The sequence below is a fragment of the Capricornis sumatraensis genome, chromosome 4 (assembly GCF_032405125.1).
Source record: "Capricornis sumatraensis isolate serow.1 chromosome 4, serow.2, whole genome shotgun sequence".
NCBI lineage: Eukaryota > Metazoa > Chordata > Mammalia > Artiodactyla > Bovidae > Capricornis > Capricornis sumatraensis.
In genome coordinates, this window is record NC_091072.1 from 104137930 (window position 1) to 104208840 (window position 70911).

Consider the following 70911-nt stretch of genomic DNA (forward strand, 5'->3'; position numbering starts at 1 on the left):
ATCTGTAGAAGAAATTTCCAATATGGTCCTATTTAAATGCTTTTTAAAGTTTGATAGTGGAGCAGAGGCTGCTAATGGTTCTCTGATACCCATTCTCCATTATTCTAAGAAAGAGAGCCTTGAACTTGGCACACAGGCACCCAGAGTTAAGACTACATGTCTCAACCTCCCGTGGAGCTAGACATAGCCATGTAAGTTCTGGCCAAGGGGATGTCAGGGGAAGTGGTGAGTGCAGCTTCTAGGAAGTGTCCTAAAAAGGAGTGTGCACCTCCCTTCCTTATTCTCCCCCTTGCTGGGAGGAATGTATGTGTTATCGCGGGTGCGGAAGTAGCCATCTTGGATAAAGAATACAGACCAGCAACAAGCTGAAAGAAGCCTGGACCCCTGATGTGAGCTCTCATAGGAGCCGTGGAAAGCTTCTATCCAGAGGTTGTTACTTAAGAGAGAAATAAACTTCTGTCATGTTTAAGTCACTGTTGTTTTATATTTTCTGTCAAGTGCAGCTAAACCTTTTAATTCATAGGGCTACATTTTTTTTCAAAGGGAATGCCTCTAGAGCACCTGTTATCCACAATACATTCTTGGTGTTGTCCAATTTTTAAATCTTTGTCAAATTTATAAGTGATAAAAGGTTATTTTTGTGTATGGACCAATACAAATTCCTTGTCCATTTGTAAAGAAGTGGAAAAATGAAGAGATAAAGGATGATAAAGGAGAAGACAGATTTTGTTAAAGGGTAGTTTTTATGTTCTTTATTATGATGAATAATTGAGCTAATTATTTTATATCATGAAGGACTCTAAGAATGTAGCTGTGACAATTTAATGCCCCTCTGATTTGAAGATTTTTCTTTTCAGTATTAAAAAATAGAAGGGAACTTTCTCAGCAGGCAGTTCATAAACTCTTTACATAGAGAGACTTAAGTCTGATCTTATCACGCAGTCATGCTGTGTTCTCCTTGTCTTATTGCCCAGTCCACCACGGAGACTAACCGTACCTAGCTACAAAGCAAGAACCTAGTAATTGATTTCTTCTTTACCTGCAGGAGTCACTGGTGATAGTGACAAAAACTGGGATGACATTTTGTGTCTTGGCCCTGTCCAAAGAAGAGGAAATACATTTTAAAAACTCTATAAACATTACATTATACATAGCACATGTAAAGGGGATCAGTAGTCTCTAGAAGTTATTCTGCCTCTGTATTTTCGTATGTATTAATCCCTCTGTTGATCAATGAAGGGCTGGTGATGAACATAAGGGAGAAGAAGAGACACAGCTATTCTTAGAAAGAGATTATAAAGTTCCCAAACTAAACCAATATGATACACCAACCAGGGAAAATAAGTCAAAGTCAGTGAATATTTTTGTTGTACAAAATAGAAATAGCAGGATGACTAAGGGGCTTCCCTGGTAGCTTAGATGGTAAAGAATCTGCCTGCAGTGTGGGAGACCTGGGTTCAATCCCTGGGTCAGGAAGATCCCCTGGAGGAGGGCATGGCAACCCACTCCAGTATTCTTGCCTGGAGAATCCCATGGACAGAAGAGCCTGGCAGGCTATAGTCCATGGGGTTGCAAAGAGTCAGACATGACTGAGCAACTAAGTACAGCACTCCCAAATGAGAGGGAAAATGTTGTCAGATTGCATAGCAGATGCCTGCAAATTCACATCTAAAATACATGTACAAACCCATCTTCCAATGGAAGAAAAAGTTGGAAAACCGGGGACTGAAAATGGTGGTGTTTGATTGCAAGCCATCAGTTTTAGAGGAAACACAGGCTTGTGATTAAGAGCCTGGACTCTCACTGTGCTTCTTCATCCTTACCCCTCAATTTCCCCATCTTTCAAAAGGGATGGTAAGAATAGCACCTACATCCTGAAGTTGTTACAGGAGTTAGCATATGTCTTGCCCTTTGGACAGCATCAGAACCATAGTAAGTGTCATATAAGTGTAAACTCATGGAGAAAATACTCTAAGAATGGAAGATACTTGGTGTGTTTGAGAACAGCAAGAGACTAGTGGAGCTTAACCAGTGAATAAAGGGGAGAGTGACAGCCAAGGTCAAAGAGACAAGACCCTATAGGTCATTTGCTAATTGGAATAAAGATCATTAAATGAATCACTCTGAGTGCTGAGCTGAGAATAGACTACAGAAGAGGCTGAGGGTCAGGTAGGGAGATCTGTGGGATGCTACAGCTATTGAGAGGCAAGAGCTTACGGGGCCTCTTGGGATAGTAGTGGAAGTGGTGATATATTTGGAAAGTAGAGACTGGGACTGGGTGATGGTTTGAATATGGGGTATGAGATGAAGAGCCCAGGAAATAAAGGATGAAATTGCCATCAACGGAAACAGAGAAGACTGTGGGGAAAGGGGAGGTTGGGAAGAACAAAGGTTCACTTTGGAATATGATAAATTTGAGATATCTGTTAGACCTCTAAGGGGACTAATATAAATATATACTATTCCAAGTGAACACCATGCTGTTGGGTTTAATTAATTCTTGCATTCTTCTAACATTATGCAATCACATGTGGTCACTGCATTATATAAAAGACAGGTCCTTTGATGTGTGTCGTCATAGAGTAGCATGAATGCCACATGGAAACACCCTAGCCTTTGGGGACAGGCATGTTTGAATTTTGTTTCTGACTCTTCTTGGCTCTCTCTCTTAGGCCTACCTGATTAAATTCAGCCCATCTAAACTGCTTCTTCCAAGTATGGATACTACTTTTCTTTCAGCCTTTCTTACAGCCTTGTTATAATTTCCAAACACAGATAATGTATGCAAAGTGCTTACTCGTGATAGACAGATAGGGAAATAATTGCTTATACTTTCTTCAAAATAGATATCCAGATCTGTCTTCTTTCTAGTCCACTCTGTCTTATGAACAACCACAGTACTTGGAAAGGAGGGGTAACTTGACAATCACTTTCATAAGAAACCCTGAATTAACATTCTTGAAACCAGGTTGTTTGAGAGGAGTAGACCACAAATATTGATACAAATTTGGGGACCCTGACCTACCTTATTGGGTTTCCCAAGTGGCACTACTGGTAAAGAACCCACCTGCCAGTGCAGGAGACATAAGAGATACAGGTTTGATCCCTGGGTTGGGAAGATCCCCTGAAGGAGAGCATGGCAATCTACTCCAGTATTCTTGCCTAGAGGAACACGTGGACAGAGAAGCCTAGTGGGCTATAGTCCACAAAGTCACAGAGAGACTCACCTTAGCACAGATTCTTAATATTCCAAGCTTTGTGGAAGCGGAAGAAAGAGGCAGGGTTTTATATAACCTACAGTCCTAGAGCAACTTTAAATGAATTCCCAATAACAGTATCTAACAGATGTTATTTGAAGCAGTTTATTTGGTTTTCTCAACAATTCTCTCTATAATTCAGTGGAAGTGGATTTGCAGATTCTTTCATCGGGAGATAGAAAGCTTTGTCTCTGAAATGCAAACGAAGATTTATACAGGTTCTCTCAGACTTGATACCTTCCAACTTTTTCCCATGTCCTTCCCTCCCACTTGGACAAATACTCGGAGAGGAGGCTATGAACTGTGTCCTTGGATGTTGTAGAGAGACCAGTGCAAGCAATCTTTTTATTTACCAGAAAGCTGGGAGCCACTAGGTCCTTGGCCTGCTCCGTGACCTGCCTCTCTCAATTAGGTCAGAAGCAGAGCATGGTGATGAGGAAATTACCTTCAGCTTGACCTTAGAGTCCCCACTGGCGTCAAGCTAGCTCTTTTGTACGGACTTTTCTGTTGACATTTCTGACAGTACCTTTTGCAAACTGAAAAAATAACTGCAGGTCCAGAAGAAGGAAGAGTAGGGGAAAGAAACCAGCCAATGTGAGTCCCATGATGTGAAAAGCACTTTGTAAACTAAGGAGCTGCAGAGATGCTGTTTCTGAGGCTAAATGTGTTATCTTCACCCCTCTATAATTATTTAACAATGACTGGAGGAAAGAAGTCTGCTCTTAACCTTCTTACTTCTGCAAACTTGTTTGCAGGGGCTTTTTGTCTGTGTGGACTGTAATCAAATACACTCAGTTCACCCACATATAAATCCTCATGAAGAAAAAGGACAACTTCTTTTAGACTTACAAAGAACTTGTAAGCTTTAAATACATGGTATATGCTTTGAAGGACTATCAGTTGAAATCAAATCTTTAACTTAATTGACCAGCAAGACAAATAACAGGATTAAAATAAACTAACAGTAATAATCATTAATAATAGTATTACTTCTTTAGAGCTAAGCACTGGGCTAAGTAATTAACACACCATCTTATTTAAAGCTCAGGTAAGTCCATAAAGTAGAAAGAATCATCCCCATGATATAGACGAGAAAATGGAGGCTTAGGGAAATTAAGCAAACTCCCAAGGTCAAACAGTTCATAAGTAACAGAACTGGGATTAAGACAAGTTTATCAAACCCCAAAGTCTTCTATATTCCTATAATTTCAACCCATCCTTTATACCTACAATTGCATATATCTGCAAATATGCCTATAAATGCAAAATGTAACTGATTTAGCAGAAATTTTATAAACAAAATGTTAACATTTCTCTATAAATTAATGACTTTATGTGTCTCTATTTTCCACTGTTTCTACTTCTGTTATTTCTCTGCTTATATTTTCTTTTTAAAACTGTGAAAGACACTTCTGTTTGTGATTGTGTGTCTGAGCTGTGGGTAATCTATAAATTTTTTTTTCTCCTTCAGTGTCTCTTATTTACATTATCTACTTAATTCCCATTTTCCCCTTCTCTTTCTTACCTTTTTTTTATGGTCATAATATGAAGCTTAAGTATATTCTTGTTTATTGTGTTCATTTAAAGGAGTTCTTGCTTTCTATTCTTTGTTATAAATGGTCTATAATGACACAAAATTGACTTTTAGATTTTTGTGGTTTTGCCAGCCTCAGCTTTGTTTGATCATATGTTATTTGCATCCATTAAGTGTCTTCCTTTTGACTGTAAAGTCTTTGCTGGGTAGAAAAAGGGCCTTCCTATGTTTGAATGTCCTTCAAGGCCTAACAGAGAGCTTCTAGTAAGTGTATAAACAAAACGAAATATTTAGAAAGCTCAAAATCCTGTGCCTGCCAGTGTATTCACAGCAACTGACAGGCAGGAAGAGATGTGGCTAAGAATTACAGACCATCTTCCTTATACTTGAAAGTGGAAGAAAATGAAGTCGCTCATTCGTGTCCGACTCTTTGCGACCCCATGGACTACAGCCTAACACGCTCCTCTGTCCATGGGTTTTCCAGGCAAGAATATTGGAGTGGGTTGCCATTTCCTTCTCCAGGAGATCTTCCTCCCAGGGATTGAACCCGGGTCTCCTGCATTGTAGGCAGACGCTTTATTCTCTGAGCCACCAGGGAAGTCTCCTCATACTTGAGGTGGCCTCCAATCTTGGTGGCGAATTGAGGGCAGGCCCCGCTGTATACAGTTGGGATGGGGGACATCAAGCTGAAACAAGTTTTACCTCAACAAGTTGGGATCCAGGAGCGTTTCCAACCTATCCTTCAGGAAGGGGTTAGGGGAAGCTGGGTGAAGGCGCCAATTCTGCAGTCTCGGCTCTATTCTGGAGTCTCCGACTCCGGTAGTAGGGGATCCGGGAGTGCAGCTGGCCAACCGAAAAGTGTGAGGCACCCGCCACCGTGCTTGCGGCCGCGCGGACCCTGGAGCGACTCCACCCGCAACGCCCCACCACCGACGCCTCCCACCCCCACCCATCCCCAGGTTCCCTCTGTGAGTGGCCCCTGCGTCCCAGGCTGCCACTCCAGCCCCACTGGGCAGAGGTTTCTCCAAACTCTGACCCCTCCCAGGTTCTTCCCCCCACCTCCCCATTTTAACTCCTCTGGGGTACCCTAGTCCTCGGCGACACCCTTCCGCCAGGTCACGTGATCTTCGTAGCCCACCTTTCTCTCCCTTCCCACCGCTGAGCTGCAGTTTTCTCATCTGTGAAGTAGGGACAGTAAGTCCTATCGCATTTACCCAAAACATGACAAAGTGACCAGGAAAGAGGAGAGTCCATTATAACATTTATTACTAGTCAGCGTTCTTGTCGTACTCTCACTGCCCTCGCGATGGTGGAGGGGAGGCCCGCATACCTGTCAGTCAGGAAACTCCAAGGCTAGGAGCCCACGCCCCGCCCCGCCCCGCCCCCCGGGCTGGTGGCTGCACCTCTGCCGACCTCCCCCCTCCTCTGCCGGCCGAGCTCAGCGCAAGCCCAGCAGCCTCCCCTAGACCCGGGTTGCATGGCGACATGGCCGGCGGCCACCACCTCTTACTGGAGAATGCGCGGCAAGTGGTGCTGGTGTGCACCCGCGGCGAGCGCTTCCTGGCCGGGGACGCGCTGCGCAGCCTGGAGGTGCTGGAGGGCGCCAGCCTGGTGGTGGGCACGTAAGTGGCCGCGCCTACTGGGCTGCGGGCGCCGCGGGTCGCTTGCTGGGGGGACCAGTCTGCCAAGTACTCTTTCTGTAACTTGTGCACTGTGGAGGGAAAGGCGGTAACAGCCTTCCCGCACCCAAGGAGATGGTTACACGCCTGCCTTTCAGGCGCCTATTGCTAACGTGTTTGGCCGCTTGGTTTGTCATTCACTTGGAAAAGCAAAGCACTCTCAAGCTGCGCAACCCACTGAGCCGCATGAGGCTAGCGCCTCTGCTGATAAAATGTGATTGCAGCAATCAGAAGGGGTAGGGGTTCTCGCCAATGCTTCCTGAAGTGTGGACAGGGGCCACCTGCCTCAGATGGTCTGAGTTTGTTTTTTTTAAAGACAGATTTCTGATCCCTCCCCACCCCCTTATCCCCAGATCTGCCCTCCCACCAAGTTTTATTGAGATATAATTGGCATACACCATTGTATAGATTTAAGGTGAACAGCACAATGAATTGACTTACATACATCATGAAATTATTACCAGTAAGTATAGTGAGCATCCATACTTTCATACAAAGTCAAAGAAATAGAAAAAAAAAATGTTTTTCTTTGTGACCAGGACTCTTAAGACTTACTCTCTTAACAACTTTAATGTATAACATGTAGCAGTGTTCATTATATTTATCGTGCTGTACATTACATCCCTAGTACTTATGTATCTTATAACTGGAAGTGTGTACATTTTGATTACTTTCATCCAGTCCCCGCCACCTGCTCCACACCTATCCTCAGGTCTTTTGAATCAGGATCTCTATGGGTGGAGTTCTGAGATCTGAATGTTTACAAACTGTATCTCCCACCTGCTTCTACTGTACCCCAAAACTTGAAACCCACAGAAGCCCTTTATGTGGTGATGGTTTGGGGTGATAGAAAATTTAAATTCAGCCACCAGAAAGAGAGGACATTTTCCAGTTATTTTCATTTAACCTTCTGAGAGTAAAAGAACAGCCGAAGCTTGGGAGGCAGACTTGGAGTGGGCCTAGGGGTTGGATTCCCATCTGAATCGAAGAGCCAGTGACACTGAAATTACACGTTTCATCCCTTATCTGAGGCTGCTTAGGGCTGTGTAAGAGCCCAGTGTTTAGGGACTCTATGTGTGTTTAATTAACAAAGGAATAAAAATATTCCCAATGTTATGGTCAAAAATTTGTTAAAATCAGTTAACAAGAATTGCATGGATGTAGGAACTTAGGATCAGTTGATAGCCATACTCCATGGAGTTCCAAGGATCTAGACCCCTACCTTCTTGCTCAGCAGAGCACCCCACTCTTCCTCACAGTCACTCCATCATCCAAGATGGTTGTGCCTTCTCTCATTATGGTGTCTACATTCCAGCTGGTAGGAAGTAGGAAGCGAAGAGACCCTATTGGCTAGAATTTAGTCACATGGCCTCACCTGGCTGATGGGAGACTTAGAAATGAAGTCTTTATTCTGGGTGGTCAAGACTTCAGCTAAAATTTAGGAATCTAGCACTGTGGGAAAAGGAAACATTGATCTTGGGGAACAACTAGCAATCTCTGCTACACATGACTTTTTGCCTTGCATGTGCCTAGAATCAATTTCCAAAGACAAAAGCTCAAGAAGGAAATACAGTAAATATTGGCTGACTGAAAGTAAGTTCATTATACTTACTGGTAATCATTTCATAGTTTAAATCATTGGTCAAATTTTTCACAATACTTCTTCCAAATTTAGTGATAATTTCTTGATTTTTCTTCAGAGATGGGTTTATAAAAGCCATCGGTCCTGCTGATGCTATCCAAAAACAGTTTTCAGGAGAAACATTTGAAGAAAGAATTGACTGTTCTGGGAAATGCATCTTGCCAGGTATTAACCTCTTTTGCAATAAAGGCCTGAAAGCAGTGTTAATAAAGAGGAATAGTAGTACCTTGTTTTAAATAAGTTCTCACAATATATGAAAATATAATATCTGCCATTTATTGAATTTCTACTAGTAAATGTCTAGCTGCTTTACAGACACATTTTCTTGTTGAATGACACTGAACTGCCTTGTAAGTATCATTGTCTACACATCATAGATTAGAACACTGATGTTTACATGTGAAATATCTTTCCCAAGATCTCTAAACAGGTAAAGGACCAACTGGAATCAAATGCATTCGTTCACTCCACTTCTTTCCACTCACATGATGAAAAGAAACCAGCTGTGTTGGGTTTGGGTTTGGGTTCAAAAACTGTCCAAAGAACTTTATTAATTCTAATTAATAATTAATAATTCTAATTAATCCTAATTAATAGGGAAGCTGCCCTCTCTAATTCTAGAATAGACTCTAAATTTGTATAGAGTATGAAACAAAGGACCCATCTCCAGGCAGAAGAAACATAAGCCAAAGAACCCCAGATGTTTCACCAGATTTCATTTTTATCTTTAGTGATTGACAACAGAATCAGTTTATTCACCACCATATCCTAAATTGTCCATGTTTTATGGCTTCCCTGGTGGCTCAGATGGTAAAGAATCTGCCTCCAATGCAGGAAACCTGGGTTGGGAAGGTCCCCTGGAAAAGAAAATGACAACCCACTCCAGTATTCTTGCCTGGAAAATCCCACTGACAGAGGAGCCTGGTGGGCTACAGTCCATAGGGTCGCAAAGAGTCAGACACGACTGAGCACTAACACTTCACTCCATTATGGCTTTTATGTAATCATCAGAAACAAAGTTCACACAAATATTGCATTTTGTGCAGACATAGAGGCTAGGGTTTATACCTTAAAAATGTGTACTCTGTATATATGACAGAACTTCTACTATCTGGCTCTTGGGGGTCAGGAGAGAAACTCAGGGTGAAATCTCAGGAGAAAAAGCAGAATGTGGTAGAGAAAGCAATCCAAATAGGGACTTTTGGTTTTACTCTAATCAAAGCCACTAATGAACCATTTAATCCATAAAGTACTTTAAATGCTCTGGAAAGACATAGTTTACTGAATTGTACCTGCATAAACAAAAGTTCCAAGTGGTTGCTTTATAGTTTCTCTTTAATTAGAACATATTTCTTTCTTGAAGAAAGATTCATCTTTATGATTTCATATTTTGCCTTCTCAAAGTGGAGGGTAGGGATGGTATTATTCTTTTTCACACCTAGATTATTCTTTGGTGATAGAGTCCTTGGTTTTGCTCAACTAGTAGGTTTGACATTCTGTTCTAAAATCTTGTTTGGAGAGCATGGATTTATTGGGCAAAAGGAGCTGTGTTTCTCTAGAGGATGTTTTCATCATGTTGAGTCAGTCTTCCATTAGAGCCTTCTAGACCAACCATGGAGTCTTCTTGGAACCATACAAACACATTCTTTCTCCTCCACCCTCCAAGATGGCTATTACCATCATGCTTTCCCAAGAACCATGTTAGAGTCTGCCTACTGTCTAAGTGCTTTTGATTTCATAACTTTAAACATGATATGATTTATTGATTACAGGTTTAGTGGATGCACACACACATCCAGTATGGGCTGGTGAAAGAGTTCACGAGTTTGCAATGAAGGTAACTATAGTAAACAATGGCAAATCAAAATAAAGCACAAATATACACAAAACTTTTTCTAGAGTTTGTAGGCTGTTAGACTTTACAACAAATGTCTATGTGTCTATTTAATGGATTTTTTTTACTAGCTTTGACTATGGAGATAAGTTACTACAGAGTTAATTAATTTATGACTTGGTGCCAAATCCTTATGTTATGCACAGGGCTGTCAATAGTTTGAAGTATAATAGTTTTCAAGATATTTTAGCTGCCAAATGCTCCTTTTAAAATAGAGCTTTACCTGGTTTCCTCACTAATTTCCCCTCTTTTTACCCCATTCCATTCCCTGGTAGCCTTTGAAGGGACTCCAGGAAGCAGTTTGAAAATCGCCACTCATTAGGGTCAAAGTTGGAAAAATGTATTATTAATCACAAAATAAAATAAGCTTTATATTGTTCCTACAGAAAAATGAGACATTAAGAAACATAAATTATAGTCTTTTATCAGTCATTAATTAGCCACAGTTAACCCTCACCTCTCTGGTTTGAGCCATGTTCACACTGTTTATTTGCTTGTTTTTAATAGACTTTTTTAGAGCAGTTTTAGGTTCACAGCACAATTGTGGTTCACAGCACAGTTGAGATTCCCCATATACCACTGGCCCCCAACTTCTGTCCAAAGCACAGCTTTTTCCACTTCAACATCTCTGACCAGAGATGTACATTTGGCAGCATGATGAACCTACATTGGCACATTATTATCACCCGAAGTCCGTAGTTCTTGTTACTGTTGACTCTTGCTGTTGTGCATTCTCTGGGTTTGAGGAAATGTCTACTGACATGCATCCACTATTGTAATATCATACAGGGTAATCTTACTGCCCCCCCGAAATCCTCTGTGCTCAGCCTGTTCTCTCCTAAAAACTGGCAACTGTGGATCTTTTTACTGTTGCCATAGTTTTGCTTTTTCCAGAATGTCATATGGTTGGAATCCTACAGTATGTAGCCTTTTCAGATTGAGTTTCCTTCATATTTTTTCTTCACACTGTTTTTTAAAAAACTGTACATCCTAACAGCCAAATTGGATGATTTTAGAAAAAAAAATTTTTTATTCAAATATTGTCTACTTTTCTCAACAATCTACAACTGTTTTTTAAGACTTTATTAAGCCACTGAATTTCAGAGCCAAAAATTTAGAGGTTTGCAGTCCAATTCTCTAATTATCTGATGCAGAAAGGGCCGAGCCCACCAGGTTTTTGTGAACATGAAATCCTTGAAGATGATTTATTATAAAACCATTGAAACTTCCCTTAAAAGCTCTAGTTTGCAATAACTTGAATGTGACAGAATTAAGAACAAAGGAAAGGATGTAGCAGGGAGCCCCCCAGGATGGCGCATTTTGTCTGCACCACCCTCCTTGCAGCTCAGAATAACAGGAGCTCAGCAGGATCTCAGAAAGAGCCTTTTCATTTTCTTGAGTGACAGAGGTCAGGCCTGAAACTCTAGGTGGTCCAGTACTGAGGGGTGGAAATGCTCTGGGCCTCTTGGTGGAGACTCAGATAATGACAGTGGGATGCCCTAATCGCCTAAACTTCACTTTCTCATAGATGCAGAGAAGTAGACTGAGATTAGCTGGTATGCACTGGGACTAACCGGATTGTTAAAATACTTTTGTACCTGTTGGTAACCTGTCACTACCCTGAGACCCCAGGTCCCTACCACGTCTCCCATCTGTGCTACCCTGGTCCCTTCCTGGCACACCTCTGACCCCCACAACTCTCCACCACCCTAGCAGAGTAGGGACTTCTAGAATTGTGTGTCCCAGCATCCTTTCTGATTGGCTATGGTGCCTATGCCATATCAGTTGTCAGTCATGTTGAATATTGTCCCTGGACATAGGTTCTGCAGACCTGCCTACAGCCTCCCTTTATTTTCCAGACCTAAGGGCGAGCCTGTGTGTTCAGTTGGCAGGAGCCACATACATGGACATCCATCAGGCTGGAGGAGGGATCAACTTCACGGTGGAGCGCACCCGCCAGGCCTCTGAGGAGGAGCTGTATAGCTCCTTCCAGCAGCGGCTTGGGTGCATGATGCGGGCGGGGACCACGCTGGTGGAGTGCAAGAGTGGATACGGCCTCAGCCTGGAGACGGAGCTCAAGATGCTGCGGGTGATTGAGCGCGCCCGGCGGGAGCTGGACATCAGCATCTCGGCCACCTACTGCGGAGCCCACTCCGTGCCAAAGTAACCTCAACAGAAGGGACCAGGGTTTAACTTGGGCAGTTGAAAACCAGAAGGGGCCATGTGGGGACACCTCAATGCGGGCTGTGTTCTCCAAGGGGCGAAGGTGCACCAGCACCTGAACTCCTTCAGAGGAACCAGTAGAGCCTTTGGAAAGGTGTTCTGATTCTCAAGGTCAGTCATCTCACACATACGGTTTTAGGAAGGTGGTCTCCATCAGACCAACCCATTTGCAAGTCTCTTTATGGTGAAGGAAAAAGAGATGTTCACAACTTTTTTTTTTTGGTCAACAAAAAGAAATTGCCCTGATAGGTCCTTTAAAATGACAGATACTCATTTAAGTAGTTACCCATGACAGTGATCACAAAGGCACCTTAGAAATTAACACCCTGTAGAGGTATCTGACGTCAAGATAAGTCACGCTGGTTTTTGTTTTTGTTCATCTGTTTGTTTAGCAGCAAGCATTTTTGTTTTATTGTTGTAAATGTGTTTTTCAGCTTTTCTCTTTATCTAAAAAGTTTCTCCCATGTGGGATTTGCCATAGAGAATTCTCTCCCCTTCTGTTCCTGCATCTTGTCTGTCCTGGAATTACTACATCAGAAGGCCCAAATTTCCAGAACCAAAAGATCCAAAAGAAATCCAGGACTACAGAATTCACAGGGTATTCCCTGTGAAGTTTTAAGTTGTGGTAACTTAGATAATAAATGCTGCAGGCTTACCAAAATGTTTAGTTATTTAAATATCCCATTTAATTAAATAATATTTCAAATTAATAAATCATTTCAGGTTTAATAAAATTTTTTATACTTATTTAGTTTTGTGAACTTTGAAAAATAGAAATTTTAATGTTAATATTTGTTTACCATCCTCAATCAGAGGAACCAAAAAAATTAACATTGAAAATTATTGTGAACAATTTACAAAATGAATTAAGTAGAAAGAAACATAAATATTGAATATTTACAATGATGTTTGTTCTATGTATTTACCATTTATACTTCTGAAATTATTAAGACTTGAAACTGCACTAAAACTTCTGGGATATCCTGTCTATGACAGTCTGTTTTTTGTTATTTTTTTCAGTTGAAAAGGCAATGTGACTTGGTAGAAAAGTCTCAGACTTTGGAGAGACCTCAGACCTGGGTTTGAATCCAGCTTACCTCTGTCCAACTGGTTGATTTTAAGTTTTGATCATTAATTTTTCTGAACATGAATTGTTCATCTGTAAATCAGCAAAATAGCACTGTTCCTATATGGTTGTCTCAAAAATAGAAACAACATATATAAGTACCTATCTCCTCATAGTCCACATCTGTCTACCCACCCAGGTGGTTTTTGCTGAGGGAGAGTTTTTTGTGTGCCAAATATAAGGCTGATGTTTTACAGAAAAATTCTCCCATCTGCCAGTGAGCCTTTGAGATCTCCTCTTCATCCTCAAAGATAAAGGCCCAGAGGATGCCACATGACGTCTGCATCATGTGTCCAAAGTTATACAGCCAGCAAGTGGTGGAGCTCTGGGGCTCTCTGCCTCCAAAAGCCCAGCCCATTCTCAGATATAAGTACCCAGGAATTTTAGAATTTCAGGGTCGTCGTCTTGCCCTATGTCTGATGAGACAGAACTCCTTAGGCAGATGCCTCTAGAAACTGTGGAGGAAGAAAAAGTCAGGATGATGGCTGGACCCAGGTAAGGGGCCCACAGTTGGGTGTCAGGGAAGCATCCAGGATGTCCTCTAAGTGTCCTTGACAAGAAGATTCAGGTTTTCAGCCAGGTGGCCTTGCTGACTTTCCCAAAGGCAACCCCAGTGTGCCAGAATGGGTGACCCTATGTCTGCCTCTAGGGCCAGTGTATCCAGAAGTCTTGTCAATGCCTCTGTTAGGCAGGCTTGTCCCAACTGTTAAGAGTCCTGAGTTATAGCTTTGATTCTTTCTTTACCGTTTTGAGGCTCAGGGTCACATATCTGTAGCTTCTCAGGTTCTCCAAGTACCAAAGACTCCTTTCTCCAACAAATTATTATTTTTATTTTCTTAAGCTTGCCTGTGGTGATCTCCTTTTCTTCTCTCAGAGGAAAAACTGCTTCTGAGGCCGCTGATGACATCATCAAAAACCATCTCCCAAGGCTGAAGGAACTTGGCAGAAATGGGGAAATACACGTTGACAATATAGATGTGTTCTGTGAAAAGGGTGTCTTTGATCTTGATTCCACCAGAAGAATTCTTCAAAGTGGGAAGGATATAGGGTTACAGATTAACTTCCATGGGGATGAACTCCACCCCATGAGGGCTGCTGAGGTATGGCTGTTCTTTTGCTCTTCTTTTGTCAGCACTCATGCTATGGAAAACTCAACGAGCTTCTTCAAAGGAAGAAATGACCTCCTGAAAAGATAGAGATGGGGAAATTTGTTACAAATATGTGCAGTTTGGTCTGTTGAGCTTTGGAATCCTTTTTTGCTGATCATTTACTTTTATTATCTCCTCCTGGTGATACTAGTAGGGAAAAAAAAAAAAAAAACTTTGTGGTCTCATTTACTAAATTCACAACCTGTTTTGATTGCCACTCAAAATCACCCTAGCACAGTCTCTCAATTTCACATGAAGCTTCTAGTTTTTCTGTGGCAGCATTCAGACAAATTTTAGTGGAGCATGCCTTAATAGTGACAGGATGATTTTTAATTGTTAAGTCTTTCCCAGATTCATTTATTCATACTTGAAAGAGATTCACAATTCTCTCCAGGTTTCATCTGAGTGACTACCTCTCTGGGATCCTTCCCAAACCTCTTGAAGAGTGGGTTATAGCCCCTCCCTGTCCTTGTTCCACTGTTTAAAATCTTCTCTGTGATCCCTACTGGACATGAACACATTGAGGACCACACCCATGTCTTCTTGTGTGTGTGTGTCTATGTGTGTGCACATGCTTAGTCGCTCAGTCATGCCTGACCTTACCCAGCCTTATTTCCTGGAGGTTAACACAGTGCCTAGAGTGCAAATGGTCTTTAGAAAGTAAATATTTCTTAAATGAATGAGAACTGGGTGGTCAACAAGATACTTTGAGCTATAAAGAGTGACTGTGAATTAAATCAATAGAAGTTGATAATTCCCTGGATGAGCAAATCAGGTTTGGAAAAGTTGAGGATGATTCTAAGATCAAAAGGGAACCTGCCTTGGGGAGCATCGTCTGTGCTATCCACAAGCCCCCAGAGCCCCGATCCCAGTGCTCGTCTACCTGAGCCAGATGCTGATGGGGGGCTCTTCTTCCCTGCCCAGGTGTGGGTATCGCAGCCTCCCTGGCTTACAGTGGAATGCTAGAAGCTATCAGTCTTGTTTCCTTGGGATGCTCATCATGTCACCTTTCAGCCTGGGGTACTTTGCACATGTGCACATGTCAAAATTTGTCAAGTTGAGAAATAATCCACTTTAATACATTCTTATCTGAGCATTAGCTCTTCTTGGTTGTCTTCTAACAACCTAGCATAAACTTTTCATCTGGAGGAAAGCCAAATTCAAGAAGATAATCTAGGGACTTCCCTGGTGGTCCAGTGGTTAAGTCTCTACGCGTCCACTGCCAGGGGCCCAAGTTAGGCCCAGGAATTAAGACCCCAAAAGCTGTGAGGTGTGGCAAAAAAAAAAGAAGATATGTTCAAATTATACAAATGATTCCATACTCCTAAAGTCTGTTTTCTCACCTGATCTGTTTTCTCTGAGTGCAATGGCATTCCAGGTACCTTTCTTGTATTTTTATGATGTATAACAATCAGATTTTACTACCAGGATTAGTCAATGTTTTATTTTGATTCATAAGATTCATGAAATTTTCTCTTTTAGCAAATGTTTGAAGATCTTGGTAAGCATTTGTGTGTAAGAATAGTTTTTGAAGTAGCATGCTAGCTAAATTTTCAAATGAATGTGCACCATAAACCCTTTACCCACTTGGAGGCTTGTGCTCACAAGAGGTAGTTGGCAATAATATTGTTTATTTTTGTAGGAAAAACCATATACTGGCACTTTATTGATTTGTTGTTGCTGTGCATGAAACCCCTCTTTCTCTGTCCATTCTGCTTAGCTTGGGGCGGAACTGGGAGCCCAGGCCATCAGTCACCTGGAAGAAGTGAGTGATGAAGGCATCGCTGCCATGGCAACAGCCAGGTGCTGTGCTGTCCTCCTGCCCACCACGGCCTACATGCTGAGGTGAGGGTGTTTTCCACCTCCACGCAGGAGCTTCAAGCACAAGCTGTAAAAGCACAGACTTCCCAGATGCCCAAATATTACTTAAAGCATCACCCTTACAAATCCCCTTTAAAATGCAGATCAGGAAAACTTAGCTCATGGAAGATGCCAATTGTATGGTGTGATGTATGATGTGATGTTCATAATGAATGACCCCAAGGAAGGAGCTTAGACTCAAATTTCATTGAGTAATGGGATTACTGGGGAGCATGGAGCTTTATTTTACTTTCTTCCTCATTTCTGGAATTTTCCAATTAAAAAATCAATATACATTACTTTTATAATTAGAAAAGAGGCTTTATACTTTAAAAAACACATATAAGATGTTAGAAATATTCTGAATCTGAATGAGTTGCTTTCTAAGATGATGTAAATGGGGACAGTTATCCTCATAAATCCTACAAGTAAGAGGAAAGAAGAGATTAAGTATAGTTTGTGGCATCTCCCCAGGGCTTTGGCTGTGTGCCTTCCATGGATTGAGTATTTCTCTAGTTGTAAGCAGGGACTACTTCGCTGCAGTGCACAGGCTTCTCATTGCAGTGAGAGGCCTCTTCTTGCAGAGCCCAGGCTCTAGTGCACGGGCTTCAGTATTTGGAGCGCATGGGCTCAGCAATTGTGGTTTGAGGGCTCTAGAGCATGGGCTCAGAAGCTGCGGCGCACAGGCTTTGTTGCCCTGCAGCGTGTGAAATCTTACCAGACCAGGGCTTGGACTGGTGTCCCCTGCATTGGCAGGTAGGCTCCCATCCACTGAGCCACCAGAGAAGTCCTCATTCATCCTTTTAAAAAACATCCAGTTACCCTGCACAAAACAAAGTTCAGTTCACACTGGACTCTTCTCTTTTGCAATAGTTATTACTGAATTAAATCTGTCCTCACCATATTAACTACTGTCCAGCTTTGTTTATCTTTGATATAACTTTTGAGCCATGTCCTAAAGACTAAATTGTATTTGGTCAAGGAGATCAGGGAAAAACCCAGTCCAGGAATAAGCACAAACATCGTACATCTTAGATTCTTGGACCTTCAGATGAATTTTGAAGAACCTACAAAAATGTTTGAGACCCCACCTTCCAAAAAGGAGAGGGAGAGATATGAATTTTAAAATTGCAAAATGAAAGTTGACTTTAAAAGCATTATTTAAACCTTGTTGTTTATATTTGGGAATTCCAAAAAATGTATTATGTTTGAAACAATTTTCAGTTATTTTTCTTCCTTCACAAGAATCTCTCAGTGTAGTGATTGTCATGATAATCCCCAATTAAAGAAGTTAGTCATACCCAAGTGATTTCAAAAGCAGGATGATAAAAATCAGGAGTCCTGGGGTTATGCTAGATCCCACCACTGGTCACTTAATCTTGAATTTCTGTTTCTTCTTCCAGAACACGGAGGAGTTGGATATCTTATTGTTGTTATTCAATTGCTAAGTAGTGTCCGACTCTTTGCGACCCCATGAACCACAGCACGCCAGGATATCATAAATCTGCTGCAATTCTGAACACCTGTTCTTCAAAATTTCCACTTCTCGAGACTGATATCTTTCTTCCCCCTTCTCTTTAGACTGAAGCAACCTCGAGCCAGGAAAATGTTAGATGAAGGAGTAATAGTCGCCCTGGGCAGCGATTTTAACCCTAATGCGTATTGTTTTTCAATGGTAATTATTTTTAACATGCCTTTCTGAGCAGAATGAAACTTCTCCCAAGCATATAAATAATTTAAAACTATTTCACTAACTGGTAAAATGTATCAAAGATCTAAAAATGTCTTCCAGTGAAACAGGAAAAAGAATGTGTAGACAGCAGTATAATTGCGTATTTCTGTGCCTCTTGAATGCCTCCAGGTTTAGGGAGAGGAGAGAAGGGTCTATTATGCTTTGATGCAGCCTTGGGCATTGTGGTTTTACAATAACCTATTCTCCCCCTCAGAATTGAATAATCTCAAAGAAGTTTTAGTAAGTAAATATGGAGGTGAGCTTCCTATGACGATAAGTGACCTTGAAAAGTAGTGTTCGTGCTCGCGTTCAACTCTTTCTGTGACCCCATGGACTGTAGCCCACCAGCCTCCTCTGTCCATGAAATTTTCCAGGCAAGAATACTGGAGTGCATTGCCATTTCCTTCTCCAGGGCGTCTTCCTGACCCAGGGATCAAACCCACATCTCCTGCTTTGGCAGGCGGATTCTTTACCACTGAGCCATCAGGGAAGACCCTTGAAAAGTAAAAAATAAATATTAAATACATATGGGGTGGGTGATAAGTAATCTCTGTAATAAAGAAATCTTTCCCAAAGCATAAGAATCTTTTAAAAATTTTTCTCATGTTAATTCAGCCTGCTCCACTTGGGCATTTATCTGTCATTATTTGTTGTGCTTTGTTGAGAAATGTTCTAGGTGGCAGTTGTCTAGTTGCTTCTCTCCAATGCTTTTCTCTTCCCATCTTAGCCAATGGTTATGCATCTGGCGTGTGTGAACATGAGAATGTCCATGCCCGAGGCCTTGGCCGCTGCCACCATCAATGCCGCTTATGCCCTGGGAAAATCCCACATACAGGGATCTTTGGAAGTTGGCAAGCAGGGAGATCTCATTATCATCAGTTCACCCAGGTGAGTGTTCTCCCAAGTAAGCTATTTTATTGTATGAAAATAAAAGTGTTAGTAGCTTAGTCGTGTCCAACTCTTTGAGACCCCATGGACTGTAGCCCACCAGACTCCTCTGTCCATGGGATTCTCCAGGCAAGAATACTGGCGTGAGTCACCATTCCCTTCTCCAGGGGATCTTCCTGATCAGGGATTGAACCCAGGTCTCCTGCAATGCAGGCAGATTCTTTACTGTCTGAGCCACTGGGGAAGCCCCATTTTACTGTATGCCCACAGTCATATGAAGACTTGGTTAAAACCCTTTTCCACTGATGATTCATATCAGGCTCTGTGTAAGCTCAGAGAAGCTACCAAGTCTTGTCACACTTTTCTAAGCAAAAAGTCTCCCTCCAGGTCCTAAACTGCAGGATAGACCAACTTTTCTGGTCTCCTCACCTGTCTTGCATCTCTCATAGATCTCTGGGTTTCTGCTCTGTTTACCTGGACCTTGGACTTGTGCTGCTCTTTGACATGTGTCTTTGTTTTTCTTCTTGTGTTCTGACCTTTTCTGCTTGTGCTGAGCCATGCAGGTCACAACTCTAGCTTGTCACCCTGGTTCTAATTCCTTACCTCTCTGACTTCTCATTCCTACTGCATCCCAAAAGCTTTGCTTCCGTTATTCTGCCTCTGGTTTTGTACTATTCACCCACAGTCTGCTGCCTCGTGGACCTCCAGTGTAACAATTTGAGTCTTGTTGTTATAAATCTTAAACTTGTGAATTCTATGGTGTCTGGACACCAGCAAGTCTCTCCCAGCTCTTGGACTTCATGTTCAACCAAAGCGGGTGGCTCCATAATTCTACTCTTGAGGATCATAAGCCATTGTCTCATGGAAAGTAATGCTAATGTTACCATTTATGCATCATTTAACTGAATCAAATATTTTAAGATCAGATATTTAATATCATTAAACAATATTTGATTTATCATAGACTGATTATCATGGTACTCTATCATTTTTTTTAAAGCCCAAATATTAACTACTAAGTATACATAAATTTTTAGAGAATGTATTTTGAAATTAGCGTTTATTGACAAAATAATCATTTTGACTTGTATGCATTAATGTTTCATTTCTTTCTAGATGGGAGCATTTGATTTACCAGTTTGGAGGCCATCATGAATTAATTGATTATGTTATAGCTAAAGGAAAAGTCATCTATAAAAAATGATAGATCTATAACAAAAGAGGAGACTCTTTGACTGCAGAAGTCAATACAGTTAGATTAATAAGAGTTAAAATACCTTAGTGGTTTAGCAGAATGATGTCACTTAAATATATTTCAATATTTTGTTAATCCAGTTGAAAAACCAAAGGGATTCACTTATTTTTACAGGTGCACATAGACATATAATCAGGTAAACAATTTGTGATGATAGTCTCAAACATTAACTTCACAAAGGTTTGTTATTAACATTCTGCAGATTAATTCGTTAGTGTCCTCTGAGGGGAGGGTATTCTTCTGTTTCTGATTTCTTCTCCACCCTTACAATAGAGCTTCGTGGAAGAGTTCAAGACTTGTCATTTTACACACAAGAACAGGGACCTTCTTTTAATGGATGCATTTTGATCAAATCCAATAATACAATTTTTTTAAATTGTTTTTAAGCTTTTGATTCTTCACATTAATTGCAAATGTCTGAAAAATTTTATAGCTATTAATAAATATTTGCTGTCCCTATTGTTGTTGTTTTTTATAGCAACATGAGAATCCAGTCAGTGGTGTTGTCTATTAGAGCTTTTAAGGAAGTGAACAGATTACAGAAGAAAGTGGATTACATACAGAAAAAGTGGATGATTACATAAATGGGTGTCTCTAAAGCCTTATGGGTTTACTTCAAATCTTTTAAAACGCTTTCATCATCTTAATAATCACAGTTTCATGATCAAACTATGTTCTGTTTAGGAAGAGATGATTAGACAACTAAGTTCAGTCAGTTTAGTTGCTCAGTCATGTCTGACTCTTTGTGACCCCATGAACTGCAGCATGCCAGGCCTCCCTGTCCATCACCAACTCCGGGAGTCCACCCAAACCCATGTCCATTGAGTCGGTGATGCCATCCAACCATCTCATCATCTGTTGTCCCCTTCTCCTCCTGCCCTCAATCTTTCCCAGTATCAGAGTCTTTTCCAACGAGTTAGCTCTTCACATCAGGTAGACAAAGTATTGGAGTTTTAGCTTCAACATCAGTCCTTCCAATGAACACCCAGGACTGATCTCCTTTAGGATGGACTGGTTGGATCTCCTTGCAGTCCAAGGGACTCTCAAGAGTCTTCTCCAACACCACAGTTCAAAAGCATCAACTCTTCTGTGCTCAGCTTTCTTTATAGTTCAACTCTCATATCCATACATGACCACTGGAAAAACCATAGCCTTGACTAGACAGACCTTTGTTGGCAAAGTAATGTCTCTGCTTTTTAATATGCTGTCTAGGTTGGTCATAACTTTCCTTCCAAGGAATAAGCGTCTTTTAATTTCATGGCTGTATTCACCATCTGAGGTGATTTTGGAGCCCAGAAAAACAAAGTCTGACACTTTCCACTGTTTCCCCATCGATTTCCCATGAAGTGATGGGACCAGATGCCATGATCTTTGTTTTCTGAATGTTGAGCTTTAAGCCAACTTTTTCAGTCTTCTCTTTCACTTTCATCAAGAAAGTTCTTCTTCACTTTCTACCATAAGGGTGATGTCATCTGCATATCTGAGGTTATTGATATTTCTCCCAGCAATCTTGATTCCAGCTTGTGCTTCCTCCAGCCCAGTGTTTCTCATAATGTACTCTACATAGAAGTTAAATAAGCAGGGTGACAATATACAGCCTTGACATATTCCTTTTCCTATTCGGAACCAGTCTGTTGTTCCATGTCCAGTTCTAACTGTTCCTTCCTGACCTCCATATAGATTTCTCAGGAGGCAGGTCACGTGGTCTGGTATTCCCATCTCTTGAAGAATTTTCCACAGTTTATTGTGATCCACACAGTCAAAGGCTTTGACATAGTCAATAAAACAGAAATAGATGTCTTTCTGGAACTCTCTTGCTTTTTCGATGATCCAGCAGATGTTGGCAATTTGATTTCTGGTTCCTCTGCCTTTTCTAAAACCAACTTGAACATCTGGAAGTTCACGGTTCACGTATTGCTGAAGGATGTTATCACCCATTTCAAGTGGATGGAGCCTGAAGCAATGAGTCTTTACTGTATTCAGTATAGATCAAATCAAGAGATCCCTTATCAGAAGGTTAAAGGTAACAGTACATGTCGCTGACACTGGCTATTAGTGCAGAGTCTCTGGAGCTTGGCTCCTCATATGCTTGGTGAAGAAGCTGAAAGGGGCTGTGGGAAGCACATGGTTGCTGTGGGTGATACCTCCCCTGTGACTGGTCTCCTAGTTAACAGTGGGAGTCTGGGGTGCAGGAGATAGCTAGAAAGGCCAAAACTAAAGATTAGGTCTGTCCTAGAATCCAAGCCATGCAGAAGTATATCCTTACACTTAAGGAATAAGCAAGTGAAGCACTTCTTATTTTCCTTCTGTGTGTCCTTAGTTGCTCAGTCATGTCCAACTCTTTGTGACCCCATAGACTGCAGCCCGCCAGACTCCTCTGTCCATGGGGATTCTCCAGGCAAGAATACTGGAGTGGGTTGCCATGCCCTTCTCCAGGGGATCTTCCCAACCCAGGGATCAAGCCCAGGTCTCCCAATTGCAGGCGGATTCTTACCATCTGAGCCACTAGGGAAGCCCATTTTCCTTCTAGGAAACATTAACTCTAAATAAGTAGCATTCTTGTCTTTTTTTGAAAGAAACCAGAGGAAGATGCCCACCTGAAACTGCCTTATTCCTCCCAGACCAGTGTCCTACAGGCCCCTTGCCACTCACGGAAACTGGCTAGGGATGCAGAACCTCAGCCCCACTCCACATCTACTCAATCCGAATCTGGTCTTAACAAACCCACAGGTGATTTGTCTGCTCCCTTGAGTCTGAGAAGGGCTGCGGTGTAGACCCTAGCCACACATGGTGCCTCAAAACCTCCATTTGCTTTTGCTGCTCAGACCTTGCAGCACCCTTTCCTGTGCCTAGAGTGCTTTCCCTCTCTTCTTAATGTGGGAAATTGGAGCTAGTCCCGCCCCATCCCCACTGCGCTCCCATTTGTCTGTGAGTGCCTCTAGAGCATTGCAGCCTAACTATCCTTCTCTTTAGACTGTGTGTTAGGAGAGGAAAGGGCCTGGTCATGTCCCCAGGATCGAGTATAGTGACTGGTTCATAGGAGGTGATCAATGAATGAAGTAATGAATGGTGCACAAGTGAAAAGTACTTATTAAAATACACTCAGCAGGCCAACCCAGGAATGAAGTGTTAAAGAAAGTACTTGTTCCACATATTGGAAAGAGCATATGAATCCCTTAATGTAATGTCATTCTGTAATGTAATGTCATCACTGCGGATGGTCATTACAGCCATGAAATTAAACGACATTTGCTCCTTGGAAGGAAAGTTATGACCAACCTAGACAGCATATTAAAAAGCAGAGACATTACTTTGCCAACAAATGTCCGTCTAGTCAAGGCTATGGTTTTCCCAGTAGTCATGTATGGATGTAAGAGTTGGACTATAAAGAAAGCTGAGCACAGAAGAGTTGATGCTTTTGAACTGTGGTGTTGGAGAAGACTCTTGAGAGTCCCTTGGACTGCAAGGAGATCCAACCAGTCCATCCTAAAGGAGATCAGTCCTGGGTGTTCATTGGAAGGAATGATGCTAAAGCTGAAACTCCAATACTTTGGCCACCTCATGCGAAGAGTTGACTCATTGGAAAAGACTCTGATGCTAGGAGGAATTGGGGGCAGGAGGAGAAGGGGACGACAGAGGATGTGATGGTTGGATGGCATCACCGACTCAATAGACATGGGTTTGGGTGGACTCCAGGAGTTGATGATGGACAGGGAGGCCTGGCGTGCTGTGGTTCATGGGGTCACAAAGAGTCAGACACGACTGAGCAACTGAACTGACTGAATGTAATGTCAAAAGATGATGCTTATGGGGAAGTAAAGGTAAAACCTAAACAAGAAACAGTGTCATGACTGGGTGGAAAGGGGTATTGCCATCCTCAACTTGGGAGCTTGGAAGGATTTTGATGTGAAGGAAAGGCTCCAAGGTGGGGGATCATGAGGGTGTTCAGGAGGCAGTCAGGTCTGAGTCCTCCTAGAGTGGGGGTACTGGGACTATAACGTTGACTCAGGTTTCACGAGACTTGGAATGTCAGGCTCACTAGTTGGAACTTCATTCTTAAAGTCATCGGAGGCCACTGCAAGTTTTTGAACAGGTTAGGACCAGGTCAAGTGTTTGGTGTAGAAAGAAGAATCTGGTTTTAGTCAACACAGTTAGCACTCAGATATGTGCTGTGTGAGTGGACTCTGGAAAGACACCTTAACCAAGTCCTTTGGTGGAGAGAGGAGGAGGTATCAGGTGCTAGAAGTCTGGATGAAAGCTCTCCAAATGGCACAGTGAAATATGAACACCCCTACCTGACCATGGCTTGAAAAACAAGGAAGCTTATTAGCTCCTCCTTGGAAGTTCACAAGAAGGACAGGCTTCAGGACTGGTTTATCCAGTAGTTCAGGACCCCTGAAGACCCAGAGTCCTTCCCCCGCTCCTGCTGTGTCCTGCAGTGTTGGGGACACCCCAAGGCTAGGTACTCCCCCCGCCACCCCGTGGCAGTCTAGCAACAGTCAGAGGGGCTGTGCCTCCTCATTCAGGTCAAGCAGGACAGGGAGAAAGCCTGCTCTCGGGAGAGAAAGAGTTTTCTAGAAGCCTCTGTTACTGACCAGGGTTCTTGGCCTCCTTAGCCAATGGAAATTGATCAGAGGCCAGACAAGAAATTCAGGCAAGGTTTTACTCGGGCTCCTGTTGCAGCAGGGGTTGCGGGGAGGGTGAGAACAATCAGCAGGTTCCCTTGTTGCTGGCTCCCTGAGGGGTGGGGGAAATTTGTTCCTTATATGGAGTGAGGGTAAGGGTGTGAGTGGAGACTGGCCAGAGGAGTGGCTTAGGTGGTGGCCTGTGCAGGGGGCATGCCCAGTACCCTGCTTTTGCTTGCAACCTCCTTCTTTTGCTCCAGGCTCTTTAAAAGTTGCAGTTGGGTGTTTTCCTAAATCTTTTTGCAGCTCTTGTCCAGAATTTGTCCCAACTGACTATGCACATGGTTCATTTTAGTCCCATATAGTTTCTTTGTTGCTCAAGAAAAGGTGTGTCCAGGTATAAGCATTGCAGCACTGCAACAAAGGGTCCCAGGACCCAGGCCTGTCTCACCTCCAGTAAAATTCTTCTGTTTCATTGGCCCAAGCTGTACCCCCCACTATCTCTTGAACTAATCACCCAGTAAAGGGAACAGGACCGTCTTGAGACGAACAGCTCAAGCTTGTGCCCTGAGCTGAAATGAGTTTCCTCCAACTCTTTTTTTTTTTGGTATAATGTTAATGTTAACATTAAATGTTTACATTTAATAAATGAGTACCTTCAACCAAAGTAAACTCCAAAGTGTAAAATGATCATGCTATTCATGAGATAATTAGAAGCTTTAATAAAAAAGATAATAACTCAGTGACCAGGTTCAGAAACGAGACACAGCTTTAAGTAGTAATGAAAAGTAGCTTCTTCGGAATTTTTCAGGTTATGTGTGAAGTTTCATGTATGTGGTAGGTTGTTATAGCAACAGCCCCAAATCATTATGCCCTCATGTATTTCTCTCCCAAACTGATGTGGGCTTGACACGTGACTTGCTTTGGCCAACTGCACATTAGCAAATGTGGCACAAAAGGAGCTTGAAAAGCCCTTGCGCTTTCCGTTTTTCTCTCTGGCTGCCCTAAGAGAGCAGGTGAAGAAGCCCAGGTGAGCTCACCTGGATGAAAATCATGATGCCTCCAGCTCTTCCGGGCTCCTCAGTGGGAAAGAGAGAGAAAGAATGTCTACCAAATCAATCACATTGTCTAAAGACACTTTGTACCGTGTGAACATTCAATGACAAAAATCTTAACAAATGTAATTAGCTGCGATTAGAATAACCTTTCCCTGGTGAGGTGATATATATTGTTATAAAAATCTAAGAATACAGCAATGACATATGACAGTAAGACTTAGTTTATTCCACATTTACCTTGAAATTCCCTTGAGGGCACAGTTACAGAGCTGTATAGAAAACTCAATAATGAAGGGCCCCAGAGGACCAGCCCTGGCAACCAGCACACCCCACAGCAAAGTGACGAACAGCCATCAAACCACTGGGTTTACTTGCTCCACTGCAACTTGTGGATAAGAATGAATAAACTTCATTCCTATGTCCACGTTTCAGCAAAGAACAGCATCAAGAACCACCTTTCGGTCTACAGGTTCCTCAGCACATTTTGGTTTGTACCTTTCTCTCCACCTTTCCTGTGGACAGGTTGCAATTAGAAAAAACTGCTATGAAATACATGTTGGACCCATTTTAGGCTGTCATCAGGTAGGAAAGCGGGCAAGCATGTCCGCCCTTTCCTCGACCAACTGCAGTCGTTAGAGCCAAGGTTTCACTGCACTTGGAAAGTGCTTTGCTCCTGTTTGCACAGAAGGGTGCAGAGTCATAACGTCAGGGAGTCAAGAAGTCATTAGATCCATCCTTCATTTGGACAATTACATTTAAGCCTTCCCAAGAGGTCCTTTATCTTCTTCAGTGGGGAGGGAACAGACTGGGTAACATCCTGAGGCCCATCTGATGTCTGTCAACAGGGCCTTGTTTTAATTATTACCATCACAGAGAGGGGGTTGGTTAACTTCTAAACATCAAATTCCTTACCTGTGAAATGAGGAGGCTTCTTAAGCTAGGTTATTACAAGAACATGAACAAAGTACTAACACATAATAAGGCAGCAATAACACTAACCTCCGACTATAGTTACACAATTGTGGTTACTATTCTCACCCTTAAGAATGAGTGACCTGTAGATATCATTAAGAAATAATTAAAGTCCTATAACCTGGAAACACCATTTACATCTCTAACTCAGGTCAACAAGAACACAGTACTAGATTTAGTAAATGTAATATTATCACCAGCCTAACCAGAGCAGGTATTATAAGACCCAAACTGTATAATAGATTGATCCACCTGAGAAAGTTCTCAGGTCTCTCCTTCAGCATAGTACTATTTGCTGTCAAATTAAGTGCTATCTAATCTGCTAATTCATGACAAAAAGCATTAAAGATCCTCAGACTCTGGGATGTTGCTAGATTTCTTGTGCAGAAATTCCAGTGAAAATGCTGTTGGAGAAACAGGTCTTGATTCTGGAATATGCTCCATTCTGTATTTTTCAATGTATGGTGCAGCTACTTCCCAAACCTGAGATGCAAGGACAGAGCAAAGTATTGACAACATTGTTTTCACATGCATTAAACAACTTCATCTGAAGTCAAAGCATTATCTCTACCTGACTAGATACATAGCAGCTGTTTGCTTGCTTTCATCATAAGCCATTTGACACTTGACCTGTCAATTCGTTTTTGGTTGCTTTAACAGCTTTGAAATACAAAGTTCAAAATGTTTCTAAAGTGACATTAAGGTTTTCAGCTGTTTGCTCTTCTAAAACAAAACAAGCCAGTGAACACACAAAACCTAGAGGATTCAGTGTGGGTGGAATTAAGGAAAGTTACTCAAGGGTGGAACTGCGTGTTTTCTGAGGCAAGCCTTTAATGATAAGAGGCAGGGGGTCTCCTCTTTGCTCCAGTTCCGCACCGCATGCCCTCTGTTCTTTGGACCCTTGTTCCTCAGAGCATGCCCCCTGCACCAGCAGCATCACCTGGGACGAGTCAGAATGTCAGCCTTACTGCAGACCTGCTGAATCTGAATCTGCATCTTAACAAGATCCCTGGGAAATCCACGTGCTCTTTACAGTTCGAGAAGCACAGCTTCATAGCCTTATTCAGGGTTTACCTCTACCCACCAACCTATTCCCTTTCAAGCATAACACCTTCTCCAATGAAGATCCAGTTTTCAGTTTATATTATAGCTGCTTTTTATTCGGTTGCCCCTGATAGGAAAGGAGCATTTCCTATTCGTTTGTATTACCTTAGAAAATGTATTCTTTCAAAAGTGACCCCAGGGACTGTAGCCTGCCAGGCTCCCCTGTCCATGGAATTTTCCAGGCAAGAATACTGGAGTGGGATACTTGAAAATACTGGAGCTAACCTCCTTGAAAAGATATCTTCACTGCCATGTTCACTCCAGTGTTATTTACAAGAACCAAGGCAAGGAAGCACTTAAGTGTTCACCATCAAATGAATGGATAAAGAAACTGTCACACACACACACACACACACACACACACACACACACAGAGTGGAATATTATTCAGCCATAAGAAAGAAGGAGCTGTTGCCATTTGCAACAACACAGATGGGCCTTGCGGTCATCATAAGTGAAATGTCAGACAAATATCATATGATCTCACTTGTATGTGGAATCTAAAAAAAATAAAATACAGAGAAGAGGTTGGTGGTTACCAGAAGCAGAGGGTGGAGGAGTGGGTGAGGAAATGATTTGACAGTAGTCAGAAGGTACAAACTTATGCTTATAAAATAAATAAATCCTGGAGATGCAATGCACAGCTTGGTGACTATAGTTAATAATACTGTATTGTATATTTGAAATTTGCTAAAAGAATAGATCTTAAGTTCCTATCACAAGAAAAAAATAACTGTGTGGTAATGGAGGTTAACTAACTGTAGTAACCATTTTGCAATAGATAGATCAAATCATGTTGTACACTAATATAATGATGTATGTCAAGCATATTTCAATTGGAAAAAGGCTGAGCTCTCACCTACCTCTCTTCTAGCACCAAAACTGGCAGCAAGCAAGGGAATTCCCCCTCAAAGGGTATGGGGAACACTTTCAAATGACAGGAGTGAAGGTCAAAGGAAAAAACTTCTCAAGAGCAGAGCAATAGTTCCAAAGGAAGTCAAGCAACTCTAACGGACATGATAGCTACAAATTACTGCAGAAGGTTTAAAGAACTTTAAAAATATATTTTAAAAATGAGTCCACATTCTGGGCATCTGTCCCAGTTAGACAAGTCTGTAGTCAATGAAACCAGAGGGAAGAAGCGATGAAGAGAACCCGTATCTCACCCAGCATGACAGGGAGGACACACCAGTGCAGGAGGTCGACCCAGAGCCCTTTGAATAAAAACTCGGGAAGTTTGTTTTCCCTTCAGGTCTGTGCAGTTGCTGGACCAGGTAGGGGCAGCATTACAGAAAAAGAGTGTACTTTCCAATAAAAGAGAACCTTCTTGGTGAGGAGAAATCTATGAACTTTCATCTTATTTTCTCCCCATGAATACTTGTCCCAAAATTCTATTTAAAATTCATTTCAGCTCCTAATCCTTAAACAGTCAATGTTTGGATGCAACATGGGGCACTTGAGAGTTTGTCAAATAGCTTCTTAGTGGCCTTAAAAGTTGCATGAGTACCTTTTGGTTCACTTCCAAGAAACACCCAGGAAACAGAAGAATAAGAGAATGTTTCTTCTTTACTCCCCACTTCCACCCTGCTTCCCCTTGTGGTAGGGTGATTTAGTCACGAAGTTATCTCTGACTCTTGTAACCCCATGGACTGTAGCCCACCAGGCTCCTCTGTCCACAGGATTTCCAGGCGAGAATACTGGAATGGGTTGCCATTTGCTTCTCCAGGAGAATATTCCCAACCCAGGGATCGAACATGGGTCTTCTGTATTGCAGGCAGATTCTTCACCAACTGAGCCACTGGGTAACCCCTGCTCCCTCTTAAAGACCCCAAACTAAAAAACAAGCCAGGCAGCCCGCTTACCTTCTGCTCTACGAGCAGCCTGTGTGCTGCCTCGATGTCTGGGGCCATGAAGCGATCTTTTATCCAGGGCCTGCAGAGAAAGCACGTCACACCGTCAGCCAACGTTAACCACTGCCAGGGTCCACAGGTGTGAAACGGTGTCACTTTCCAGGGATCTGTTTGGTTTTACCTCACAACAGAGCGCACCAGGTCATAGACCTTCTCCAGTGGAGTGGTGGTTTTCAAGGGGCGGAGGAACTCTATGCCCTGGCAGGCTGCAAGAAGCTCAATGGCCAGCACTGAAACAAGAAGGACCAGGGGATGGCTGGTTAGAGTGTGACTCCAAGCTTGAGGGGTATAAAGCCCACGCAAGCTGCCAGCCAACTAATGGATAGTTGGTTCTCAGTCTATCGGTAGAATGAAGCTGCCTTAGTATTTGTATACCATTTTAAATCTACTTTTCTAACCCCTCGGCTGCATCTTTAATGCTGAGAAGGGGAGGACTACCCAGGTATATCAGCTTTCTCCTTCTCCCTTCAGCTGATCAAGATGGATAACCTCTGTTTCCTATTTCCACCCTTGTGTAAATTTCCATTTGTCTTCAGTCTTGCTGTTCCCTATGGCCTGAAATACCTGGCACATACACCTTCATCAAAAGACTGAAGGAGTCAGTGAATGAGCAGATAAATCTTTGGTTGCCAAGGAACTGTTTCTCTAATGTCTATTTTAAGCCTTCAATTTCAAAGGCTCCCAACAAGACCACATAGGGAGGATGAGACAGTGATGGATAAAGGGTGCAAGGTTGCTTTCGGGAATGATGAAAATGTTACAACGTTGACTGTGGTGTCGACTCACAACTCTGAGTATATTCACGACTCTACTAACGCCCACTGAACTGTACAATTTAGATGGGTGAATTGTATAGTATATGAATTATACCTCAATAGAGCTGTTGCGCCCCACCCCCGAAAAAAGGATACTCAACTCTCTTACATTTATCTTAAAATAATGCTGTTTTGTCAGTCAGTTGCTTCCAATACAGTTGCAAAGACAGAAATTTACAGAACAATGCCTAAAGGAAGGCAGTTTCTCTTTAAGAAGCAAACAAGCGGTGGTTAAGAAGGCTGGAGTACTTTGACCCAACATTGCCCCACCTATGCACTATCTTTGCCCAAAAATGCTGGAGCTAAATCTTGTCAAGTCTTTAGAACCAACTGCAACCCACAAGAAATGGGACAGAACAAACGTACCACCACAAGCATGCTCACAGGTAAATCAAGAATGTTGGTCTCTCAGAAAACTTAAGCTGGTTTTCAAACTAGTCAATGACATGAATTTTTTTTTAAAAAAGGGGGAGGAGGAGGAACTGTTGTAAATGAAAAGGAGCTTAAAACCTTGACCACTAAATTTAAAGAATGGGTCTTGAATCTTGGTTTGAACAAACACTGGAAAGACATTGAAATAATCGGGAAAAGTTGAATACGTACTCAATGATACCGAGACTTATTGTTGATTTTTGTTGGATGTGATAATGGCAGTGGGTAAGAAAGCAAATACGTACTCAATGATACCAAGACTTATTGTTGATTTTTGTTGGATGTGATAATGGCAGTGGGTAAGAAAGCAAACGTTTGTATTTGAGAGAGAAAGTGTGCAGGAACAAAACACGATGACAGGGATCTGCTTGAAAACGATTGAGAACTTTTTTTAAGAAGTGAAGTATAATGTATTAACTGTTGAATCAGAGTGAGGTGTATATGAAGGTTTATGGTACTAATCTCTCCACTTCTGAATGTTTTAAAATTATTTCATTTTTTAAAAAAAAGCCAATTGATGAACTGGCCTAGCCAGAAGGTGTGGATTCTTAATCTTCAGCCAGCATCAAAATCACCTAGAGGGCTTGTTAAGTCCAGATTGTTCTATTCTCAGAGTCTAGGAGTCAGCAAGGCTGGGGCAGGCCCTGGGTTCCCAGGTGATACTGATGTTCTGATGGGGATTCCATTCCGAGGACCACTGGCATAGCGGTCATCAGTGAGGCCTGCATTCCAGCTGGCTGGGGTTACCTTGCTCCACATGCTCAATGACCCTGAGGGCCTTCCTTGCTGCCCATCCTCCCATGGAGACGTGATCCTCCGTGGCAGCGCTGGTGGAGAGAGAATCCACGGACGAGGGGTGGCACAGAGCCTTGTTCTCAGAAACTGCAAGAGGCCAGAAACTAAGTTAGGAACATATTTTTGTTCCTAATAGAAAAATGTGCCAAAATGACACCCAAAGCGCTCCTCAGTGTGGGACACCCTCTCCAGGAGTTCTTGGTCATTATCAAAGCACTAGATGTTCCAAAGTTACTTTGGGAAAAGGAAGTCATGTGGGGTTTTCTTCCCCCCAAAGTAAGAAGGACTCTTAAAATTGTAGGGAGTTCTGAGATAAGACTGAGAAGGGAACCCTCATATTACAAAGCAAAGTTGAAAACACTGTAAGCATTTGGCATGCTAGGAAGACTAAGGGAAAAAAGAAGTGATGGTCATTTCCAGGACTTGGAGGAGAATCTGGTTATATCAGCAGATGAGGTGGGATTAAAATTCAGGCATGGCATTTGCAGGTTGAGGCTGGACCCACAGACCTTGAGCAAGAAGATTTAAAATTAAAACTATCCAATGATGACATAAGTGGCTGTACTCAGTTTAAGAAAGGGCTCGACGATGGCTGGGGATGTCTTGGAGATGTGGGGGGAAGTCTAGAGTTTGACCTAAGTTGCTGTCTTTCAAACTTTATTGTGCACGAATCATTCTGCCTTGTTTAAGTGCAAATGTTGCGTTTCAGGTGGGGCCTGAAATTCTGCTGTTCTAACAAATTCCCAGGTGATGGCTGTATTTTGCCAGTGGACTGTAACTTAAGTAGCAAGGACCTAGGTTACAGAGTTCCTTCTCCCCAGCTTCAGAAGCCAGGAAATGTCCAAGTCAAACGTTTTTCCCCCATCTTTCTTTTTGACCTATGAGAGCAGCTTTGAGTTCTTTTCTATGCTATAGGGTGTCCGGGAATAATCCAGTATAAACTACAGTGATTCACTCATGCTATTTTGCCCAGAACTTTCAGGTTTCAGCACTGCAGTGTGAATCACCTGGTTTGGTGGAGCTTATTTAGAAAGGTAACTTACAAGTGGCCAGAAAAAAAAGAAAACCACCAGTTTAATTATAATGAGAGCAAGCCGAGCAACTTCAAACAGCTAGGGCAGCTAAACACATTCAAAGGAGACTCCCCAACTTCACAACATTCTCTAAAAATCAATGACCACCCCACCATGTTAATGTGGGGGCTTCCCAGGTGGCACTAGTGGTAAAGAACCTGCCTACCAATGCAGGATGCATAAGAGATGCAGGTTCAATCCCCGGATCGGGAAGATTCCCTGGAGGATGGCATAGCAACCCACCCCAGTGTTCTTGCCTGGAGAATCCCATGGACAGAAAAGCCTGGTGGGCTGCAGTCCATAGGATCTCAAAAAGTTGGACATGACCAAAGCGACTTAGCATGCATGCGTATCAATGTGAGAAGTCACTGCCTTTTAAAGGGATTTTTTTAGTAAGGAAGTAAGTGAGCAGATAGAAGATACTGGACAGAAGATGAATTCAGTGGCTCTTTGTTAGCTGCGTTGAGTCTAAGTGTGAGACTTAACTGAAGAAGTGGTTATTATAAACTCCATAACTAATATTTAGTGCTTACGGTATGCCAGACATAGTTCCAAGGCTTTCCATGCATTAATTCATTTACTCCTCAGAACAGCCCTATTAGGTAGGTTTTTCACCCCCATTTTACACATGAGTAAACTAAGGGTCAACAGGATTAAGAGACTTGTTCCATATCAAACTGCTGATAAATGGATGGAGACAGGATTCAGACCCAGAGGCCATTCTCTTATTGAACTGCCATGCTATCCTGCCTGTTGGGTAGGCTTGCCAGAAAAAAATTGCAGATGCTTAGTTAAATTTGAATTTCAGATAAAAAAATAATTTTTAGTAACAAATAATGTGCTGAAAATTTCAAATTTAACTTCATTAAATGTATATTAAGTGCATCCTGCATTTCTGTTTGTTAAATTTGGCAATAATGTAGGATTAAGTATTGATCAAAATGAAATCCTCATTAACTGAAGTCTGAGCATAGATTTGGGAGCCAAAATTCATGGGTTTGAACTCTGCTTTACTTCTTAGTAGCTGTGCAATATTGGGTAGGTTCTTTACCTTCTTGGATCTTCAAATATCCATCTGTGAAAGAGGAAATAATAGTACCTGCCTCTTGGTATTGTTTGACAATTAAGGGAGTAAATATAAGTAAAGCCCTTCACACTTCCTTTGTGCCAGGTCCTGTTCTGATGTTATTTCTCTGTCCCTTACAATCTTGAATCAGAAATCTGCTATTTTCCAGCTCAATTTTCACAGAGGGCATTTTGCTTCTTATAAGCATTTTTGTGTGTTTGATCACATCCTTATGTTTTTAGTGGAAGTTTCACCAGTAGCTATAAACATCTTTGTCTTTTTCCTTCTGATATTCTTCAAATTGAGATTAGGGGGAAAGCCACAAAAAGGAAGCTCACATGTGATGTCACATTGCTTCCTACAGAGAAATCATGAAAACCTCCCTATTTACAACCTCATTAGTGTAATGTTACATTTCAGTATAATGTTGCTTAGGTTATATTTTATATTTTTTCTCGAAACATGCTTTTGTATTGAGAGAAGTAGGATGCACATAGAGGTGGTGGAAAAGTTCGATCTCATTCAAAGACAGAATGTGATACTTTCAGGTAATGGAAAGACCCATAGATGGATGGACTTGAATTCTGGTCAAAAGGCAGGGTCCTTACCCAGGGCTGCAGCGGTGCAGTGGGCTATCATGAATCCAGAATTCAGACCACCTTCAGCCACCAGGAAGGCAGGCAGCTCGCTGAGGGAGGGGTTGCAGAGCCTTTCAATTCTTCTTTCACTAATTGCAGCAAGTTCATGGACACCAATGGCCAAATAGTCCAGGGCCTGAAGGAGTGTCTCAATTAGGGTGGCCTAGAGAATCCCAGGGATGAGGGAGCCTGGTGGGCTGCCATCTATGGGGTCGCACAGAGTCGGACATGACTGAAGCGACTTAGCAGCAGCAGCAGCATATTGGGATATGGGCTTCCCAGGTGGCGCTAGTGGTAAAGAACCCGCTGCCAATGCAGGAGACATAAGAGAGGCAGGTTTGATTTCTGGGTTGGGAAGATCCCCAGATGAAGGAAATGGCAACCCACTCCAGTATTCTTGGCTGGAGAATTCCATGGACAGAGGAGCCTGGCAGGGTACAGTCCATGGGGCTGCAGATAGTTGGACATGACTGAGTGAGTGACTAATGCTTTCACTCATATTGGGATATGCTTTCAGGGTCAGGAGCAATTCTAAAAAGCTTACTTTGGCTGGATATTCACCATGGAAGTTTCCTCCAGAAATAGTCTCTCCCCTGCTGGCAAAAACCATCTTTTAAAGTCAGTTAAGGCTTCTGAATAACACTTGCTGAAAACTTGGAGCGTAAGTCTCTCCCTAATTGCTCATTTTTAACATTGAGGTGGCAGCCCTTGTATAAAGGCAGGGTGGAGAGAAGGAGAGTCTTTGCACAAGTAGGTGCTGACATACAGGGATACAAAGGTAAACAAAACGAAACAGAACACAGCCTGAAGCAAGCATGTCAGAGAAGCCGCGCTGAACAGGTCTAGTGAGAAACCTCACACAGCTGCTGTCTGCCAGCCCAGGCTGTGCACGGCTCTCAGGGCTGCTCATCAGCACTTCCTCCAGTGTTAGGAACTGAGGCAGACGTGAGGGAGAAGAAATAGATTCCTAAGGGGCTGGGTGGTCTTTAAAGGCAGTGCTGTCTCTGTGATGACTTTGCCTGTATGACTCCTGACTGATCACATCAAATTATAAGGAACTAAGTCAACACAGAACAGTTTGTAGCGAAAACAAGGTGGCGCTGAGAAACCCCTACTGTGAAGGAAAGGAGCGCTCCATCCCTAAGAGATGGAGGCATTCTTACACTTCTCTGTACAAACATGGGAACACTGCTTTGTAAAGTGGCACTAGTGGTAAAGAACCGGCCTTCCAATGCAGGCGACATGAGAGATGTGGGTTCTTCGTGGGTCGGGAAGATCCCCTGGAGGAGGGCATGGCAACCTTCTCCAATATTCTTGCCTGGAGAGTCCCATGGACAGCCTCGTGGGCTATAATCCACTGGGTCGCAAAGAGTCAGACACAACTGAAGTGACTTAGCACTCACTCACCATGTCAGAAATAAACTCAGGATGGGGAAAGTCGTAACTCTGATCAATACTTAGGTAAATGTTCAAAGGCTTCTGTGTAGTACACCAAAGTATCACTGAACCCCAGAAAGGCTTCTATAAATGCCATGATACTCAGGGTCTCCACAATCACACTTGTGATGTAGGTCTTCATCCTTCTACCAACAACCTCAGCAATGGGTTTTAGGGCAAATGCCTTTGTGAAACCCTTCAGCTGATGCTGGAAATACCCCGAGTAATCTTTCATCCATCAGTTTTGGAAGCACAGCATGTTAGACTCCAAACCTGAGGCAAGGTGCACAGACCTGTCTCTGCCACCTATCAGCTCAGATCTACAGCTAGTAGAGGCATTTAACCTCAGAGCCCAGACATTTAGTCTATGAAATGGAGAACCAGAGAGGTTATACAACTTTAAGATCTTCATCAGATCTTAAAATTACCAGCTGAAATTCTATAATTACAGCTTCAGTTCAGTTCAGTTCAGTCGCTCAGTCGTGTCCGACTCTTTGCGATCCCATGAATCGCAGCACGCCAGGCCTCCCTGTCCATCACCAACTCCCGGAGTTCAAAAGATACAGGGTTATCTGTTGCACTGTTAATTTCCGTGGTTATGATGTTCTTCACAAATGCTATTGTGTCATTCACCACACCATGGACCTAAAAGACAATATCAAGTGAGTTAATTCATGGAAGACACTGAGTCTGGTGCCTGTCACATAGTCTGATATTCTTATTAGAACAGTAAGGACGTTTAAACTGGAATTTATTCTTACTGTAGAGCTAATAAGTCAGTTATTCCCCACAGACATTTTTCAGTCTAGCTGAGCTAGAACTGAACTTGCTGAGAAGAAGGAAAAGAGCATAAAATGAAATGAAAATAAAAAATTAAGTTTCATTAAATCATTTTCATTTAATTTATCCTATGGAGGATTCTTCAGTACACTATGGCTTGGAACTTGGTACAACCTGAAATACGGTCTCACTCTTGACATGAGGTTAGCTCCTTATCCTACTAATTTCTATTTGCAAATGAGTTATAACATCTGCAATACACGTTGCCTCACTATAGTTTAAAGTTAAGACTCACAGGTTCATTTATAATGGTTTATGTCTGCCTGTTGAGTGCAGATAGATCTAATCATGGATACGCCCTTGAATTGTGGTTGGATTTTCCCAATATATCCCTGGCAGATCTAATAGGGAGAACCAGTAAAACTCCATTGACTGGTTAGGATAATATTATTAATAAGAATTTTTTAGAATTTTTTAAACTTAGGTCACTAAACCTTAACAACAAGCTGTCTGTTGAACTTCTCTAAGAGGGGTTGAGCAAAGTAATTCAAAGGGAAACAAGCAACTTACCATATAGAACAGAAATGTCATAATAATTGGACAAATGGGGGTGTATATGATATACGTCATTTTTAATAGAGGCTGTAAAGAAATCTGGATTACCATTAACATTACACAACTTCCTGACACCTTCCTCTCTTTCTATCCGTATCTCAAATTGGGAGAAAAAATAGAAACTTGTTGAGTTTTTTGTCTACCTGTGGACAGCAGCGCAAGGTGTATGCATCTTGAACACGGTCGCAGAACCTGTGACTTTCTATGGAAAAGGTAGAGGGGATGGCAAGGGGCATGTTAGCAATTCTTTGCAATTATTTTCAAAAGCAAATAAGTTCAAATAGGCATGCCCAGACCTGCTATTTCAGATGGGTGGTGATCCGAGTCCAAGAGGGACCGAAACCGAAAAGCAACTTCAACTTGCCCACGATGAGGGCGAACAGCATGAATGTCTAGAATTGATGAAGGAGGAAAAGTCTAAGCAATTCTTATATTGAGTGAGCTACCATCACTGGCACAGGACCGTCCACTGTGCTGACCTGGTCCTGCAGAGCCCCAGGGGTCCTTAACCATCGCTCAGAATTAGAAACTTAACTCCAAAAGCAAGATTTTCCGTATTGACTTTATTCTTTCTGCTTTAAATGTCTGAATGCAAACTATGAGTTGAGCCCACAGGGAACTCAACTCAAGACAGTGGGCCTACCCTGAAAAGATTTAGGCTCATAACAGAAGGGAGCTCAGTGGCCTAATTTAATTAAGTCATTTTTAGACAGGTGGGTTTTTTTTTTTTTTTTTGGTCCTACTACATATAAGAGTGGAGAGTCCTTCAAAGTCTAGAAAAGCTATCACTTGCACAATTTTTCTCTCCCGATTTTCTAATGGGCACTAGCTGTAATTCCACACCGATTCTCAAATCCTGCCAACAGATCGATCCTTAAGACAACAAGTAGTTTGATGGGAATCAGAGCTGGTGGTCTGGGGCAGGTCAGTTAACTCTCTGGGTCAATATTTGTCTGTGAAACATGGTCGTTTCAAGGATCAAGTGTGGCGTAACCGAGACGAAGCTGCAGCAGTCATGCGAATGCACAGGCACTTGGATTTTCTTCTTCCCCACCATCTACCCCTGCCACTCCCAGGACCAAAGACCTTGACCATCCCATCCCACACCCCGCCCAGCTCTGGCTGAATGAATAGCAAGCAAACAGCAGAACCATGCTAACCAGTATCGAAGGCTTTGGTGGTGCCCTTGAGCACCTCGAGGGTCAAGGCCGCCACTATGTCAGCTTGCCGAGCGATGGCGCTGGCTCTCTCCACAGCCTCACAGCCAAGGGAGGTGATCATTTGTGTCCCGTTGATGAGCGCCAGACCCTTTGGGTGATGCAAGAGACATTTCCTAATGCTTTTTGTTGTAACAAGCACTTCTTTTGCTTTCCTATGATGAAAATTTGCCTTCAGCTGAATGATGTCGATTCATGGTTTCTAAAGTGCAGGGCAGTGATACTTGTTTAAGTACTCAAGGATGAGTGCCATCGTATAAAATTTGGCAAACAGAATAGCTGTGAATAGTTTCCCTGTCATGAAGCAGCAGTGGAGTTCCAATGTAGACAGCATATAAAACATTTAGCTCTTCATTATGCTATATTTCTTCAAGTTCTCGTCATTACAGATAAGACACCTTGAAAAATTTCTGATCTGAGGATCTTAACTTAGAGCATCCTAAGTGATGTTGGTTTACAGTATCATGCAGGGATCCTTAGAGATCCTGATTAGACGTTTAAGTTCTCCTGCAAAAGAATCCCTGAGCATCTCTGTACTGGAGAGGCTTTTCAGTAAATAAGGGAGAGCCGTTTCTTCAGTGACCAACTTAAGCAAACATGGAGTCTATGTTTAAGAAACCAGTGAGGCTGATATTAAGACTAAAAGCGCATAATGATTTGTTAAAAGGAACAAATTTTCCTTGAGTCTCTTACCTCTTTTGGTTTCAAAACAATTGGCTTCAATCCATGAGCTGCGAGGACCTGTAGAATGATTTAAAAAGTGAAAATGGGTATCAAATGAAATACCAGCATATTTCTAATTTCATGTAGAATCTAATAAAAGTAAGCTCAAAGTTCTGTCTTCTAACAGATTCAGTTCAGTCACTCAGTCATGTCTGACTCTTTGCGACCCCATGAATCGAAGCATGCCAGGCCTCCCTGTCCATCACCAACTCCCAGAGTTCACCCAAACTCATGTCCATCGAGTCGGTGATGCCATCCAGCCATCTCATCCTCTGTCATCCCCTTCTCCTCCTGCCCCCAATCCCTCCCAGCATCAGGGTCTTTTCCAATGAGTCAACTCTTCACATGAGGTGGCCAAAGTACTGGCTTTTCAGCTTCAGCATCAGTCCTTCCAAAGAACACCCAGGACTGGTCTCCTTTAGAATGGACTGGTTGGATCTCCTTGCAGTCCAAGGGACTCTCAAGAGTCTTCTCCAACACCACAGTTCAAAAGCATCAATTCCTCAGTGCTCAGCTTTCTTCCAACTCTCACATCCATACATGACCACTGGAAAAACCATAGGCTTGACTAGACGGAACTTTGTTGGCAAAGTAATGTCTCTGCTTTTAAATATGCTGTCTAAGTTGGTCATAACTTTCTTTCCAAGGAGTAAGCATCTTTTAATTTCATGGCTGCAATCACCATCTGCAGTGATTTTGGAGCCCCCCAAAATAAAGTCTGACACTGTTTCCCCATCTATTTCCCATGAAGTGATGGGACCAGATGCCATGATCTTAGCTTTCTGAATGGTAAGCTTTAAGCCAACTTTTTCACTCTCCTCTTTCACTTTCATCAAGAGGCTTTTTAGTTCCTCTTCACTTTCTGCCATTAAGGGTGGTGTTATCTGCATATCCGAGGTTATTGATATTTCTCCCGGCAATCTTGATTCCAGATTGTGCTTCTTCCAGCCCAGCATTTCTCATGATGTACTCTGCATATAAGTTAAATAAGCAGGGTGACAATATACAGCCTTGACGTACTCTTTTTCCTATTTGGAACCAGTCTGTTGTTCCATGTCCAGTTCTAACTGTTGCTTCCTGACCTGCATACAGGTTTCTAAAGAGGCAGGTCAGGTGGTTTGGTATTCCCCTTTCTTGAAGAATTTTCCACAGTTTATTGTGATCCACACAGTCAAAGCCTTTGGCATAGTCAATAAAGCAGAAATAGGTGTTTCTCTGGAACTCTCTTGCTTTTTCCATTTTGCTCTATTCGTCTTCTCTGATCTATTCTCTAGTTCTGTGCTTTAGTCTGCAAGCAGACTTAGCTTTCGAATGACTTTTGTACCTAAAATTATCAGAGGCTAGTGTATACAAACAGGGAAGGCAATGGCACCCCACTCCAGTACTCTTGCCTGGAAAATCCCATGGGCAGAGGAGCCTGGTAGGCTGCAGTCCATGGGGTCACTAAGAGTCGGATATGACTGAGCGACTTCACTTTCACGCATTGGAGAAGGAAATGGCAACTAACTCCAGTGTTCTTGCCTGGAGAATCCCAGGGAAGGGGGAGCCTGGTGGGCTGCCGTGTATGGGGTCACACAGAGTTGGACACGACTGAAGTGACTTCGCAGCAGCAGCAACGGCAGTGTATACAAAATCAATCCTGAATATTGGGTTCTAGGCCCTTTGCAGTCAGTTTGCACTTTAGTGATTCACTTTTTTTTTTAACTGCTGCTTCTGAGCACATGTGGACATCCAGATGCAGATGCTCCAAGGCTGGGCTCCTGACTCTGCCCACACTCCCTGGCCTCTCGAGCTTGACCTAAAGTCCTCCACACTCCTCCTACCTCTCTGAACAGCAGCAGAACCTCACACTATCAGAGCAGGGCTTCTCACTTATATGGCATATGTGTGAGCACCAGTGAAGAGGGGGGTGTATGGCCTAAGAGATAGACACAAAATCCTCAGAGGAAATGGGCAGAATTATCTTTTGCTGAAATAAAAGAAGTGAAAGCAGTCACTAGGTTAAGATTCCTCTAGGGAAGAAGGAACAGCAGGGAAGAAGGAAGACAGAGGTAGCCCAATCATTTTCACAGCTTATTAAAATACCAGTCACATGCCTAATTCTGTCCTGGGTGTGGGTCTGAGGGTAGGAAAAATGCAGACAGGCAAGTTCAAGGGCAAATGCAGTCATAGGTTAAATACAGTCATAGCACATTGGTTAAGTGCTCCAGGAGGTAGGAAGTGGGCAAGGTCCAGTGGAAAATAGTCACGTAAGATGCTGAGGGAGCACAACGGAGGGGCAAAAGGGAGTGGGCAGTGGTGGGGTATAGGGAAAAGAAGCAGAAGAGCAGAGAAGGAAGTTTCTCAGAGGTCTTAGCAGAAACAGGAAGAGACAGGTGGACATGACTGGCCCCTCCACCTCAGACACAGCACGCTCCAGCTGCAGGGCACCTCTAGCTTCTGTGATGTACAGTGTTGAGGGGGAAGGATTCGGGTGGCTGAGGGGGCAATATGGCAACAATATGGCAAGACTCTTGTAGGCCACTTTCATTTTAAACGTTATCCTAAGGACAATGAGAAAAATGACAAGTTTTGGCCAGGACATGATCAGAATTGCTGTGTGAAGGCGGTTGAGGGGGACACTGGCTGTAGAGAAATAATCACGATTAGTGTGTAAAGAAGGAAGGTGATCTGGAACTCAAACCCTTAGAAGGACCACCTGTTCTCTTGACTTCTTCCTCCTTGGTCCTCTGTCCCTTGACTCAATATTAGGGGACCTCCCAGCAAAAGGTCAGAGATGACACTTCAAACAATTATTTGGGCTGCTCTGACAACCCAGGGACCAAACCCACATCTCTCACATTACTGGCAGATTCTTTACCATCTGAGCCAGCAGGAGGGCCTCAATGAATGTGCAGATGAATAAAGAACATAGTAAGACTTTGTCAAACCCAGGCCCTTCTGACTGACCACCAGGAGGAGAGCTTGGGTGTTGGGGGATGTGGAGTCTCCTTTCCAGGGGCCTTATATCAGGGCCATGATCCACAGCTCTGTGCCCACTAGACCAGCAACTAACTAAACCTCCAACAATGTGTGACCTCCTGGATAGGCACTGGAAGTGTATTAGGTGCAGAAGAAATTCCTGCAGTGAACACTAGCAACTTTACCTTTTTACCAAGGTGATCACCAAGTCCAGGAGGCTGACGGTTGTATAGGGAAGCTAAGGGCATCGCTTAGTTGGACGCCTGTAGTGCACTAAGGCGCTTTCCTGGTGGCTCAGGTGGTAAAGAATCTACCTGCGGTGTGGGAGACCTGGGTTCGATCCCTGGGTTGGAAAGATCCCCTACAGGAGGGCATGGCACCCACTCCAGTACTCTTGTCTGGAGAACCCCCCTAGACAGAGGAGCCTGGCAGGTTATAGGCCATGGAGTCACAAAGAGTCAGACATGACTGAGTGACTAAGTACACACACACACAGACACACACACACCCACACACACACACACACCCAGGCTGGGCTCCTGACTGTCTATACTTCTAAGCTTCAGTCATCACAGCCATAGAGTGGGAATGCTTTGTCATCAGGCTGCTGAAAGGATGAAGTGCTAGAAAACACAGACGTCTACCTGGTGTCCATCCTGGGGAAATGACTGCCATGGAAGCTATTATTAGTCTTACGTATTTAGCATCAGCCCAGCCGCTCTTTGGAGACCACATCTTTCCTTCTCCAATCAGCCCAAGAGCAAGATGAGACAGTGGGGCAAGGTCTCCACTGGCACCAACAGTTCCTTTCTCTGGAACATATGGCAGGCAGGAGGCTGGGAGAAAAGGAGACACTGGTTACTTTAAGAGTACTTCATTCTAGCCAGCCTCGCTTTGACACGGAGACCAACCTATCCCAAAGGATCTAGTGTCATAAATGGCACAGACACCCAGGGAAAGACAATTCCTTAAGCACAGGTAATGCTTAAGGAACCTGGCTGAGCTGCTGCAGAAAGAAAGAGGCGAGGGAGAGAAAGAAGATAGGAAGGCAGACCCTCCTGGGAGCAAAGCCTTCTCCATAAGCCACTTTAAGTTTAGACTCTATTCTAAGAACATTGGGAAGTATGACAGGTTTTGGCCAGGACATGGTCCGATATGTTGTGTGAAGGGGTTGGGAGAACACTATACATAAAGATTAAGATCAGACTGCCTGGAAGAAAGGTGATCTGGAACCTGTACCCCACAATGATCATCTCTTCCCTTCTTCTTTCTCTGCCCCTGGGTCCTCTGCCCCTTTGTTTACTGTTACTGTACATGTCACATCTTGTCTCCACACTGGAATTTTCCCAAGAAGCAAGCCCCAAAGAGTCGAATTGCTTTTTCTCTTATCACTAGACTGCCACGTGATCACAAGCACGTCTTTCGTCTCTGTGTTTCTGTTCTACCTTTGGAAGAGGCTGAATTTCAGTTATTCTTAAGTCTGGCGACCCCACCACTTGGGGAGCATGAAGAGTTCAGATCCCCAGGTGCCGCTAGAAGCACTGAACTGGTCTTTGGGATGGACATCCAGGAATCATTGTGTTTCCCAGATGATTTGAATAACTTCTCTAACCACGTTTGAGCACCACTGAATCGAGGGTTCTCTCCAGCTCTGAACTTAAGGCCAAACTTAAGGGGCTTGTTCTGATTTTAAACATGCTGAATGCTAAATGAAGGATGATAGAGAAGGATGAAAGTTCACAGGAGTAAGAGTCTCTGCCCCTGCCCGTCCCTCACCTTCTGCCCCCATATAGCTATCTTCCTTCTTGCCAAGCCCACTTCATCATCATTAGTTTATGTCTTCTTATCTCACCAATATCTCACCACCCTGTCAATCAAGTCTGCCTGTGGTACCCACCCAGCCTGCATGGAGGGTCATTTGGGGATCCATTGCATTACCATTAAATACTTCGATAACTTGTTTGAGAGTCTCCAGGGAAATGCCACTGTATCCTTTGGCTAAGACATTGATCCTTAAAGCCAAGAGCATCCGGCATCTCTCAGGGATTAGTGGTTTTCCAACGCCTACAAAACAGAGCTGATGTTTTCTTTAGAGAAACAAAATAAACAAAATCCTCCTCCTCCCAGCCACCTCCATCTCAAACTGCTCTCCACATCTTGATTCAGGTAGTTGCACTGCCTTCCCTTCTGATTGTCCCACTTCCTCAGGTCTCATCTTCCAGACAAATGTGAGACTCCAGTCTTGCCTCCCCAGTTCTCTTCCTTGGAAGATTCAGTGAGCCTGTGCCCTCCCCAACACCCCTGGAATGGTGTCCAGTCTTCTCACACGAGGTCTCTTGCAGTCTTATGGGAGGCAGTTCTTGACAGTCTCCCTTCTCACCACATCCAGATCCACTCGTCCCTGAGTTCCAGCTGTAATTTTGTCTCTTGACTGCACCATTCTTTTGGCATGACCGTATTCATGCTCCTCATCCCAGTTCTATCCTTCCATCTAGCCCATTCATTTTTCTGAGAGTCAGTTGAAAGGATATCATGTCTGATGCTCTTCTTCCCTGCTTGGCAGCAGAAATGGCACCTACTCTTTGGAATGTGCTAGCTGCTGGTGGCTGATACAGGATGCCTGATACTGCTGCATGGCCACCCCTAGGCATCCCTGCAGGGTTCCAGCCCCGCCCCTCCCCTTGGCTCCTCCCACCTCCTGCCCCCTTATGTAAACCAACATGGTACAGTCTGCCCTTAGCACCTGTGGATTCCTTATCTGTGAATTCAACCAACAACGGAGACTGGCTGAATCATTCAACCTGTGAATGTAAGAACCTAGAGGTACTGAGGGCTGACTGCACTTCATTCATCAAATCAAACAAAACCTAGGCGGCACTGGATGTTTGGAATGAGTTACCTGAAGAATGTGAACGGACTAGGTTGAACTGGAGCTCCCTAGAAGAGAAAGTGAAGAAACCCCTCTCAGATACCTCACCGTGAAAATGTCCCCTCAGCTGGGAAAATAGTCAAATCTTTGGAGGGACAGAATAAGGCATGATAGAGCAATGGAAGAAACCAGCAAGTCTGTATTCTCTACGTCAACTCATGTGTGAGTTAACCTGAGCCTCACCCTCCTCTGTAAATTGGAGCAAATATTAATTATTTCCAGTGTTGTGTAAATTGGAGCAAGTATTAATTATTTCCATTGTTGAAAGGAGTCTCTAAGACAAGCGTTTGTGTGTGTTTGGTGGGGAGTGAATCGAATTTATGTGAATGTGTGTGTCTTTGGTGGGGAATGAATCAAACTTACTCGAGTTTACTGACGGGAATTACAGTTCTGGCAAATTTCCCAAAACCCGTAGTAATGCCGTAAACAACTAGAATAAAAAACAGACATCATACAATTGCACGCGTGCTGCATGTTTTAAGTCTGTAAAAAGAAATATGTAACACAAAGAGAAAAAGATACCAGTTTTTTCTTCCACAATTCTGTCTATGACTTCCCTGGATTTTTGCACCCTCTTTTCAGCAGTGGGGGTAAGCTAGGAAGGAATTGGGCAGAGCCGAACATGTTGCAGACTTCCATGGGCAGCAAGAAAGGTTAGGACATCACCCCCTCTATTCAGCATACCTTGATTTTGTAGTGTCCCTTGCCCAAGCTGACCAGGTCCTCTGTGGTCAGACCGTCCCCATCTAAGGCGATGTACTACACAAAAAGAAGGGGATCTCTGTGAGCAGGAACAGCTTATTTGCTCAAACAAAAGAGCAGGGAAGCATCGAGCAGAATCAAGATGTGGCGCTTCAGAGATTTTATCGCTACTATGAAACATGAATATGGTAGTTGAAAAGACAGCTTGCTGAAGAGGAGGTTAAGGAAGAAAAATTAGAAATGGAAAAGCAGGACTTCATGGTGGTCCAGAGGTTAGGAATCCACCTGCTAGTGCAAGGGACAAAGGCTCGGTCCCTGGTCTGGGAAGATTCCACATGCCATAGGGCAACCAAGCCCATGTGCCCAGAGCCATGCTCTGCGACATGGGAAGCCACCACAGTGAAAAGCCCCTCTGACTGCAACTAGAGAAAGCCCTGTGCAGCAATGAAGACCCAGCACAGCCAAAAATAAATAGGTTAGAAATAATAAATGGAAAAGCAAAATGTCTTTCCCTGTTACATAGAGCTGGATAATGCCTTGTCCCCATGGGTTATGTTTTGCTCATGAATTTTGCAAGCCCTCCCCCACTTACATGAGGAGGTGGGGGACTTAATTTTCTTAACAGAAAAAAGTGGTTTGAAACTTACCTTCTCGGGTTCCCGGTATTTGCTGTATCTGAAGTCAGGTAAAGGATAATTCTGGGGAACATGGAAAAGCCCCCAGCCCCATCACTGGTGGGAGGGGCCCCCAGAGCAGACCAAGGAGCCTGCAGGAAAGGATACAAGTAAACTCCTTCTGGCTGTGAGGGAATGAAGTCGGGAGACATAGCATCTCCTTCTATAACTGAAACAAGAGTGCAAGAGATACTCTTTCGAATCACAACCCAGAGTCACATTTGGCATTACCGGTAAACCAAGAAAAGAGCTCTTCAATTGCCTTCAAGTTCTATAGGAATAACTGCTTTAAAACAACCTCAGATGCTTTCAGAGAGCAAAAAGTCAGAGATGTAGACATGCATGAAAAGGTTTAAATGAAAGTTCAAGATTCAGTCTCCACTTCCATTGCCATCATCAGCTTTGTTTTAAATCTATTGTTTCAATATATTATACTTTTAATATTTAGTATTTACGATACATTTAATAGATTTAATATTTAAACCTATTTGTCTTAGTGTTTGACAGCTTTGTTAAACAAAATTGATTTAACTTGGTTTTAAAATGATGCTACTGGCCTCCTGTCTGGCAGGTTCTTTTAAAGAACAAAGGGACTTTGAAAATGATCCCGTAAGCAAAGGGCTTTAGCCCTGCAGTCTCGAGTTCAGATCTAGTCTTTCCTGTTAGTAAGTAACTCTCCTCCTTCCTGAGTCTGCTAACTCATTGTAAAAGGTAGATAAGAATACTGCCTTCCTCACAAGGGTGTTTGAGAGTTTAAGATGCTCAGGCAGCACGCATTTTCCCCAGAGTAGATCCCCTGGAGGAAGGCATGGCAACCCACTCCAGTATTCGTGTCTGGAGAATCCTATAGACAGAGGAAACTGGCGGGCTAAGTCCATGGGGTCGCAAAGAGCCGGACACGACTGAGTGAGTGAGCACACACCGCCTATACCCAGGAAGGACAGGGACCGTCTCTCCCTGCAGTGCCCAGCTACATGCTTCGCGGCCCCTTCCCTCCAGCCACTCACCCACTTCCACGAACTCATTGTCCTCCAGGGCCACGTCCAGTGGGTCCTCATTGTCTAGCAGGCCCAGGCCTTTGCAGCGGCGGACGAGGAAGCGGGCATCGTCCACTGAGGCAAAGCCACCGTTGTCGGGCTTGTTCTTGATGTACCGTCGCACGGCCTCCCGGCCCAGCCAGCCCACCGTGAGCTGCGCGTCCTGGCAGGGCACAGCCAGCCACTCTCCGCGAACGTGCACCGTGTACCGAGGCATGGCTCCTCCGCCTGACAGTCACCAGGCGGGCGGGGAGAGCTTTATTGGGAGTGACTGCCGAGGTGTGGTCGACAGACCTAGGATGGACTTTCAAACACGCTGCCTTTCTTGCCCTGACTCATTCGCGCAGGGGACAAATATTTATTGTGGGCCCCACGGTGTCCATTTGAGATTTTGCCGCTGAGCGAGGAGCAAGAGTGAGGGTTGCCGCTGCCAGCTACCTGCCCTCCACGTCTGCTACTGGACAGGCCTGGGGTCTCCAGCCTGGGGGTCCTGGCACTTGTGGGCCCTGCTGCTGACCTCTCTCTGCAGGGGCTATGATTCCACCCTCCCCTGGTTTCTGTGTGCCTTCATTACGGGCAGCTTATAAACACCATGTTCCTGTCTTTATCTGGAATTACTCAACTGTAAAATGCTCTCCACACCAGGAAGTGTGGCAATCCTCATCCATTTGTTTATCCCCCAAATACCTGTTGAGTAACTCTACCCTTTCCATGACTAAGGTTCCCTGAAGCTGTCCCTCTAGAGATCATTTTCACAACTAAAGGTCATCATCTGGGTGACAAACCACCGTCGACTGGAGGTGAACAGCTCAGACAGCCATAGGTGGGGCGCGGCTCCACCACGTATCATCCTGGAGCAGTAAATTATTGACCAGCCTGTGTTTCCTCATCCAAAAGCAAAGGGACTAATTTCCTCACTGCAGTGTTTGCAGTATCTGTGCCTTGTATGTGCTAGGTCACTGTGGTTGTGTCTGACTCTTTGTGGCCCCATGGAGCCTACCAGGCTCCTCTGTCCATGGGATTCTTCAGGCAAGAATACTGTGGTGCATTGCCATTTCCTATGCCAGGGGATCTTCCCAAACCAGGGATCGAACCTGGGTCTCACATTTCCTGTATTGTCCGGCCGGTTCTTTACCACCAGTGCCACTTGGAAATCCCTCAGCTCAGTTCAGTCGCTCAGTCATGTCCAACTCTTTGCGATCCCGTGAATCGCAGCACGCCAGGCCTCCCTGTCCATCACCAACTCCTGGAGTTCACTCAGACTCACGTCCATCGAGTCAGTGATGCCATCCAGCCATCTCATCCTCTGTCGTCCCCTTCTCCTCCTGCCCCCAATTCCTCCCAGCATCAGAGTCTTTTCCAATGAGTCAACTCTTCGCATGAAGTGGCCAAAGTTCTGGAGTTTCAGCTTCAACATCATTCCTTCCAAAGAAATCCCAGGGCTGATCTCCTTCAGAATGGACTGGTTGGATCTCCTTGCAGTCCAAGGGACTCTCAAGAGTCTTCTCCAACACCACAGTTCAAAAGCATCAATTCTTCGGCACTCAGCTCTCTTCACAGTCCAATTCTCACATCCATACATGACCACTGGAGAAACGATAGCCTTGACTAGACGGACCTTTGTTGGCAAAGTAATGTCTCTGATTTGCAACATGCTATCTAGGTTGCTCATAACTTTTCTACCAAGGAGTAAGCGTCTTTTAATTTCATGGCCGAAGTCACCATCTGCAGTGATTTTGGAGCCCCCCAAAAAATAAAGTCTGACACTGTTTCTCCATCTATTTGCCATGAAGTGATGGGACCAGATGCCTTGATCTTAGCTTTCTGAATGGTGAGCTTTAAGCCAACTTTTTCACTCTCTATTTTCACTTTCATCAAGAGGCTTTTTAGTTCCTCTTCACTTTCTGCCATAAGGGTGGTGTCTTCTGCATATCTGAGGTTATTGATATTTCTCCTGGCATACTTGATTCCAGCTTGTGCTTCTTCCAGCCCAGAATTTCTCATGATGTACTCTGCATAGAAATTAAATAAGCAGGGTGACAATATACAGCCTTGACGTACTCTTTTTCCTATTTGGCCCCAGTCTGTTGTTCCATGTCCAGTTCTAACTGTTGCCTCCTGACCTGCATACAGGTTTCTCAAGAGGCAGGTCAGGTGGTCTGGTATTCCCCTCTCTTGAAGAATTTTCCACAGTTTATTGTGATCCACACAGTCAAAGCCTCTGGCATAGTCAATAAAGCAGAAATAGATGTCTTTCTGGAACTCTCTTGCTTTTTCAATGATCCAGCGGATGTTGGTAATTTGATCTCTGGTTCCTCTGCCTTTTTTAAAACCAGCTTGAACTATGGAAGTTCACGGTTCACGTATTGCTGAAGCCTGGCTTGGAGAATTTTGAGCATTACTTTACTAGCATGTGAGATGAGTGCAATTGTGCAGTAGTTTGAGCATTCTTTTGCATTGCCTTTCTTTGGGATTGGAATGAAAACTGACTGTTTCCAGTCCTGTGGCCACTGCTGAGTTTTCCAAATGTGCTGGCATATTGAGTGCAGCACTTTCACAGCATCATCTTTCAGGATTTGAACTAGCTCAACTGGAATTTCATCACCTCCACTAGCTTTGTTTGTAGTGATGCTTTCTAAGGCCCACTTGACTTCACATTCCAGGATGTCTGGCTCTAGGTGAGTGATCACAGCATCGTGATTATCTTGGTCTTGAAGATCTTTTTTGTATAGTTCTTCTGTGTATTCTTGCCACCTCTTCTTAATATCTTATGTTTCTGTTAGGTCCATACCATTTCTGTCCTTTATCAAACCCATCTTTGCATGAAATGTTCCCTTGGTATCTCTAATTTTCTTGAAGAGATCTCTAGTCCTTCCCATTCTGTTGTTTTCCTCTATTTCTTTGCATTGATCACTGAGGAAGGCTTTCTTATCTCCTCTTGCTCTTCTTTGGAACTCTGCATTCAGATGCTTATATCTTTCCTTTTCTCCTTTGCTTTTCGCTTATCTTCTTTTCACAGCTATTTGTAAGGCCTCGCCAGACAGCCATTTTGCTTTTTTGCACTTCTTTTCCATAGGGATGGTCTTGCTCCCTGTCTCCTGTATAATGTCATGAACCTCCATCCATAGTTCATCAGGCACTCTATCTATCATATCTAGTCCCTTAAATCTATTTCTCACTTCCACTGTATAATCATAAGGGATTTGATTTAGGTCATACCTGAATGGTCTAGTGGTTTTCCCTACTTTCTTCAATTTGAGTCTTAATTTGGCAATAAGGAGTTCATGATCTGAGTCACAATCAGCTCCTGGTCTTGTTTTTGTTGACTGTATAGAGCTTCTCCATCTTTGGCTGCAAAGAATATAATCAATCTGATTTCGGTGTTGACCATCTGGTGATGGCCATGTGTAGAGTCTTCTCTTGTGTTGTTGGAAGAGGGTGTTTGCTATGACCAGTGCATTTTCTTGGCAAATCTCTATTAGTCTTTGCCCTGCTTCATTCCGCATTCCAAGGCCAAATTTGCCTGTTACTCCAGGTGTTTCTTGACTTCCTACTTTTGCATTCCAGTCCGCTATAATGAAAAGGACATCTTTTTTGGGTGTTAGTTCTAAAAGATCTTGTAGGTCTTCATAGAACCGTTCAACTTCAGCTTCTTCAGCATTACTGGTTGGGGCATAGACTTGGATTACTGTGATATTGAATGGTTTGCCTTGGAAACGAACAGAGATCATTCTGACGTTTTTGAGATTGCATCTAAGTACTGCATTTTGGACTCTTTTGTTGACCATGATGGCTACTCCATTTCTTCTGAGGGATTCCTGTCCACAGTAGTAGATATAATGGTCATCTGAGTTAAATTCACCCATTCCAGTCCATTTTAGTTCGCTGATTCCTAGAATGTCAACGTTCACTCTTGCCAGTGGGAATCCCTATCTGGGCTCAAATCCTAGCCCTGCCATTTCCTGACTGTGTGACCTCTGAGCAAGTTACTTGACTTCTCTGGGCCTCAGTTTCTTCACCTACAAAATGAAGATAATAGTAGTACCTATTTCAAAGGGCTTTTTGGAGGACTAAATGAGTTCATACATGCAAAGCTCTTAGAGCAGCACCGGGTACAATGGAAATGCTACGAAATTGTCTGTGATAACTATCATTGAGACTTTTTAAAACAATATATTAAAGAAATATTTATTTGGCTACATCATGTCTTATCTGAGGCACACGAGATCTTCATTGCATCATGAGTGATCTTTCTTTGCTTGGCTAGATATTTCTTATTTCTTCAATCTCATTTTAGGCCTTCTCTTCTCCAGGAAGCATCCTCTAAACCCCTCTGCTAAGCTGCTGCTGCTAAGTCACTTCAGTCATGTCCGGCTCTGTGCAACCCCATAGACGGCAGCCCACCAGGCCCCTCCATCCCTGGGATTCTCCAGGCAAGAACACTGGAGTGGGTTACCATTTCCTTCTCCTAAACCCTTCAGTGGGGGTAAACGGCCCTTCTCTGGGCTGCTTTCCTTCTTCTTTAGCATTATATAGAAGTTATTTTTTTAAATTGAAGCATAGTTGATTTACAGTGTTAATTATTGCTATACAGCAACCATGATTCAGTTGTATATACATATATACATTCTTTTTAAAAGTCTTTTCCATTATGGTTTATCACAGTATATTGACTATAGTTCCCTGTGCTATACAGGAGGACCTTTTTTATCCATACTATATGTAACAGCTTACATCTGCCAACCACAGCCTCCCACTCCCTCTCTCCCCCAGCCACCTCCCCATAGCAACCACCAATCTGTACTCTGTCTGTGATTCTGTTTGTTTCATGGAGAGGTTCATTTGTATCATACTTTAGATTCCACATGTAAGTGACATCATATAGTATTCATCTTTCTCTTTTGGACTTACTTCACTTATATGATAATCTCTAGTTGCATCCATGCTGTTGCAAATGGCATTACTTCATTCTTTTTTATGGCTAAGCAGTATTCTACTATATACAAATGTGAAAGAAAGACAGTGAAAGTTTACTCAGTTGTGTCAGACTTTTAGCGACCCCATGGACTGTAGCCTGCCAGGCTCCTCTGTCCATGGAATTCTCCAGGCAAGAATACTGGAGTGGGTAGCTGTTCCGTTCTCCAGGGATCTTCCCAACCCAGGGATCAAACCCATGTCTCCTGCATTGCAGGCAGATTCTTTATCGGCTGAGCCAGCAGGGAAGCGCCTGCATGTACGCACCACATCTTTATCCACTCATCTGTCGATGGACATTCCGATTGTTTCCATGTCTTGGCTATTGTGAATAGTGCTGCTGTGAACACAGGGGTGCATGTATCTTTTTGAATAGTTTTGTCTGGATATATACCCAGGAGTGGGATTGCAGGATCATGTGGAAGTTCTGTTTTTAGTTTTCTGAGGAGCCTCCATACTATTCTCCACAGTGGCTGCACCAATGTACATTCCCACGTTGGATGATTCTCTTTTCTCCACACCCAGAAATTACTCATTTTTGTTCACTCAAACATTATGTATGAACCCAGCCGGGTACAAAGACATTCAACATACACTTATTAGCTGAGTAAGTGTATGTTGAGCTGAGTAAGGGTATTTGCTGAGTTCAAAGACGTTCTACATACACTTATTGCTGCTGCTGCTGCTAAGTGGCTTCAGTTATGTCCGACTCTGTGAGACCCCATAGACAGCAGCCCACCAGGCTCCTCTGTCCCCGGGATTCTCCAGACAAGAATACTGGAGTGGGTTGCCATACACGTATTAGCTGAGTTAAATGTATGTTGAGCTGATTAAGTGTATTAGCTGAATAAGCGTAGCTACCACTGAGCTGGCTCCAGGTAAATCTCTATGAACGTTTGTCTTTAGCGCCCTCTACCTCCTCCATCACATCCAAGACCACCCTCCTGCATCCCTGGCCCCAGTTCATGTTCAGTATCGCTAATCAGTGTAACTGAAAAAGGACATTAGCTTAGAGTATGGGGTATGTTTATAGATCAAGGGAAGACTCCTAAAGCATCATCTGCGTCCATGGGTTTGCTCAAGTCTAATCACTTAGGGCTTCCCAGGTGGCCCAATGGTAAAGAATCTGCCTGCCAAAGCAAGAGATGCATGTTCTATCCCTGGGGTTGGGAAGACCCCTTGGAGGAGGAAATGGCAACTCCAGTATTCCTGCCTGGAGAATCCCATGGACAGAGGAGCCTGGCAGGCTATACAGTCCATGGTGTTGCAAAGAGTCAGACACAACCGAGTAACTGAGCATGCACACAATCACATAGAATGTGACTATATACCATGAATGTGAGCTGAACTCTGTCCTCTGATAGTCCCAGCATGGAGATGAGTGAGAGCAAGACCTTGAAAACAGAATCACACTGCAGCGTAGAAACATGCCCAAAGGGAGAGGCCTGTTTGGGAGAGTGAGAGCAGGGAAGTCTCAGGATTACAAGAAGGGCCCAGGTGTTTGCTTCAATTTAAGACCTTCCCCCTCTTTTTACTACATTAGCACTTTTGGAAGGTATTTAATGATGATATACCCCAACCTACATTTATCCTTCAAGACACCATTCCTCTTTGCTAGAGTTTATTTGGCCATGGGTGGATCAAAGCTGGGTCAGAGTCTCATCTACGGGAATTTGGAATTAAGACAGTCTCTCCACATGGTAAGAACTATCTGTAACAATAAAGCTAGGGGTGGCTAGACTATACAAGGTGGGCCAGTTCAGTTCAGTCACTCAGTTGTGTCCAACTGTTTGCAAATAGAAATGGAAGATAAAAGAGTACTGATATCTCTCCTGTCCTGGTGTCAGTGCCCTTCTGTCTGTCCTCAGATGCTGATAACCTCCCCTTACCCTGTATTCTTAAAATAATCCTTTTCCCTTTCTGAAGTCTAGTCATCGGGGTTGCTATCACTTATGATCAAAGCATCCTAACTAATATAACAGTGGTTCCCAAACTCCGTGCTGAGGCACCCTAGGGCACTTGATTACATTCATGGGGGTACTTTGTTACTCTCTCACGTGGATCAGCTTGTTGCATTGTTTTTAATTATTTCTTTCTTGGTGTTGTATGCTGTTTGTTGGTGGAGAATGTTTGCTGATCACTAAGGAAAAGAATCTGATGCTGGGAGGGATTGGGGGCAGGAGGAGAAGGGGACGACAGAGGATGAGATGGCTGGATGGCATCACTGACTCGATGGGTGTGAGTCTGAGTGAACTCTGAGAGATGGTGATGGACAGGGAGGCCTGGCGTGCTGCGATTCATGGGGTTGCAAAGAGTCGGACACGACTGAGTGACTGAACTGAACTGAAGGAGATGAGGCAGGTTGAAAAGATGGTCGGGTAATACCTGAGGGAAGAAGCAGGGTATTCAGGTTGACCATCTGACCCTAACAGACAGGAGAACAGGCCAGCAGGGCATCCAGGTATGGGGAGCAGAGTGCTCCCACCAGTTTATACATTTTTGGTAAGGGAGTTGATCCTATGTCCACCAGCTGGGTGATGAGCAAATCTAACCAAGTATTCATGTGTAAGTTTATTTAAAAAGAAAAATCTTAATTATGCTGAATTTTTGGTGTGCAGAAGACTCAAATTAGAGAGCTTAAAATAAGAGGTAAATAATAATATGTTGACATATCTATCTTGTGACCATATAGGGAGAAAATGAATATGAAATAAATGAAACACCTGACATTTATAAATCAAAAGGTTAAGCTTTGCTAAAATTCACTGTACAAAGAATACGCCACCAGGGGTGCAGCAGGGGGAGGTAGCTCAGCTTTATTTACGAAAAAAAATAACTGACAAAACAATAAAAAACCAAAACTAAAAGACATTTTTAATTACAATGTGAACTGAAGTGTTGTATTTTTTTTATGAATTTGATTTTAAAAAGAGAAATATCTGACATCACCAATGGGCAGGTCCTTAATCCACTTTTAAATCTTTCCCCACAAGCATGGCAGTCACAGGGTGCATGGACGCCTTGTGCTCCTGGTAGGTACGGATGGCTTGATCATGGGATTTGTCAAAGGCAGCAAGGTCCCTGCGTTAAAAAAAAAAAAAGATAATGACTTGTTGACTTGTTTTGGCAAATTTTATTATGCTTGCAAAGCAAACAGATTAATAATAGATATGTCAGGTTATATTTTTTTCAGAATTCCTGTCAAATTCATAGTCAAAATAATTTCACTGAGGTATTTTTAAATTGTATCTTGTGGCCAAGATAACAACTGTTTTCAATTTTACCAAGCATTCCTTTATTAAATGTCAAGCAACCTATTCTTCTACTTAATTGCAACATTTGAATTAAACAGGTTTGGATTTACCTGCTTGATCTTTCTTGCATTTAACTTCAGACACTTTTTTCTTGTGCTTCCCTACTCACCAATGACCTTCTACTTGATTTTAAAGATCTTCCTGTGTATATAAGATTGCCTTCAATTTATTTCCTTTTCAGCAGCATCTAATCCTATTTGGCTGGCCCATAACAGATAATCTTCTTAAAAAGCAAACAAAATCATCTCAAATTTAAAACATTTAGAAATGTTAACTCCTATTCCAAAATTATATCTATAATCTTTAACAAATTTAAAAATATTATTTTTAGATTGTACTTTACAAAGTATTATAGCAACAACAAAAATATCTGTTTAAGATTTTTCTTTCCCATTCTTAAGGTAAAATCAAAGTACAGTAAGGCTTGGTTCTTACTTGAATAAGGGCCGTGTAAACTTCATCCTTCCTTGTTCAGTTGCCATTTTTAGAGCCAAAGGAATTGCTTCCTCCCATTTCGATTGAATGCAGAGTCGTAACCATCTAAAAGGAGGATTTTAGGGGGTATGGGGTGGGAAATGAGGTGGAAACAGGATATGACAGGCATATCTGAAAACTTTTGTAATGATAAATAATCCCATTATAGCTGCACTGTACACCACTTTATATTGTGTCCTTCTGAGAATCTCAAATCCTTATATGTATCATTCAATAATTGGAGAAGAGAAGGAAGAAGAGTGTGTTCTTGAAAAATATCATGTTTTAGGATTTGGATTATGTAGGTGCTCATGGGTCTAACATATGTAATTTATGAAGGAATTAAACTTTGATTCAGGCTTATACTACCAAATTTAAATTAAGAAAGATGGACAGAATCAAAGATTTCTGGATGTTCCCATTTCAGAGCCCGTTTGGTTAGTTGTGGAAGAGTGCTGATTGACCACTGGATCCTTAATTCTAATTTTTTTAAAGGCAAGAAAAGCTTACAGAAAATTCTAACAAAAATTAATATGATCATATTACAGACACTGCAACTATTCCTTAAAGACCACCATAATTCTGTATCTAGATGCAGTAAATTTAACAAGGATTTCTTGAGACTCATGTATGTCTCATATGCTGCTTCCCCTTTCTCTACCTGTTAAACTAGTTTTCCACTTTCTTCCACAGAGACAAGTTAAAATGATGTACCTGAATCGTATTTCAGAATTGTTAATGGCATTGAAGTTGTACACCTCTTGCATTCGCTTTATGTGCCCCAATGGAAGAGGTGCCTAGAGCAAAATAAAGAAGTATAATGTATCATTTCAACAGGATTCCTTGGAAGAAAGGAGTGGGAGAGAAATTCTTAGCTTAAAATCCTCAAGTGTATAATACAGCAATAAGTTAGATAAAAATAAACAAATGCACACTAAGATAAATTTTGTGCCAACTTATTCTGAAGACGGATGTCCTGCTAGAAGGCAAAGTGTCAGTCACTCAGTCGTGTCCAACTCTTTGCGACCCCATGGACTGTAGCCCATCAGGCTCCATAGAATTCTCCAGGCAAGAATACTGGAGTGGTTAGCCACTTCCTTCTCCAGGGGCTCTTCCTCACCCAGGTCTCCTGCACTGCAGGCAGATCCTGTACCATCTGAGCCACCAGGGAAGCAGTATGAGCCAAGGGTTAATTTAATTTGCAAGATACACAGAGAATTAAATGAGAAGTACTCTCTTGAGACTTGGATGTATATAAACAGTAACTTTCAGACCCTTTCCAGAATCTTTCAAGTTCTTCCTTATACTTGACATATCTTAAATTTATTCTATTCTCCAGATTCAATCACAGTTAACTTTCTTCCTCACTGAGTTCCCCCAGTGTTATCTCTGTATGCTTCCTCTGAAATCCCTTTTAAATTATCTATATCCCTACAAAATAGCAGTTTTTAAATTTTTATCTTACAGGCCCTTTTCAGAATCTGATGACTATTATGTACCCTTTCCTTAAGGGGAAAGTACATATATAAACACAAACTTATGTGTACAGTTTCAGGGGGTTCATCAACTCTTGTGCCCAAGTTGTGTGTGTGAGAGTGTGCTCACTCATGTCTGACTCTTTGCAACCTCACAGACTATAGCTCACTGGGCTCCTCTGTCTGTGGAATTTTCCAGGCAAGAATAATGGAATGGGTTGCCCTTTCCTCCTCCAGGGGATCTTCCCAACCCAGGGATCGAACCCACATCTCTTACATCTCCTGCACTGGCAGGCGGATTCTTTACCATGGTGCCATCTGGGAAGCCCCTGTGCCCAGGTTAACCCGCCCTAAAGGGAGAAAAAGTTTGGGTGAAGGAGAGAAAGAAGAGTTCAGTTTGGTCAAGCGGAGAGTCCGTGGTGCCTGCATGATGCAGGCTGGGGAACCATGAGGTAGCTGGTAACTCTCTGCTCCAGCCATGACTTTATCTTACAGAACCTCACTCCCACTCATTAACCATCTCTGTTCTCACTGACTGCGAGACCCTTCCCGAATTGTTTCAATTCAACTCAGCTCTAAGTCAAGCCAGGCTGGCCAGCGGGTTAAGGTCTTGTCCTCAGTGCCCTTCCTCTCCCAGTGTTTGACGTGCCTGCTCCCCAGTCATCCCACCATTTCTCTTTTCGCAGTTCCAGGAGACAGGGCAGGAGGGGCTACAGAAGTGTGTGAGGATGGCTTCATGCACTAAAAAAGGCTCTAAAGCGCCTGTTGCTGTAAAGTGCTATTCATCTTGTATCAATTCCACAGGAAATTCTGTTCAAAAGTCTCCATCCCTCTCAAGGTCCTTAGAAGGGTTAACTCTAAGGTCTAAGGACCTGTCTTATAATAAGAAAGACCTCACTGTGTCCCACTCAACTTACAGCATCTCCTCTCAGCTGTGCATATTCATTCAATCCCCTGGCTTTGAAACCTTCAAATCTGCCTGGACTTCTTCCTGTTAACCCCTAATCCAGTGAATCCTCAAACCCCCTGCTCCATCTTGTGATCTCCTTCTCCTGTTCTTTCCCCTCCCACCAGCTCCTCCCTCCTGTCCCGGGCTCCTTTGAGTCTCCCAACTAACTTCACTGCCAGCATTCCTCATTCCATCCAGCCTCCCCAGCATCAGAGGAATAGTCATCATAATCACCATTGCATCAGATGACTCATCGTTAAAAATGTGAAATCCTTTGCTCCTATCTAGAATCACATCTAACATTCCTAGCCTGGCATTCAAGACTTGTCACATCAGGTCCCAGCAGTCTTTCTTGTGTTCTCTCCATTAACTTTCCCAAACCCACAGCTTCCTCCTCCTGCAACACCAGCCACACTCTGTCATGTTCTACTCCTTCCGACTTGAATTTCTACCCCCCTGCTGACTGTTCTGCTCAGATCAATCCCCAGTCCCCCCAAATCCTTCCTGATTACCCCAGCTGGAAGGGAATCCTTCTTCCCTTTTTTTTACAAATGACACCTAAAATTCCTCCTTTTACTGCTAAATTTTGCATGTGTGACTTTTCCTAGTAGCTTATAAACTTTTTGAGGACATGGGATATTTCTTTCTTACATACTTTTATATTCAGCGCTGTATTAAACATAGCAGGCATTCAATCAACAAATGTTTTTAAGTAAACAAATGAATTTTAACAAATCATTTTTTTCTGTTAGTTTTCACATTAATACTTTTCCAATGCTGTGCCTTTATGCCCATTTTAATTTCTAATATTTTAGTACTTACACTAGTACTTACACTCTGGAGCATCTGTGCTAAAAATTCATTCACTTGATGGGAAGAGAAGTCTTTTAGGTCTGCTGAGCTGAATGAATTTAAATCATCATCTTTGGCCTGAAATAAATGTTGCCTGATTATTTACATTCATGTACAACTCCGCAAAATGTATTGGTTTATCTGACATAAAAGTTAAGAAAGAAATACATAAGATTATAAAAAAATTAAATTAAGCGTTAGCTATTTTAAATCATTCTGAGATGGCATCAGTGTAAGTTAAAGAGCTGATATGATTCCTAGATCTATATTACTTAAGAAAAATTAGACTGTCAGGAGTGGAGGAAACTTTTGACATCCTCTGCCATTTGTATTATATAGATTTCCAAAGTAAAGAAACACTGCAAAATACATGGCAGGTGATTTACAGGCCAATTGAAACATGTGGGTAAAAAATCGTATTGCATATTCTTTAAAATACCACACTAAGGAACACATAAGGCCACAAACAGATCTTTCCCTTCATCTCCACATATTCTATTTGCCCCTGCTTAAATCTTGGAAATTGTCTAAGGAAAAAAAAGTGCTTCTGTACTTTTCAATTTAGGATTCACTGTGATTTATCTTTGAGGAAATGATTAAGGAATATTAATAAAGCTTATCAAAATGGGTATTTTTAGAATCTTTTAAAATAGTTTCAAATTATTTTAAACTAGGGTTTCTTTTAAAAGAAATATATGCAAAGGTTTGGAAAAAAAATCAAATAGGACCAAATGAAAAATTCCTCTGCTTTTGCTCCCTGTCTCTAAGTCCCACTTCTCAGAAACCTATATTAATAGTTCCTTGCATATCCCTCCTGAAAATTTAATGTATGCATATACATCTTTGTATAGAAGCATTATTTTACAGCTTCCTCCCCTTCAAAATGCCCTTAATATCAGAACTTCTTCCCTTTTTAGAAACTGATCTCAGTATTAGAAGTTACAGATCTCATTCTTTGCTCAAAAACATGCAAATTTAGACTATCAAGGATATACTCATTAGTGGTAAAAATATAAAGGGCAGGGAAAAGATAAAACCAAAATTCAGGGTCATGGTCACATGGCAGGGCCAGGTGGGTAGAGAGAAGAATGAGGTGGGGAGGGCAAAGTGTGGACAGAGGAGGTACATGTGAGCACAGTCAGCCTCTGCTCTGACGGGAAACTGTTGAATTTTATATTTTCTTATGTTTATATTTCATTTAAAACCAGAGTATCTTTGTCATGGTTTCTTGCGGTGTTTTCCTGGTTTGCCTTACTCCTGATTTGGTTTCTTTTCCTTTTGCTGGCTTTCCCTTGGTTCTCCTAATACCTGGAGCTTTCTACTCCTCTCTTACACTCCATTCCCAAACTTTGGGGGAAACTATGCCTCCCTATCTCTTCTTCAAAGGGCCCCTATATTCATCGTTCCTAAAAATCATTTCCTCTCCCCAAAGAGGCCTATATTCCCCTTTCCCTTTTAAGATCAAGAAAATCAGAACCAATACCATCAACATCCGTTTGTTTTCCCCTCAAATTTAACTTTACACACTGGGGGCTGGTATATATTATTTTGGACAAACCAGACTGAATGAATAGCCTTTCCGAGCACAGGAGTTCATAAGTAAAGCACCACTCCCCCACTTCATTGAGCAGAGACATATTAGTACAATTCAAAAAGGAGGCAAAAACCATACATTACTACTCACAGTGATCCATCTTTGACTCAAGGAAATGCAAGCATTTGTCAGGGTCATATCATAACTGCAACAATGAAAAAATATTAGAGTTTATATTTTATCCAAAACCACATGGCATCAATGCCATTCTGAAATTATAGAACATACTTAAATCTCAAAGTTCTTTTGAAAATAACCCCCGAGTGATGGCAATAGGAAATCTTCTACCTGATTTAAATATCGACTGATATCCTCTAAGAACACAGAAATCCAAGTAGATACCAAATTAATGAAGCACTGGATTATTTTGCTTTTATTTATTATTCTTGTCTGTGCTGGGTCTTTGTTGCTACACGGGGGCTTTCTCTCCCTGTAGCAAGCAGGGGCTACTTTCCATCGCTCTGTGTGGTCTTCTCATTGTGGTATGCGGGCTTCTCAGTGTAGCGGCTGCTCTTGTCGTGGAGCACAAGCTCTAGAGCCTGGGTTCAGTAGCTGTGGCGCCCTGGCTTACTTGCCCCGAGGCGTGTGGGATCCAACCACTGTCCCTTGCATTGCAGGGCGGATTCTTGACCACCAGGGAAGCCCCAACACTGGATTGTGCATTGGAGAGAATGGCAAACATCGTAGCAGAGACTGTCACATGCTTCAGTAGTATGTGCTGAAGGGGCTGGGCTGAGCATATGCAGTGTTTTCTGATGGCAGGAGCAGTTGAGGGTACACAGGACAACATGGCAAACACCACAAGGTCCTTGCTGTCGTGGATTTTACCTCCCATGGTTCCAACCTTCTAATCATCCACCAGATCTGCCAGTAACTGCTATGTGCTAGGCACTATTCTAGATGATGGGGAAATAATGGTGACACCCTTGGGAGACTCTGAAATCTTGTGATTTTGTTCCTCTCTTTTCAGAAGAAAGCAGAATTAACAAACCCTGACCATTAAGCAAAGCAACTTATGTTAAGGTTTATGCGTCCTCAGCTTGGAAAACAAATCATGCATTTTGCAACAATGGAAGAGACCATGTAATGTGTGTGAAATTCTAGTAAAACATCTCTCTTTGTCTGTAAGTCATGCTTGCTTGATGTGAAATGTTTCTGTTAGAACACAGAGGGGTACCTGTCTTGCAGGGCCTAAATGAGGCAAGTTTTGATTAGAAGTGACCACTGAATTTGCTTTCAAGAGTTTGTGCCATGGGGCAAGATAATAAAAGGGTCAAAGCAGTGACCTTCTTTTTGTTTGCATTTTGTTTTGTGGCCCCATGGCTTGTGGGATTTTAATTTCCTGACAAGGGATTGAACCTGGGCCCTCAGCAATGAGAGCGTGGAGTCCTAACCACTGTGCAACCAGAGAGTTCCCAGCAGTGATCTTTTTTGAATTAGTTGCCAGTTTATTTTCATGACGTAGTCAGGCTGTGAGCAGCGGGCAGGCCCTTTTGACTGCCCTCGAGCCCAAAGTGGGACCAGAGGTCCTTGACTGCTCAGGATGTAAATTACCTTCAATTAGAACATGACTTAGCACTGATTTCATAAGAAATAGCAGGACAGTAAAAAAAAAAACAACAAAACAAACCAACCTTCAGCTGGTCTGTTTCTTGGTGCCTGAAACTTCCTTCTCAATGTAACAAAAAAAAATTAAATAAGGATTAGCCCAGGAAGGCGAAGCAACCCTTTCTTAGGGAAAGGTCCTAGGAAAAGTAACGAGTGAACCAGGTATGAGCCCTGTTTTCCTGGTGCTTCAGTGGAGTGAAGAAGAAAGACTTAATAATTACACAAATAAATTTAAGATTACAATCGTGGCAACAACTGTGAAGAAATGATCCACAGCACTGAGAAACCCAAAATGGGAGACTTGACTTAGAGAGGTCAAGGAGTGCTCCCACGAGAAAGTGGTTCTTGAGTTGAGACTGAAATTAACTGTAAAGAGTACTCAGGTAGAGGGAACAGCAAGTTCTGGGTGCAACCTGGAATAGTCAGCATCTCTGAACAGGACTCTTGGAAGACCAGGATTCAGGCCCCTGCTTTAAGGAGGGTGCTTTGTTTAAAAGGCAGTATAATGGGTTGATGGCAACCAAGGTTTAAATCTCAACTCTCATTACCTGCTGTGCAACCTTTGGCAAGACACTTTACTCTAGCTAAGCCTAATATACCTCCTCTGGAAGTGGGGGTGGTAATTTATGACACTGTTGTAATAATGAACATAAGGCTTTTGTACTATTTTTCTTATTGCAAAGGTTTTCAAGAAAAGGGTAATATCTTATTCTTTTCTGTATCTCTCACCATCTTTGTGCAGAAAGGAGGCACTAAATAACTGTTGTTGTTGTTTAGTTGCTGTGTCATGTCCGACTCTTTGCGACTCCACAGACTGTAGCCTGATGGGCTCCTCTGTCCAAGGGATTTCCCAGGCAAGAATCCTGGAGTGGGTTGCCATTTCCTTCTCCAGGGGAATCTTCCCAACCCAGGGATCAAACCCGCATCTCCTACATTGGCAGGCAGGTTCTTTACCACTGAGACACCAGAGAAGCCCTCTCAGTAATTACCCACAATGACTTGAACTAATTTATACTTATAATATCACGGAAATTACTTTTTTGACCCCAGGGTTAAGCTTCTAACACCTAAGAACTCAACTCTTATTACACACTAGTAATAGCTTAAGGAAGGCATAAAATTCTCTCAGACACTTTGAGGAGCTCTCGGATTTCAGAGAACGAGAAGGAAAGCATTAGAATGTGAGCACTTACTTGGGTTTTACAGGGGGCAGTCCAGGAGAGTACAGCCAGGTGTTCCAATCCACTTGATTGAGAATATCAACCTGAGAAGAGAAGGCACACGCAGTTTGCTACAGAACAATCTTTTCTATTGAAAAAAAAATCTAAAACAGATTTTTAGGTCCTCAAACGTATAATCTGGTCTACACTGATGTGCAAGAAAATTTTTAAGTCTCTCTGAAATAAATGTATATTAATCAGCAGTATTCTTTTAAATAAATAAGAAAATCAAGTAAACACACAAATCTCTGAACATATTATTGCAGGTTGCTCTGATATAGGAAAATTCTATACATTAGTTCATCCTGTTGAGACCACATTTTAAATAGGAAAACATTCAATGAAAGATTGAGTCTTAAATTCTGGGCCAGTACCACTATCAGGTAACTCAAATCGGCCTAACAAATAGCTATTAAATAAAGACAGATTAGACATGCAAAATAAGAAAAGTCTTAAAATCCAACCTTATCTTTAAAGTGGGAATACAAGAAATCCTTCCAGTTATCAGTAGTTATGCTCTTGTAGGAAAATTTCTCAACATAAGCCTTTAAGAATCCTAGGAAAACCTCTAAGGTTTTTTAAAAAGAAGAAAAAAAAGAAAAAAGTCAATTAATAGATAAGTAATTAGTTAATATATTTTTTGGGCACATTGTACCAAACCACAGAGAACATTCAGAGAAAAGGAAAAGCAGAGAGGGCTACAAGGATAGAATAATGTCAAAATGTTCAAAAGTAGAGGTAGAATTTAAGTTGTACCTTGAAGAACATATGTAATTTGGTGGAAGGTAGAAGAGAAATCCTAATTAGAAATAAGAGGATGACATAAGACACAGAAAAGGAATACACAACATAAATTCTAAAAGCAACGATCTGAGTACGACTAGAGAGGAGGAAAATCAAATTGGACAGACAGGATGAATCCAGATGAGGATGGGCTTTCAAAGTCTATTAAGTCAAAGTCCAAAAGACAGTACAGTTATTTATTTATCTAATCAAATAAGTTTTTTTTTTAAATTGAGGTATCATTGATTTACATTGTTGCCGGGGTCCAGCCCCAGTGGATCCAAGGAATTCGAAGCGGGGACGGCATCGGCGTCTGAGGAATTAATTGCTTAATTAAAGATATGGAGGGAGATTAGAAAGAAATAGTGTAGTAGGAAAACAAGTGGAGAAAAGAGATTGAATAACTTGGTTTATGTGGAAAACCAATAAAACTCCAAGACAAGGAGTTTGCACCACCTACGTAGGCCACCGGCGCCCGCTTGAATAGCGGAGGGTGCCCCGCCTTGGCCTCCCTCTCGCGTGGGTCTTAGAAGCCAGGGCAAGTAAGTAGACATGGCGAGCCTCCACGCTCCAGATGGGAATTCAGCCAGAAAAGAAGAGAACGAGAAAAGACCACACGGGGGAACCAGTCTTTCCAGGAACCGGTCCGTTTCTTTATTTTCCAGGTCCACTTTTATACTTTTAGTTGTACATACAGATAAATGTGTTCTCAGCATATCTTTGTTCTTACAAGGGTCTTACATTTGTTTTCCAATATCTTCCGGTCTGGAGACTGATTAACATTTTATGGCCCCACCATTCTTTCTATTGATAAAGGTTAATCGATCAGAAAACTTGTTTCTCCTTAAGATCTATTTAGTCTTAAGATAGTGATAAAGTTACATTTTTACATAGCAAGGACACAATGATTTGTAACAAAGAAAGAGGAGTACAGTGATCTATAACAAAAGAGAAAGTTCATTAACTCAAAAGTCTAGTATTGCTAACATCAAAACGACTATACTTCTTTTCCCATATTCCAATTACATCGATTAACATACTTCCAGGTGCCTAAGGATATGGATGCCTGGCGGCAATCATTAACTCAGCAATGAAACCCTTCACCAACATGATTTTTATCCTTAGAAAAACCCTATGCTAACTAAGACTTTCAAAATATTCCAAACTCTCTGGGTTGTTTATGGTTGAGAGGTGGTAACCAATCATGTAGGTAGTAGCAGGAGTGTGGATAATCCTGTCACACAAGCTAGTCTGCCAGCACAGAGGTTTTTGGACGGAAACACCCTTGTCACGCCCAGGAGATTTATTAATAGGAGTCCTAAGTTAACTCCTTTTCAGAGAGAGGTGGGGGGGATAGCCCCCTGTATAATATCAGAAGAGTAGGCGAAAAGCACAATGCAGTAAGGCAGGCAGACTCTGATTTTGGGGCAGATGCATGAGCAGATCCAGCGAGGCTCCCTTAAGGCCCGACTTGCCTTTGCCTGTCAGGCCCCTTAACCTCATGACCTTTGCCATGGGTGGGACTCCTCACATCTGCCCCAAAACCAGAGTCTGCCTGCCTTACTGCATTGTGCTTTTCGCCTACTCTTCTGACATTATACGGGGGGCTATCTTCCCCCACCTCTCTCTGAAAAGGAGTTAACTTAGGACTCCTATTAATAAATCTCCTGGGCGTGACAAGGGTGTTTCCGTCCAAAAACCTCTGTGCTGGCAGACTAGCTTGTGTGACAGGATTATCCACACTCCTGCTACTACCTACATGATTGGTTACCACCTCTCAACCATAAACAACCCAGAGAGTTTGGAATATTTTGAAAGTCTTAGTTAGCATAGGGTTTTTCTAAGGATAAAAATCATGTTGGTGAAGGGTTTCATTGCTGAGTTAATGATTGCCACCAGGCATCCATATCCTTAGGCACCTGGAAGTATGTTAATCGATGTAATTGGAATACGGGAAAAGAAGTATAGTCGTTTTGATGTCAGCAATACTAGACTTTTGAGTTAATGAACTTTCTCTTTTGTTATAGATCACTGTACTCCTCTTTCTTTGTTACAAATCATTGTGTCCTTGCTATGTAAAAACGTAATTTTATCACTATCTTAAGACTAAATAGATCTTAAGGAGAAACAAGTTTTCTGATCGATTAACCTTTATCAATAGAAAGAATGGTGGGGCCATAAAATGTTAATCAGTCTCCAGACCGGAAGATATTGGAAAACAAATGTAAGACCCTTGTAAGAACAAAGATATGCTGAGAACACATTTATCTGTATGTACAACTAAAAGTATAAAAGTGGACCTGGAAAATAAAGAAACGGACCGGTTCCTGGAAAGACTGGTTTCCCCCGTGTGGTCTTTTCTCGTTCTCTTCTTTTCTGGCTGAATTCCCATCTGGAGCGTGAAGGCTCGCCGTGTCTACTTACTTGCCCTGGCTTCCAAGACCCACACGAGAGGGAGCCCAAGGCGGGGCACCCTCCGCTATTCAAGCGGGCGCCGGTGGCCTACGTAGGTGGTGCAAACTCCTTGTCTTGGAGTTTTATTGGTTTTCCACGTAAACCAAGTTATTCAACCTCTTTTCTCTACTTGTTTTCCTACTACACTATTTCTTTCTAATCTCCCTCCATATCTTTAATTAAGCAATTAATTCCTCAGACGCCGATGCCGTCCCCACTTCGAATTCCCTGGATCCACCGGGGCTGGATCCCGGCACAATGTTGTATTAGTTTTAGCTATACAGGAAAGTGATTCAATTGTACATATGTGTGTGTGTATACATATATTCTTTTTCATATTCTTTTCCAAAAGAGAGTACTCTTAAATGCTCATCAATGGGGAAGGTTACATAAACTCCATACAACTGGTATTAAAAAGCATAAGATAGATTTGTAAATTCTGTTATGGAAGGATATATGTGAACCATTGTTGAATTAAAAAACAAATGTAGAAAAATAAAGAACAAATATATAGTATGATCCATTTTCTGTATTTAAAATAAGTATATGTACTTGTCTGTTCATTTACACTGAGCAAAAGACCTGGAGCCATAGACACTAAACTGAGGGACTCTCACTTGTCAGCCCTATAACCTTCTATACCACATTAAGTGTTTTCAATGAGCATAAGCTATTTTCCTAATTTTTAAAATATTGAAGAGGTTTTTTTTTCCTTTGAAGTGAAGCAGTACAATTCAGAACGGAGGGGCTAGTCAAGGTTTCAAATAGAGAGGTAATGTCAGAAGATGATATAGATTTCTTCAGCAGCTACATAGAGAATGAACTGGAAGGATAAGATAGAACAAAAACAATAGTTAAAACTTTATTACTCTTGAAAAAAAATCAGAAAATGCCAGCTACTTGCCTGGTCCTCCAAGAAGCTGTTCAAGGTAAAAGAGTAAAGCAAAGCCTTTCTCATAGGGAACGGAAGAATATGCCACGTCAGGGTCTACGTTCGTCAGGTCAACCACGAGTTTGGTGAAAGGATGGGTCTCCCCAAAAGTCTTTATCTGTGGGACACAGAGAAAAGTTCAAATATGAAGTCTGGTTACCACCTTGCAGACAAGCCAGCAAGGAAGGGTTACTTTACTCAGTGTCATAACTTTAGGGGAATCTAAATTTTAGGAGAATTTAGAGAGTGGTTAGCACACATTTCTGGAAAGAAATTAATGGAATGGCTACTAGTGTAAGATTCTGTAATATTTCTTGCCTAGACTAGAACAATGTTTCAGTGCCTGGTTAGCAAGTTCAGCTCTCAGGAGAGAGCATTTAAAAATGACATAAGTACACCAAATAAAATTCAAAGTCATTGAATATATTCATTGCAAACCCCCAGTAAGCTCTGACTAGTCATGAACACAACCATACACAGGAAAAGGATTAACATGTAACAAGAGAACATAATACCAGCATCTGCTTGCCTTCCCACACTGGTAAAAATGACTTTCTTATTGCCATTTCGTACAGTGTAAAGTAAAGCTGCCTTACAAACTGAATCTTTGAGTTTCACTTAGACAACCTGGGATGGATGCTTTTAGAAGTATGACTCATTTACCGAATTCTGGAGTTCTCCCCATCCGCCCAGAGCATGAAAATGTCTAAACTTTTCGCCAAACAGTCGTCCACAAATGTGGCGTTCCAAGTATACGGTATGTCCTTCATTTAACCTGAAAAAAATTGAAGAATAAAAACACTGGCATGGCTGGGGAAAACAGGCATGTGATCAACAAGATCTTTTCTTTTTGGTGTTTCTACAGAGCAAAGCAATTGTAAAGTGTGAATACTCCACTCTAAGCAGACTGCTCTGCGTGGCTTCCTTGCAGTCAGTTCAGAGCAATAGGAAGCCTAGCCCAGAAGATGGCAGCGCAGGACGTAAAGCCGTGGCTCTGGTTTCATGTGTCCCTGTGTTAAAATGGGACCACACCACGAACTAAATAGCATCAGCTGAAAACCTCTATTCTATCTGACACTGTGCCAAATATTACAGAATTAAAACAACCCTGTAAAGAGATGATAACAAAGATATACACAATCCAGAGAGGTGGAAGGTAGGGAAAGAAATAAAAAATAAGAACCAATAAAGAAGGAATAATAATAAATCTTACCAAAAGTGATCCCAAGTTTTGTTGGTCACTAGATTTCCTGTCCAACTATGAGATATTTCATGTGCTATAACCTAAAGGAAACAGTGGAAGTGATTATCTTAATCTAAAATAATTAATTATGTAAGCATTCTACTTTTTTCAATTCCATGTTGTTCAATTTATTTCATTTTTTCCATATTTTCAGTTTTTTTACATTAACTGAGATATTCAAGGAATTATTCAGTTCAGCAAAAAAAAAAACACAATTTAGTCAAACATAAAGTATTGTAGAGTTAAAAAAATGGAAATTCAACATTATTTAAAAAATACTAAATAGATACATCTCTCCATTAAAAAATATTTCATAAATATATGAAGAGATCAAACCATAAAATGTTCTTAAATCCAAGGCAATTAACAGCATAGTATATGGCTTATACATGTTGAGGTTTGACAGTAAACAACAAAATTCTGTAAATAAATTATCCTTCAGTTAAATAATAAATGGTTTCAGAAAAAAAAACGAATGTAGTAATGTCTTGCAACAAGATAACACATTTTAACTTACATTGGAGAGTGACTTGTCACCAGCCTAAAAAAATAAATAAAATTACCTTAGTATTTCAGAAATCAAATTACAGACTATATCTAAATGACAGCCTATGTCAAGACATAGGGTGGCATTTATGGTTCACTGTACTTCTGCTATTGTACTCCAAATAGTTCAAAAGCAACATGTATTGAAATTTTTTTAAAATGCAGGACTAAAAAATAGCATTATTCTTTTTCTCCTTAATCTTGGGAATTTTCCCAATACCAGGAGGCCAGTATACTTGTCTCTAATTTCCCAGAAACATTTCTCCTCTTCCATTTTTTTAATGTACCCTTATTTTCTTTCACTCTCTCCTTAATACCCACAGTATATTTAAGAAAATTTTGTAGTGTCCTGTGTCTACCATGGTGTGTTTTATTTATTTAGTTGCCAATCCATTACTCACTTGGTTTTAGGAAGGATTTCAAGTAGCTTATAAAGGCATATAAAATATAGCTATATACTATGGGCTAATTCTTCCCTAGTCATGGTAAATGGAGTTTTGTTTTGCTTTTAACCAGAACCTACATGCCAAGTGTAAATGGTATCGTTTCTTTCTCTGGATACACAATCCATCAATAGACTGTTATTCCACAACCCTCCAGTCCCAGCATCCCAAAGCACCTTGAACCTATATTATTTTCTCCCAAATGGCCAAGTTAGAAGTTGATATGATGATAGTAACTACAAGAAACAAT

The 70911-nt window shown here is 42.3% G+C and overlaps 3 protein-coding genes across 7 annotated transcripts in view; 1 reads left to right on the forward strand and 2 right to left on the reverse strand.

The window, feature by feature from the left end:
* Positions 1-6249: 6249 nt before the first annotated feature.
* AMDHD1 (amidohydrolase domain containing 1) lies at positions 6250-20681 on the forward strand. The gene is made up of 9 exons (XM_068969977.1): positions 6250-6413; positions 8171-8277; positions 9885-9949; positions 11892-12169; positions 14230-14455; positions 16224-16348; positions 17945-18038; positions 18823-18983; positions 20100-20681. The coding sequence occupies exons 1-9, from the start codon at positions 6277-6279 to the stop codon at positions 20185-20187; spliced, it is 1281 nt and encodes a 426-aa protein (XP_068826078.1). The 5' UTR covers positions 6250-6276; the 3' UTR covers positions 20188-20681.
* A 4941-nt stretch (positions 20682-25622) lies between these two features.
* HAL (histidine ammonia-lyase) lies at positions 25623-48357 on the reverse strand. Of its 2 annotated transcripts, XM_068971330.1 has the most exons (20): positions 47772-48357; positions 46873-46933; positions 46738-46765; positions 46073-46147; positions 45911-45983; positions 45752-45818; positions 45359-45396; positions 44398-44523; positions 43156-43295; positions 39469-39516; positions 38719-38866; positions 37855-37950; positions 37702-37760; positions 36728-36808; positions 35271-35336; positions 34697-34862; positions 31902-32036; positions 30029-30137; positions 29860-29929; positions 25623-27376 (listed from the first exon to the last, which is right to left on the reverse strand). In XM_068971330.1, the coding sequence occupies exons 1-20, from the start codon at positions 48016-48018 to the stop codon at positions 27236-27238; spliced, it is 1974 nt and encodes a 657-aa protein (XP_068827431.1). In that variant the 5' UTR covers positions 48019-48357; the 3' UTR covers positions 25623-27235. The 2 variants fall into 2 exon arrangements, with proteins under 2 accessions (XP_068827431.1, XP_068827432.1); XM_068971331.1 differs by lacking the exons at positions 45359-45396; positions 45911-45983; positions 46073-46147; ... (1 more) ...; positions 46873-46933; positions 47772-48357 and having other exon boundaries at positions 45752-45797.
* A 7227-nt stretch (positions 48358-55584) lies between these two features.
* LTA4H (leukotriene A4 hydrolase) overlaps positions 55585-70911 on the reverse strand; it is a 32520-nt gene continuing 17193 nt past the window's right edge. For 2 of the 4 annotated variants that reach the window (XM_068972191.1, XM_068972188.1), the window contains 11 exons: positions 70190-70213; positions 69643-69713; positions 69093-69204; positions 68403-68547; positions 64726-64829; positions 64235-64305; positions 61524-61578; positions 59822-59917; positions 57278-57360; positions 56525-56629; positions 55585-55856 (listed from right to left, as the gene is read on the reverse strand). In XM_068972191.1, coding sequence (XP_068828292.1) covers positions 55739-55856; positions 56525-56629; positions 57278-57360; positions 59822-59917; positions 61524-61578; positions 64235-64305; positions 64726-64829; positions 68403-68547; positions 69093-69204; positions 69643-69713; positions 70190-70213 — 984 coding nt within the window. In that variant the 3' untranslated portion in view covers positions 55585-55738. Of the gene's footprint in view, positions 55857-56524; positions 56630-57277; positions 57361-59809; positions 59918-61523; positions 61579-64234; positions 64306-64725; positions 64830-68402; positions 68548-69092; positions 69205-69642; positions 69714-70189; positions 70214-70911 lie in introns of all 4 variants that reach the window. The other 2 variants (XM_068972187.1, XM_068972189.1) reach the window with 2 other exon arrangements.

Bases quoted from the DNA above. Each gene is read 5' to 3' on its own strand.
- AMDHD1 (XM_068969977.1), top strand. From the start codon at position 6,277: ATGGCCGGCGGCCACCACCTCTTACTGGAGAATGCGCGGCAAGTGGTG. The intron at 9,950-11,891 runs GTAACTATAGTA...CTGTGTGTTCAG, and splicing joins TTCACGAGTTTGCAATGAAG to TTGGCAGGAGCCACATACAT. The intron at 14,456-16,223 runs GTATGGCTGTTC...CATTCTGCTTAG, and splicing joins ACCCCATGAGGGCTGCTGAG to CTTGGGGCGGAACTGGGAGC.
- HAL (XM_068971330.1), bottom strand. From the start codon at position 48,018: ATGCCTCGGTACACGGTGCACGTTCGCGGAGAGTGGCTGGCTGTGCCC. The intron at 45,819-45,910 runs GTATCTTTTTCT...TTTTTATTCTAG, and splicing joins AATTGTGGAAGAAAAAACTG to TTGTTTACGGCATTACTACG. The intron at 37,951-38,718 runs GTTAGCATGGTT...CATCAATTCTAG, and splicing joins CACCAAAGCCTTCGATACTG to ACATTCATGCTGTTCGCCCT.